This window comes from Buteo buteo, chromosome 4 (genome assembly GCF_964188355.1).
Source record: "Buteo buteo chromosome 4, bButBut1.hap1.1, whole genome shotgun sequence".
Classification (NCBI taxonomy): domain Eukaryota; kingdom Metazoa; phylum Chordata; class Aves; order Accipitriformes; family Accipitridae; genus Buteo; species Buteo buteo.
The window spans coordinates 6,029,019-6,101,107 of NC_134174.1; positions in this window are offsets into that span (position 1 = coordinate 6,029,019).

Consider the following 72,089-nt stretch of genomic DNA (forward strand, 5'->3'; position numbering starts at 1 on the left):
CAACTTACCCACTTCAATTGAATCTCGAGATTCTTCTCTCCAGGAACCAAGAGACTGATACTCCAAAAACCCCAAGAAGTCATTTCTCTGTTAATGCTGAATACATGAGGGAGGTGCTTAGATACTAGATGGCAGTATAAAACCTTAATAAAATTCATTTTAATAATGACATCTTAAATAATCACACAGTACATTATCGATATACTCACTCAGTTAGCAGAGAAATGAATTTCATTTCACTGCCATCCTGCATATTCAAGGTATTGAAGGTTTCTTTTAGAACAGAGATACAAACTTTTCGGATAATATTCAGATATTAATGAAACCTTCAGATAGAGTCTATCTTCTCCCTAAATTTAGTCATTTCCATCAATGCAGTAAAGATAAAGAAAAATAGAATGTTATTTTATATCAATATTCAACAAGGATCTTCACTAGAATCAGGAAAACTTTGTTACTGGTAAAACTAAACTCCTGAAATATAAAACATTTGAACTATTACCTTCTCAAAAGTGCTCTCTACTGCAAATGTAAAGAAATTATTTCTCTTTTCCCTTATTTTTCCCTGCATTGCTACCATGAATGAAAGCAGTACAGAGAAAAACTTGCCCCAGTAAATCTGCTGCTGAAATACAGTTTGTTGATAATTAGTAGTCTTATATGCTGTTTCTCATTGAGGCCAATCCATTTTTATTTCACTGATTTGGGAAATGCATTACAAGACTGGTTTGTAGAAACCTAAAACTGAGAAATGTATTGAATTCAACAGAAGTTGGTTAAGTTAGGTAATAGAATAGAGTATCCTGTTAAAGAGATTTATAGTCTGCCCTTTATTTTTCATCCTGGGGATGTTAGCATTCTCCATTTACGTTTGTAAGTCTTTTTCATGGCAATATCCATAGTTCATAGACTAATTCTTAAAGCATTGTTACGTTTATCTAATCCAACCTCCTACATAACACAGGTCAGGGCATTTCATTAAGTGTTTCTTGCACCTAGAAAAATACTTTTACAGCAGCTATCATAGCAATGGTAAACTGCCAACACCTTTCTATCAATTTATGCTCTGTTACAGTGAACTCTCATTGCCCCAGCCCAAAGTGCTACACGCTGCCATTTACTCTCAACAGTTTTTGGTTGCACTTTCACTCTCCCAGACTGCTGGTTCTTTAGATTTATCAACTAAATCCACGTAAAAGGGCAGAAATAGAACCTGCATGATGCTAAGTTCAGATTAATATAGAGTAAGCAGTAGTAAGACAGGGTATATCAAGTAAGAAATATAAGACAAGCAAGCAGCAGCTGAAGGGCTCTTGAGCATTTTGCTGGGAAAGGTCCTCTAACCTTTGTGCACTGTACATTTCAATTGGATGTCAAAGCCATCTGGATCCATAGCTCAACTGAACATAAAACAAAACCTACTTGAAAATTACATGAAACTACATACTATTTATTGTTAACATTGTGGGGCTTTTTCTGGTTTTTTGTTGGGTGGGGGGTTTTTTCCCAATGAAACAAGACTCTTCAAATCATCTATATTCCACAAGTAACGGCAATTGCATTTCTGACTCTCTAGTTTTTGATTTTTTTTTTCGTAAGGCTTTGCTTTCCAAACGAGCATGAGCAAACTCATATCTGCTACGAAAGTTTGCTGACACGGTAACATCACACAGCCTTTTGCAGACACACCTGCTGTTGCTCCGTGGCAGATGAGAAAGGTCTCATCTAAGAGCTGCTTAGCTTTGTTAGCACACCAGGTCTGTGGCATCAAGAGAGCACATCAAATCAGCATGGCAGCACCTTCAAACTGAGACTTGCAAACATGTGGTCACCCGCAGCACACACGGAGGAGCACGTGTCTGTCTGCAAACACCTGTACGAACACCTGCACAAACCTGCGTGCAATTTAGCATGGCAAACCTGGCCCACGCAGACTTCACATAGCCATCAAGCTTCTGTTTCTGCTGTAGGTGGCCTACCAAAAGGACCACAGAGGTATGGTAGGGACTGAGGGGAGCAAGTGTCCCAAATGACCTCCAAAATAGCTTTCTGTGATCTCCATTTACCATATTAGACACGATCGTTTTGTTGTTCTTTTACACTTTTCCATGTTTTCCAACTCCACCAGTTGTCTTTCATCTCTAAATCCAGGAAATAAACCTCATACAGGGTGGACAGTTTTTCCATTACACAGCCTACAGCTCATCACATAGCGGGTCCCTTATCACAACATCCAGATGTTATTGCCACACAAATAATCAATGACAAAATTTGTTTCATTTCCAAAGATTGTTGTGCTGGATGACTCCAAATTCTGTCTCTCTTCCCAGATAGGTGGCCAGTGTAATATCTGAGCATCTCAAAAACATCCAAGGAAGAAATTTATTCTATTTTTCTACAAATGAAAAAGGGTCTTAAAAAGTAGTGAGTGAATTTCCAAGTTCTTAGATCTGGAAATATCACCTAAATCCAAATAAACTATTTTAATTATTCTCAAATGCAGTAGTTCTCAATAACATCATTAGTGGGACTGTTGTACTGAAGGAAAGTAGATGATTTCAAAATACCTAGGGTAGTCCCTGGGGAACATTCTCCATCTTATTAGCTGTTAGTGGTCAGGTGCAAAACGCCTTGAACCAAACTGAAATTGTCCATTTGTGTCAGTAAGTTTGGACTTTAGTGCATGATGTGCTGGATTTTGCTTTGAAATGTTTTACAGATACCAAGCCAATACTGGTATCATCTTTATTTCCCTCCATCTGTACCTAAACCCATAATCACCCAACTGATCTGCATCACGGAAATGTCCACATTTTCACCGGTGTGCATACCTCCATTGAGTTTATTCTCTTATTTTACACCCATTGTAAGATGTGGAAAGAAATAATTGCATTTACTTTTTTCAGTTACATGCCATTAAACTTGCCACGTCAATGAATTCTGTTTTAGTTTGTTCAGGAAAAGGTAATTAACATAAAGCCCAAATGTTAAATGCACAACCAAGGCATATTTTTAATTGGTTTTAGTCTCTTTTAGAAAAATAAAGGAACCAAGTATTTTCCTCTAGTTCCTCGTCTAACCAGATTTCAGAATCCCAACACAAATTACAGTCTATTTGTATGCAACTGTGTCTTTCCTTTCTGAGCCAGTTGGTCCTGACCCTGTCGTCTGTGTGAGGATGAGTTGGACACCCTTCATGCAGTGTCTGGTTTTCAGCCTCCCGTGAGGAACAGAAAAGTTTCAAACACCTTGTTTTCCAACACTTCCTACCGACAGGTAGTTTTTCGTTACAGTGGCAGGAGTAAGTGATACCCTAACAGAAGTTGTCTATTTGCAGAGTAGGCAACAAAACTTGTGCTTCAAACACCAGTGCTATAGTGAGAGTTCTGGCTGCATGACTTTCTGTAAGTGCAAGTTTAATCTAATACTCAAGGCACTACAAAATCCCAGGGCTAGGAATGGAAGCAAGGGAGAGTCAAATGAGATAGGGCAGGATTTTAACAACAAAGCTAATTAACAATCAGAATGACTTCATATGAAAAGTGCTGGCTTTCCCTCCCTTTGAAGGCTTTAAAATCAAAAATCACTATCTTTCTGAAAGATCTTCTCCAGCTAAGCCAGAAGTCATTGATTAGGCTTAACACAGGAATTACTGTGTATAATTTTGAGTTATGCAGGAGGTCAGAGGAGCCAATGAGTTTTTCAGGCCATAAAGTGTAATTTCAGTACGATGGTGCCAAAAGCTTGATGCAACACACTAAACCCAGATGTCTTAGAGCAGTGGATGTGATATGGGAGTAAAATCTAATCTCAGCAAAAATAAATGATTTAACGTTGCTCTGGCTTTTAAATACAAGATCCCTAAGCCATGGGACCTAGTGATTGGCTCTGCTCCCAACTACCTCTGCCAGTGAGGAAACCTTGAGCCTTGAACCCGACCACTCTGTCACGCACGGCTGACCGGGACGATGCCTCTTCTGTACTTTCAGCATGGTTTCTGCAGTGCTCGTCTGTTAAATTTTGTTTTCCAGTGCAGTTAGGTACTACAAAGAGAGCCTCATGCAGCATTCAGTCACAAGCTGCTAATAGCTGCTGATTCTTCCTTCCGCAGAAACATACATTAAAGGGGAGAAGATATTATCAGGCTCGTGCTGAGATTTAGAAGTCCTCTGTGTGGGTGCGGGAAGAGAGAAATGAAAGGAAGAATAAGAGGGGTGATAAAGAACTAACATAATCTTTTCAAAATTAGGGCTATTGAAAGGAAAAAGTTTCCTGGATCAGTCTTGGAAAGGCAAAGTGTCCATCTGAACTTTTGTCCTTTTTTTTCACCACTGAAAAAATTCTCCTGATGGGAGATACCTTATGATATTATTTGTTTGAATCTAGACCTTGTCCCTAGCTATCTGGAAATTTATATTTGTTGCAGATTGCCTGCTTTATGTTTTTTATAAAGAGCATTTTTTTTCAAAAGGCTTGACTCCCCCTGATGTCCCTGGGACATTTAGCATTTGAATATAATGCGAGCAAAATTGGACCAATGCTGAGAAGAATCTCTCTCCCATATGCCATAATGAAACCCTCCCCTTGTGTTTATGTGCTTTTTAAAGCATGTTAAATTATTATGATGGGGCAGACACTTTTAATATATAAATCTCTAGAAAATGACAGAACATTTCAGAAGCCTCCTGAGTGGGTAGAAATCCTGAACCAACTGTTATTTCATATTTAATCCCATTCCCTTTCTCCCCAGAAGTAGGCAATCCTGATTAGGCTCCACTTTTTAATAAAACAAAAAATGCAAATAACAAATGCACGTACAGTAGTGTGCTCCATATAAAATTTACATTAGAGCTTTTCTGAGAAAAGCTTTAATGCTATGTTTGAAGTCATTTTATTTTTACAGAGTGCTGCTCGTTAAAAGTTGTAAATCCATTTCTGTGTTGCAGAGGATGTGTCTAGCCCTCAGTTAAATGGAAACACATAATCCTCCTCATTCATTTGCTTTTCTTCAACTCATGGTGCGCTCTCTGGGCTCAGTCCTGGAAGGTGCTAGGTATTCCCTGGATACCTGTCAAGAAGACTGAACCACAATGAGACCTTCCTCCTTTTCTAGGCGGTATTTCGCTTTCCTGAACGAAAGCCATTCCTTCTCTCCTGCTGCCCACTTTGTATATTCCTGAAAAAAGGAATAGGGAAATGGGGCAGACCTGTGTTTCCACCTCTATGCGCCCACCGAGCAGCAGAGCCGAAGCAGTGGGAGAAGCTGCGTGTTGTCCACATGGTACATTTGCCCCAGGTAAGGAGAAGACCACAAGGCAGACTGAGACTTTGAGGATCTCAGTCTCTTCCTTAGCTTCTTCTCTTCCAGCCACAGGGCCAGTGGGGGTGCCTAAAATGAGCCTGAAGTCTAGTATTTCAAAGACATTTTAGCAGCTAGCTTTGGTGCCTAGCTACTTCAAAAACCAAAAACTGTGCCTGAAAATTTGTAGCAACTGGAACGTGCCATTATTTGTGAATTTCTACTGCAAAAATAGAGAACTAATTGAAACAGAGCTAAATCACAAGGGGAAGGTGACTCATTATTTGTCAAGCCACCGGAGATGCCGAAGGCCTCCTGCAGTCACGTATTTCAGCCTCGTAGAGTTTTTGCTTTTTCTGAACGTTGCCAGGCTTTGGGAACAGTGCCGAGGTTTGGGGAAGGAAAACACACCGCACCATTATCCACAGCTGGAGCCACGACCCTTAAAGGAATCTTCTCTCTGCTTCTGAAAGGATCAGCTTCTCTCCAAGTTGTATTTTGTCTGAAGTAGAGACAGGGTAACGTGGCTTTTACCTGAGACTTTTAGGTTAATGTGACAAATGCCAGGAGTCTAATTAGGCTCTTCTGTGGATTCCAAAAAAACAAAACTCCTTTAAAAGATGCCCTTCTTGCAAGCAACTTTGTTTTCCTCCTTCAGGTCTTTTTTTAAATGTAAATTAATTCAAGGTTATCACTTCCCTTCAGCATCCCCCACTTCACTGGAATTACTCTTAATTTACTTTGATGAAACGTACAATATTAGTCTTAATTAGAAGCCTTGGGGACAGACCCGTGAAGGCTCATGACACAGACACCTTGCACTTTTGCTGGAGCTTCTCCCCTTTGTAATTTGGGATGCAGGAATTTGTCTTTCAGCAAACGATAGCCCTGATATTTTCCAGCTTTATTGATCAGTCAAGTAGGCAATGACTTCACAAAGATTTCCTGATAGACTCTGACTTACACTTAACTAGCTCCTTAAATCAGCACTTGTTGTCAGAGGGAGGAAAAGCAGTCCCAGTTAATTGGCTCCTATGACCAACCTATCTTACACACGCATTGCCTTGCAAGAAGTAAAAATTAACAATTAACTAAAAGTTCAACAGAACTCGCCACTGAGTGACGTAAAGAAAGAAACTGGCCCCAGAATCTTCTTTTTTCTCTCTCTTTGGGTATATTGCATGAAGAGAGGGAGGACGGGTCTGCTTGACAGGCTGCCTTTGCTGTTGTTCAGCGCAGGCATGTGACTTCCTACTTGGCAACGGCTACAAAGCTTTTGGTTTCTTTCCAGAAAGCCAAGTAGAAAACTGTTTTGCATTCAATTTGATGGAGTGAAACATCACAGTTTTCCATTATATTTGGAGAACACAAAACCAAATATGGGGGTTTTTTTGCTTTATTCTATATACATGTATATATATGTACATATACCTATTCATGTCTATATGTCTATCAATTTCAAAAGATGTGGAAAGAGGCAAAGTTTGTATGTGAGTGGCACAAATGTTACTTGTACAACTGAACGATCTGCTATTTTTTGAGAAAATTAAAACCCCGCCGTTGTTCATCCCACCATTGATCTTCAGCGAGCTAAAAAATGCAATAAGCTGCCCTCCCCGAGTCCAGCAAACCAAAGACTGTTTAAATGGATCCTTCGACACCTCTCCCTCTATAGCAAACGCTCACACAGCCATGAATATCAAACTCCAGATGTTCGAGATCTTGGCAGTCGTGCCCTGCCCCTGAACCTTTGCCATCAGCTGTAGCAAATGGCTGTTACTGAGAGCGGTTGTTGACCTAAATGTTTTCTGACAGCAGCTTCACCCTGCCCCTATGATTGGCATTTCCCAGAAAGCTGATGTGTCTGATGGACTGTATCAGTTTCGGCACTTCATGTTTCAGATTCAGTAGCTGGTAAAATGAGTTCAGTCCTCACTGTGAATAATTCGGTAAATGCTGCATCACCTTTAGCATGCTCTGCATTTAATTTATTAGGAGAAGAGATACATTTCGTATGCACAGATTGATTGTTATTTTACTAGGTGATGTGTTTCAATCAGCAGGTGATATATGTCATTTACTATATTACACTGTTTCAGATGTTGCTATATGGTTCAAAGGAAGATGTATTCAATTTAGCAACATTCTCCAATGCACTTCGACATGCTTTTCATTCAGTAACATATCCAGTTTTTCCTTCTATTGTGTACGCTTGTCAGGTGGGTTTTTTTTATTTTGGGTTGTCGGGGGGGGGTCTTAAATGTGTGATTTATGGTTGTTTCTCTTCACTTAGACTGTACTTGAACCTTTTATCCCAATCTCACTCTTATTTATATATCAGAAATGATTACTTATTTATATATCAGAAATGCTTATGCGTGTAAACTATGACCACACAGAAACCTCTATGTACAAAGCAAAATTTGGATATTCATAGAGACATAGACTAAGCATTACAAAATGCTTATAACAGTGGGACTCTGATTGTAGGTGGGATCTTAGGACATTGCTCAAATACCACTGGATTCATAACCTGCTTCACATGCTCACTGCTTTTCTTGGGATTTATGACTTTCTAATTTTCTTTATGTTAATGTAAGTAGCAAAACAAGTTTCGTGGACTCAAGTAACCCCATACATGCTTACAAAGAGCTCACAGTCCTGAGATGGACATTTAGGAAATGTCTTGATTTCCATTTGTGTTGGATCAAGGTTTTCTGAATTTCCAAGCTGACAACAGTTCTACCACTCACAAACAAATGCTGTTGGGGAAAAAAAAAAAAACCATATTTTTTTTTCTCCTTGTAAAAAATGGGCTGTGTTCCTCAAAATATATTGGTATGCGGTTGGTAGTAGGCAATGGATAAATATTTTCTCTGAAGAAAGATGAAGCATCAGATTAAGCTGCAGCTTCACATAACATGTGCAGATAGAAGTTCAAATGAAATTCAGGCAACTTCAGTTCTGCCCTTTGTCATTTTGGAGTGCATGCTCTGAGATAGAGACATTTTACTTGAATCATGAGGTTTATCACCTAACTATGCTCCAGCACTTTAACTTTACAAAACACTTCACAGACAATATTTAGTCCTCAAAAGAACTTCCTTAAAAACTATGAACGTCAGTATTCCACACAGTCGTTAAAGACCTCATGACATTCTCAAGAGAAGCAAAGATTTAGTCCAGAAATAAGAATAAAGCCCTGTCTCACCTTTGTGTGCTTCAATTCTGCACTCCAATCCTTCACATAACTGCTGCAATTCAGAATATTCTCTAATGTTTTTGCTGTGAATGATTTTGCTAGCGCATTCAGGGCACTTAAACTACGTTTCTCCTCTGAACTGCTCTCTGGAGAAGGCTTTCTCACCCCAGTAAGTATAAAGAGAGCCAAAGTATACAAATCTCCTAACTTAGGTACCTACACTGTAAATACCCTCTGAGGGACTGTTGCTACAGAATGTAGCATTAAGACATGTAGCAATACCTAGAAGAATTACTAAAGTGTTGTCACAGGCAGGCAGCTACGTATCATTTTTCTGTCACTGAGCACCTTTACAGCATTACAAATATTCTAAGTGCTCAAACTATCTGCAAAGTAAATCCACTTTAAACCAAGCCAGGCAAAGTACAAACAGTAAAATGTTTGGCTTGTTTTTTCCTTCTCTTATTTTCCCCACACAGAAAACAATCATTTGAGAGGTTGTAAAATGTTGGAACAATAAGAGCAATTTTATAAAATGTTTTAACAGTTTGAAAAATGTTCTGCTTGGAGGATGAGCAGTATATGTGTGTATATATACATATATATACACATATATATACGTATATATACGTATATACATGGGGCTGGTTTGTTTTTTTCTTTTTCACACCACTTTTCTGACTCACAAAATGCTTTAGTTCATTGAATTTATTAAAAAAAACTGTGTGTTGGTGTTTCTGATCCAGTGATTGGCTGAACTTATCTCTTGAGAACTGTGGGAGAGAAGAAATTCTTATGCTTTGCTTTTGCAATGCCATCTCTGGAGGTAGATGCAGAATATTGATATCAAGGGACCCACCTAAAGCTTATTGAAATCAATAGGAAGACTGACCGCAGTGATAATGATATGTGCTACTAGCCACAGTTTTGGAAAATTCTTAAGCAACAGCTTTATACTGCAATGGGATTTGAGTAAATGCTTAAGCGCTTTGCTGCACTGAGATTACATTCTGGAACTGGGGCTTATATACTTGCATTTATCAAACACGGTGTGTATGTATGCTTGCAGGTGTGTGTACATGTGCCCAAATGAGCAATACATGTAAAGCTGCTATGCTTTTATTACCCAGAACAGATATTCAAAAATTCATCAGTCAGATAAGATAAGAGAGAACTGCAAAAACTCACTGGTTTCTCCAGCTGCATCCTCCCCTCTTTCTCAGGGAAACAGTTCTGTTGTTACATTTGCCAGGCTGTCACTGGCTATTTCTCTAGCGGGGAGAGCCTGAGACCAGCCATCAATATATCACATCTAAGTTATGTTGTGCTGAACACTCACATACAATTTTTCAAGCTATATAGTTCTATGTTCTCCGTAAGATCCTTTAGATGAGAGTAAGATCTGTAGCAGATTTACATCACGAGAGGAACTGAATTACAAGAATCAAATTCTTTTGATGTCTGGCTTGCTAGTTTTAAAGTTTGCTTGTGTTTCCTTCAGGCCCCTAAGTTTCAGGGAGATATGAACTGATTTGCTCCCATGTTATCCAAATGGGATATCCAAAAATCTCCCCATCCATAAGAATCAATTTGTGCTCAGAAGTTTTTGCCATGCCATAACAGCATGTAAGCCATAATGTAAGGACTTGAAATATAAGGGAGAAATCATGCCAGTAAGCATAAGGACTTTAAATACAAGGGAGAAATCATGCCAGCAGGTTTTGGCGTTGAAAGAGTTCTGGTAAATGTTGAATGACAAAAGGCTGCCTATGCCTGTGGGTCTGAGAGGACCGCACATGTTAGTCTCAAGCAAAACTAGAACAAAAAGCTCGAGAAGCTGGGTCCAAAGATTGCTTTAGATCTTTTCATGTGAGTTTGTTATGTGGTTTTGGAACTGCAAAGCCCTCGACAGTGATAATAGGGATAAAAATGTTATGTTACTATGGAGAGTGTTTTGAGGTAACGTTACTTCTGAGTTTATTTTGTGCTGCAGTTGTGTACTGTATTCGTAGTGGGGGGGCTTTGAGGCTGCTCTGTGCTAAATTGCTGCAGTACAAAAGTTTTCTGTCTCACTTCACTTCGTCCTGATCCTTCAAAAAATGCTACTTCAATAACAAGTTGAAGATAACTTGCTGAAGAGTCCTGTGTCTGTTTCTCAATCATTTTGCACTAAACAGCTTTTTGTTTGTGGTTCAAAATAAGCAAATCTTCACTTGCTGGAACATAATTGTTTCCAGTGGCTGTGGCACCACATTAATCCTGAATTATTTTTCTGAAATATTAGCTGTGCAAGAAACTACACTTAAACAAAGTAGTATTTGCCTGGAAAATATGTGAAACTGTAAGAAGATAGAAGTTTATTTTAGAGATGGATAGGAATGATAGACAGACCCAAATAGTTATCTACGCATGTCCAGATGGTACGCTGTAGTGAGCCGAGCTTAGAAATGTATGAGAAAAACTTGTGATTTCTAATCTTGGGTCTGACACCACTTCCCTTTGTGGCCTAAGGCAAACCACTTAACTTCTCCATGCCTCAGTTCACCATTTGCCTCTAACTTGGAGTCTATAACAGCAGCTGTTTTCACTTTCTTTGGTAATTAGGCAAGCAATCTCTTGCTTGAGGCCTGGCATTAAAAGCTACCCCCCCTGCTTAAAGAATAGAGGAGATTTTTGACATCGGTCACACTCATTTTTCCTGGTTTCTAATACATTTTTAAAGGTTTCTTTTGACATAACTTGCACATGATAATGCAATCAAGATATTTAGGTTCCTGTGGATGTAATAGTTGAGCGGCACACACTTACCAGTGGGTTACATCTGCCACTCCTCCAGCCCCAAGTGGATTGAGGACACACAGGTGAGGATTTCAGGTACATCATCATGATCTTGCTATCTACGATGCTAGCGATTGGACACTGTGGTTCTATCTATATAACTGAATAAAACAGGCCAGGGACCATTTTCTGCTGCTAAGACCTAGCATATGCCTCACACTCATCCAATACATGTTTTCCACCCTGCAAATAGAGTGATTATATCCAAACTGTCTATGGGCATTGGTCCCTTTCATATACTGTCCCTTCTACTACTGGGAGAGAGAGAGGGTTAATTAGCACAGGGCAAAGTCACATGAGGGAGAAATCTGTAGGTTGCATGAGGACTGCAGGCCATTCTCAAGCCATAGATGTGTTTTATTTGCCTGGATGGATATGGACATGTCCCAGGGAAGTATCCTGACTGCTAGGTGAGGAATAAGTTTAAGAAATAAAGCCTTTTAAATGTTATAGCACATTCTCTATAGATAACTGAGATACAGTTCTGATAAAAGTAATAGTCCCTAAGAGAGTACTCTTTAGCAGGGAATCTCAAAATATACAGGTAATAAAATATCATCATCTCCATTTTACAAATGGGAAACCATAACCAAAAGAGAAGAAATAATTTATCCAAAGTCATCCAGCACACTGATAAGTGGGACAGAACTCAGACTCGAGGCTCCCGAAACCTGTTGGGTGTTCTGTGCTGTAGGAAACAGGGCTTCCCAAAACCAAACTGTGGTTAGATTTTATTTAGACACTTATATTGAGTAGTAAACTCTGCAGCATTTTTACAAATTTAACTCTGATTAAAATAGTTTTAGAATGAACTAGCAAGTCCCAGGATGATTAGTGACTGGTCTCAGTTACTCAGGAAACTTTTCCCAGACCTAAGTTTCCTCAGATGTTCACACTGCTCCTCTAATTAGGAAGTATATGTCTTCTTTTTGAGATATGAGAGCAGTGCCTCATATCTCAGCAGTGCCTTATTCAATGGCATTACATACCTAATAAATGTTCGAGTAGCATTTATTTTCATGGCCATGTCAACTTACAACCTTGTCATCAACTAGTATATCCATCAAAATCCTTCTTCCCCCAGATCATTTCCGACTGAACACTGCATTTATGGAAGAATTTTTGTTATTGGTCCCCAGATGCATGCACTTGCCCTCTGTACTATTGAATCTCATCCCATTTCTATTACTCTAGGTCTCAGACTCATCCAGTTGCTCCTTGCAGATGCTCTGAACCTCTCTATATCATCAGCGAGCTTTATTAATGTACTCTCACTTTCTATGCCAGGACTGCTAGTGAAAGTGTTAAGTAGTATTGCTCCCAAGGCTCCTCTATCAGCTTTCCTTCAGGCTGAAAATGCCCAGTCTCAGCAGTACCTGTTGCAGTCCTTTGGCTAACTGGTCTGTGGGCAATTCCCCAGTTCTCTGTCCTCTTCACAGTTCAACATCTTCCTGGTTTATACTTCAGCTTTAAGTTTTATACAGTTTTGCCAAGGTTCATGTTCCTTTGCTGAGGAAATCAGTGTGGTTTGGTGTTTTTAATAAATGAAAAACAATCAGATTACTCCAGCAAGATCTACCTTTGGCATCCCAAACTGTGTTTTACTCTGTATCCATTTGTCTGAATATTTTTAATTTTTCTTTCCCTTTGAGATTTGTTTCAAAGCTTTTATACTGTTCAGGTAGGACTAACAAGTCTGTAGTGAGTTGGATCATTTTCCTTTCTACTTTCTGAAAATAATCCCTACAGCTTCAACTACCTATGCCTTAGAGATTTAGTGCTACTGGCTCTGCATCTTCTTGTTGTTTTGTAATTCAGGCACATCAGGTCACCCTGAATTCTCTTAAACCCTCCAAGTTTTTTTTCTTAATAATTTCCATTTCCATACCTTGGTGTGTATTAGTCATCCTGCCTTTGCGACTGTGTTCTGCACTGCTGTTCTTATCAGCCACTTCAGTACCAGTAAATAAAGCAGGACCTTGGCACAAGTTCAAAGACTAACAAATAACTGTCCATGCCATGTAATTGTAGGGATACAATTGACCATTTTTGACCCATGCAAACTAGTACTGACAGACAATGCCCGTGCCCAGCTCAGGGACAGATCCAAGTAAAAAATCTGGATGTGACCATCCTGCTTTGGGAGGTGTAGCGAGTTTAATCATATCAATACTAGCACTCGGTCCACCCACACACAAGATTTTAGGTCCATTTTACTCATTAGCATAGCTGTATCCATTGAAACCAAGGCACAGTATTCATTTAGGTGAGTTCGTTATCTTTCCTCTCTCCACCACTAATTTTTACTTTGCAGTGAAAAAACATGAAGGCAGAGGTACTCGGTAACTCACTAAGTTCGGTACAAGCCTCAAAACAGGGGGAAATGAAACAGGACTAGAAACACAGAGAGTGGATTTCTCTATGCCTTTATAGATTTCTTTGTTTGTCAAGCCTCTGGCTTGTAAGCACCTCCCTGCTTGAGTCTTTTTTTTTATTCTCTCCATGTTGTGATTTTATCTGTTTTCTTTTCTCTTTTGGACAATAGGTTATTTAACTTCTCCCTACCCTTTTCCCTCCCCATGCTGTTGTCTCTGTTGTCTTTTTATAGCTTTGTTTGGCTGATTTGGGTTTGCATGATTTCCCACTCTAATAACCTCTTCCTGCAATGGTGACAGGGAAGGTGCCATGGAGGGGAGAAAACTCGTTCTTCTTTGTCGTTGTCTCCCGTGTGATCTGACAGGCCGGGAGAGGAACACAAAAGTGGGAGGGATGGAAATGGGAGGCACCGGAGCTGCCAGAATCCCCCCCCCCCCCCTTTTAACATCTCTGCCAGGTTTTCTAGAAATGACAGGTTCTTCCACCCTTTTCTTTGAGCCATTCAAGGAGAGAGGGTGGGACTGAGTGGCACTAGCATGAAAGGGTGGCCAGAGAGAGAAAATAGTTGTAAGTTTGATGTGATGATTTGGGTTTGCAAAGGCTTCACCTTGGGTGAGTTTCTTTTCACGGGATCCAAACTAGCTGTGGTTTGGCTGTAGGTGCCATTTAATTCAGAATGGCTTGTTCTAGGGGAGTGGGGCGAGAGGAGGGCTCATATGGCTGCTCTGGTTTATGGTCTATTTAATCTCAGCAAGGGGGCAAAGACTCCAAGGAAGGACAAAAAGGAATGAAAATAAGACTAATGTTCGGTCTTCTGTGGCTAAGAAGATTCGGAGCTATTATAACATCAAATAACACAGCCAAGCCCTGTCACTGTTTTCTCTCTTTATTTTGTGCCAAGCACAGGGAAGCTAGAGACCAGCGGCCTGTTCAGCTACTTTATAGCAGCTTTGTTTCACCTTCACACTGAAAAAAAAAAAAAGCAAAGCATTGATTTCCTCCATTTTAATGCATATCTTTGCTGATTTACTGTTTCAGAGCTCCTCTCCCTCCATCCACCAGTTCATATGTCACTTGCATTAATATACCAGTTTCTTACCCCACTGTTAAAACTTTTCCCACCACCCTCATGGTGCTGCTCTTAAGATGTTTTAGCCATAGTTTTTCATTACATTTTTTTCCTTCTAAGATTCCAAAAAATATTCTGGCTCAGGAGAGCTGCCCACTTGCCAAACTGGCTACCATGCTCTGTTTTCCAGGGGACTGACATATACATTACTCCCAGTTAGAAGGTTTGTTTTCAAAATTACATTAAAACCCAGTATTCCTATCAAGAAGCAACTTACATCACCTTTAGGATAAAAAAAAATGGCCCATGTGGGGTCAAGATTGCTTCAGATGAAGACTTTATGCTAGATTTAGAACACCAAAAGCGTCTTTTTTTCTATGTTACCATCTCACATCTGTTCCCACAGCTCAGCTCTGACGGACAATCTCATTTTCACTACGTTCCTCTCTTCTTTTGTTTTTGTTTTATAGCAGGTAATTGTTCAGGATTCCGGTTTATTACAGCACAAACCAAGCAGTCGTCAGTAAGTCTGTCAGGACTGGTTCTGGTTGGGCTCCTGAGAATCACTTCTGCCTCTCTCCATCCTTGCTCCTCTCTGATACTTAGTGGCTCTTCGCAGCCACATTTCTAATTTATTTTCAGGGGCTCTCTCAGCAGGTTCCTCCTTCATAACTTGGATTTGGCTCATTTCCTGGCACTGTCCTTCAGGGTGTGGAGAGGGAGCGCTGATGGCTCAAGTAGTTCATGGGAGTAAGGAGAAATAGCCCCCCCGAAACCTCAGAGTACCAGCCTGCCTGCCAGCTGCACCCCATAGACATCGAAGCTGGCAGTAATACAGGTTCAGTGTGCCCTTTTATCGGTGGTTTTGCATGCATCTAAAAGACCTGCTCTGCCTTCTGCTGCAGGTGGAAAGAAACCAGGGAAAACTACCATTTTTTTGCAAAGCAACCTTTTGCTGCTGTGTTTAAAGGCTGAGTTTGTAAGAACAAATTATGGATCTCTTTGAGATCTCAAAGACTTAATTAGAAAAGTCTAAATATAACGTTATTATTTCCCAGACGTTTCAATAAGTATATTTGGGTGGCTCACTCCACTTTTGAATCCATAATTCCCTAATGCTTTGAAGTCCTTTCTGTGAAAATGCAGGCCAACCCAATTATAGACATTCCTGTAATACATTGTTTGTTAAATAGAGCTCCAATTCTGCCTGTGACTTACTTTGACGTTAGACCCCTCGATAATACAACCTCACGTTAGTGGGAATAGCAAGTCAGTATTTACGTGTCGCTTGCCATCCCATAATAAGCCTTGCACAACCCCAAGATGCCCTTCCCTACATTGGATAGCGAGTTGACTGGTGATGGATGTCATCTCCAGCCCATGGGGGTGATTGATGTTCTCTGGGGACAGCCGTTCTCTGAACGGAGTACTGGGGTTCCCCCACCTGCCCTGGTGCCTCCAGAGTCCTTCGTGGTTTTGGGGATGAGCCTTCAATCACATAACCGAGCAATCCATGGCTCAACATATCATTTTGTCTTTTACACTTCTCTGTAATCATGAATCATGTCAGGTTATCATAATTTGGAGCCTGTGATCCGGTACCTCTAAGTACTACATCATCAGCTACAGAAAATTCTTATTTAAATGAGAAAGATGCAGATATATTTTGTAATTCCCATGCCATCTTACACTGATAGCCCTGAAGATTTTCTGCAACGTCTCATCCTCTGCTGCAGTCCCTGCAAATTTATTCCACATTATTTCTGAGACTGGATAATTGTTTCTTATATTTACATTATTACAAATTCTAGGTTTCTTCAATCTGTACACTCTCTGAATCAAACCTAGGCTAAACAAGTTTTTAAACCAATATTGCCTTTTTGTTCCTGTAACTACAACAGACTTGATCAGTTCCAGTTAAAGATAAACTTCACATCACGTAATCCTTTACTCAAAATTAGTTTCATGCTATGCGTTCTCAATTATACTTGTCTTTCCTCTATGTATTTACATTTTCCATTCATTTTTTTTGCAAGCGATCTAGTTTAGTTTATAATTTATAAGCATCCCATTATTTTTTAATGAAAAAAAAAAAAGTCATTCTTTGCTTCAGCATTTTTCACACAACCCCCGTGCAGAACTCCTCCATGTTGCTGTCTGCTCTGTCCCCTGGAAGGAGGCCTGGTGTGCACGAGAACTTGTCTATTTTTCTGACGGTCTAAGCTGGCCCGCTGAAAGGTACTACCTGTCCCTGCAAACCTTGTCACTCTCTGCTTTCCTGAGCAGTGAGTCGTGAGATGTTCTTTTTTGTTCCTGCTACTCTGGGCTGAAAACTCTTGCAAAATGGTTGTGTTTATTTCTAAATGCTGGATGTTGTCTAGGTCTGTACATGTTCCCACATCTCAAGCACCTTTTTTTTTTGCTTTGACATTTTCTTGCTGTTTATTCTACAGCATCTCTTCCAAATTCCTCACTTGGCTGTGACCTCCTGCTTCCCAGCTTCCTCTCCTGCTGGTCAGTCTGTCGAGAGTAGCTGCAACTTGTTTTCCTTTTAACATTTTCATTCTGCCTTGAGTATTTCTGCAGCTTGGCACATCCCGATAGCACTTTCCCTAAGTCTAAATCTACATCTTCCAGCAGTCCTTCCTCGCAGCCCTGCAACTTTGATGCTGGTCACCATCTGATCTCTGTTAATGCACGCTGACAAAGTACTATAGGTACACATCTGACTCATTCATTAAAGATCAGTCAACAAAAACTTCAAAAGGACTCTTCTTCTATTTTCAGTTTCCAGTGAAATCTCTTTCCAAAGTTTCATTTTTCTTGGGAAGGCAGTATTCCCCAAATTCATGAAGCTTACCCATTTGCTCTGGCTTAATTATGTACTACTGAAGTCAGCAAGGGTAGGGAGAGGTGCTGTAAGCTCTGGGTCAGTGCTGTGGATTTAGTTTGGTATGAACTAAATATCTCTGACAGCAAAGTCTTAGCAACTGACACTGTTAAAAAAAAGGATTGTTGCAAGTTCTTTCAAAGCTCATTTGAAAGTAATCAGATATTATGGCATTTTGGGAAAGCAGACCCCTCTGTATTCCTGCTTCCCAAAGCTGGGACAGAGAAAACTGCAATATTTGACCAGGTTCTAACTGGAAAAGCTCTATCTTTTTAGGTTAACTTCTTTGAAAGCAGTGCAGCTGGAATACCTGAAAAACAGGCAAAAATTAAAAGAAAATAAAGAAATTAAATAAAATGAAATAATGAAATGAAATAAAATAGCAAATATAAAATATAAACCAAAAGAAGTCAAAGCTTCATTTCCCAAATTGTAAGTTAGAAACAGTCATTTAAAAAAAAAAAAAAAAAAGAGAGAGGAAAAAAACCCAGACTGCAGTTCTCATACAGACTCTTGATTCTAACTGTTGTGCTGTTAAAAATACCTTGTATGACTCATGGTAAAACTGTGAGATGTGTTGATACCTACTTTAAGGCCAGAACTGGGATCTGTGCTTTGCTTAAATATGAAGCCAATTAAACATGGGAAGTACCAATTAGTTAAATAACTGTGATAAGTAATTTCTACATTTGAATATTTATTTAGAGAAAGATTCCCAGTATATAAGGTCTCATTCTTTGAAGGTAATGCTGTGTGAAGTAATCAAACACAAAGTGCAGAACTGCCTGCTTCAGCCATGTTATATTATGAACTGTACTGAGTATCAGTTAGGACTCTGGAAAATTTTGACATCGATTCAGGCTGGCTGACTTTCTTGTACCCAAATCGTTAATTCTTGGGTCCAGCTTAGATCTGAACTCTCCTCAAGGATCTAAAAAAGCTGCAAGAAATAGCTTTCCATGCTATTTCCATGCTTTCATTTTCTAATTCCAAAGAAGATGCTGTTGTGAAATGAAAATACAAAGAAATAGCACAGGTAAGCAATTTTTGGAGGGTTTTAGGTTTGTTTAGTAATTTTCATGCTTTTTCTTTTTACAATGCTATCTAAGCAGAAGAGTAACTCTTTGAAATACAAAGCATCATTTTGGTTATATTAAGAGACGTATAAAAGGTATTTAAAACATCATTTTAAATACAGAGTGTGATGCTAACAAAATAAAGCGTTCTTTTATTGATTGAAAAATCCGTATTTGTGATTAAAGTTAAAGGTAGTTTTTTTAAACAATTACACTTTTCTAAAAAAAATTAATATGGGCTAAATTGTTTAATTAACTTTGAGACACCTTTCTGGAAAAAACCCAAAACAACTGACCACATTAAAATTAAATTTCTGTGTGATTACTTCAAACATGTCCTTATTAGTTGCTACCTAGATGATCATGGTCATTCATGCATTCATGTTTAGTTCCCAGTTATTCACAGTTTGTTAATTGGTGTGATATAGGATGAATATTGATGGTACAGTCTGGATGATCTCCATACCAAAGGAGCAGGCATATTTACTGTCCATGAACACAGCAAAAAACAAAGTTCCCAACAGATCTGACTTTGAAATTTGGCAAATACCCTCTCTGTGTGCTGTATGTTGGCTCAGTATGCAGATAACCTTACAACAAGCGTGATGGAAAATACAATGCAATACAGTAAGAACCAATAAATAAAATTTAAAACAAAACAAAACAAAACAAAAAACCAAAACCCCACCAGAACAAAGTAAAATGGCTAAGTTTAGTTGTTTAACTTGTATAAACTTCTGGAGAAGCTCTGGACCCAGTAAGTGTTAATGATAGGTATAACAGTGGTGTGACTTGGTGTTTCTAATAGAGGAGGGCCAACATGTGGTGTTGGCTATCCAGATTTACATCTAGACTGAAACGTTAGTGTTTTCTGTGTGTCAGAGTTTTCCCTGAGTGTTAACATCCCATTTTGAGCTCCTCTGTGCATTTGTGTTAAATCTGCCATGGCCATGAGCCAAAGTTATTCAGAGGGGAGGTGAAACATCCTTGAGAACCAGTGAAAAAAACGACCTTCTCCTTCACTCGTTTCAAAGCATTTTTGTTTGTTTGTTTTTGCCATGGGTAGAGCACACTTGACCAGAGGGATGTGTTAGTGAGTAACATAGCAACTCAAGCTGGAGAAGGTGGAGGCGGTAAGAGTCTAATCTACGAGAACGTCATCTCTAAGGAGCTGGGCGAGAACTTCAAACATCTGAAGGGAAACCTGAGAGATTATCTCCGAGCAAACACCTTAGTGAAATGGTCCAGACAGACACTTAAAATAGGGATGCAACAGGAGAATATGCAAGAAGTAAAAGCAAGAGCTGAACACGATGGAGGATTTCAACAAGATACATTACATCTAAAGGAGAACAAGACATAGCATGACACAAAGCCTCGTATCCAATCTGCAGGAAAGGATTCCCTCCTAACCAGAAACAAAGCAGAGTTTCCAAAGGAATAAGTACATACCCTACCATGGAAAGTAGCCAGCAAAATATGGGCTCACCATGATTGTGTCCCATCTCTTCTTTACCCTGACCACAACATTCAGCGTGTAAAATAAACCAATCTATATAAGCATGTGGAGTTCTTAATGGATTTTATTTTCTTTTGAAATGGCTCAACTTATCATTGAAATGTAAAGAAATACAGCTACTCTGTAAATGTTCAGAAAGCCAATGTATGAAAAGAAAAAGCATTAACATTTAACTTCACCTTTGATCAGACAGTATAACATAAAAAAAATGTTATTGAAATAGTGACATTTCCAATTTTCAGGCAATATAATTTTGCACATAAGATGGAGAATAGCCTTGGCCCGAATTCTTTTCACTAAAAAATTACAATTTTAGTACAGTCCAGCTAGTCTATAAATTCAGCTCAGCTTGTCTGACTTAATTCCAAAAAAATTTAAAGAAATTACATAAAATAATAAATTCTTTTTTACTTGTTTAAAATGCTATGGTTTTTTTTTATAAGATATGTTAATTCAAAACTTTACTTTTTCCTCAATCTGAAACAAAACACATTTTAGGTTACAGAAAATACTGTGTTCTAAATGAAGTGGGTTTTTTCACCTGTTAATTTGCTGCTTTTTTTGCTTTTTTTGCCTTCTTTTTTTTCCACTCAGTGGCAATGGCTGGTGACCTGGGGAAAAACACAGTTAAATTTCCAGTTCTTTATACTGTTATAAGCCATGCAAGGCAATAGAAGATCATTTCTTCTAGGTAGTTCTATATGACACAGAGAGAGAGAGATGCTCTGGCTATATCTATAACAGTAAAGTGAATAGGGCAGTACACAAGACACCAGCACTCACATTTCAAATATTCCCATTAAATTCTCAGCACAGTCTCTGGCATGATTTTGACCTGGTCCAAATCACCTTCTCCCAATCAATGCCCAGGCTTGGTACAGGCCGTAGCTTAGGCAGGAATAATTTTTAACAGGCAGTTTGCACATATCCCTCCAGTTGTCAATAGAAAGAATAAGTTCAGCTAAATGCACCAGAATTGTCCCTGGAGAATTTAATTTTCTAGTAAAGACATAGCCTCCAAGATTACGTTTAAGATCAGCTTTAGTCTTCATATAGAAGCCAGGTATGCAAGCCTGGCTCCAGGGTCAGCTGAATGCTGCCTTCCACAGCAGACAGGATCCCATCAGCAACTCAGAAGCATTTAATGAAGAAGAATATATTACAAATGTTAAACGGTTAGTGGCATAAGCACGCAGAGCACATTTGCTCTTGCATGCAGTCACTGAGTGGAAGTATCCCATCTCAAATGAGCTGCATTAAGAAGTCTTTGCAAACCCTTCCATGTTGTAAGTAAGCCAGGGAAACCAGTCTTCATGATGTTTTCCTGAGGTAATGCTGAGGGGGGGAGAAAAATCAAGACATGAAGGAGGCAACAAGCCTAGGACAAGCTTCCTTAAAAGCAAGGAACAAATCTATACCTCGTCATAGCAGCTTTAATGATGTTAAAGGAGGGACTTACTCCACCAGCAAATTTGTAGTTGAATCCTGCACTGACTGTAGTGAGTAATGAGTTGTCCACTGATTTCAAAAGGGGTTGGGGTGCACCCTTAGTCTCCTTCGGTATTTTTCTTTTTCAACCTTCCCTTCTCACCATGCCCTTTTGCATCTGCCTCCACCCACTATGTGTTCAAGCATCGGAGCAGGCTGTAACCCCCTTCTCTCTCTCCCATGTTTCCCTTGTCACGTTCACCAACAGAAGGAAAATAGAGCACAACATACTTATTGGTGAAAGACTGAGAGCTTAGCTGCAGAGTCCACAGAGCCTCCTTTATAACAGCGTGTTTCTTTGGGGCTTTCTGACAGAGGCGGATTTCTTTTCAGCCTTGCAGATCTCTGAAAAGACAAGTAGACTTGCCAAATGTATAGGCACACACACTTAGGCTTACATATCTCAAAGCTATCAAACATGTCACATTTTATTTCTTTCACCTGCTTACGGACTGTGAACACCTGTGACTTATTGGCAGCACATACTGGTTGAGATGGGGAAAGTTTCGGATACAGGAATTAGCTTTGTACTCCTCCAGCTTCATGAAACCATTTTGGATTCTCTCTCGAACATTTAGTATCTGTTTGAAGCAATTCTGTATGTTTAAAATAATAATTCTTTAAACCCAAAACAAAACAAAAACAAAGCCAAAACAATCATTCTTTGGAATTCTACAAAAGCCTACATATAGGAAAGCAAAGAAAACCTAACGAAACCCAAAAGCATGTAATCATTTATTTTTCTTACTACACAATAGCTTCATCGTAGCAAGTGGAATCAGCAGTCTGCAAACTGAGCAACAGATGCTCTTAGGTAGTAAGAGTTACTAAGCAGAAAGAGCTTTAGTAGCAGTTGCTAGGTAGTGCAGGAACCTTTTCTGGTAGCAGATGCTACCAGGTATTCGGGATATTTGTGCTTCTCTGATCATCTGTTGCGCGGGCTTCACTCTTTCCACTGACTCAGAGCTGAAAGCATTTGGAGTTTAGTGTATTTCTGTTAGTTTTAGGTGAAGTTAATGGGTTTCGGAAGGGCAGCGATCAGTAGAAAAGCCACCTTAACTGAGGACCATGCAGGAGCAGAGTTTTCATGCACACATTTTGAAAGAGTTTTTGGAAGCTTTGTCAATAAAACATGCATCAATATTGTGATCATATCCCTCTTTTTTTCCTACAGACGAATACAAAACTTATCCAGAGTTTTGAATGCTTGCTACTAAAAATACAGACTGAGTTTTTAAAAGTTAATGGAGACCCAATTTCTTTTGTCAGATTTTTTTCCTTCCCGGTAGATTTTAACATCTAACTTGGCAGAATGCGCTAAACTAGATTGACAAAGCTGGTGACTGGTGTGTGATGATTCTGCTATCCAAAGGCAGAGTGGCCACAGCTTTTGGCAGCTGTCGGAGGTATCAACTCCCGATTCTTCTTATAGGGTTTCACACCCGTATCTCCAGCAGAGTGTAACCTACTCAGTAACTCTGATGTACTGGGCATGTATCTGCTGAAGCTGTTTCATTTTGTCTATAAAATTTAAACATTTAATGGAATAAAACCTGGAACCCTTGTCCTGGTTCAGTGTCCTCATCAACAAACTAGTATCTTATTTTTCATTGTTTAAGGAGCTATTTAAAGTGTTGCATACAACACAAAATGGCTCCAATCAATGTGGACAGCTGAGATAGCACCTCCAAAGAAATACAGATCTGGTGCTTCAGGCAATACTCTGAGTGGCAGGAAATGTGTGAAAAATTTTAATCTGAATATTGTTTTTCCTCCTCCTGGATATTTAGTCCAATGACAGACAGATCTATTCATTAGACAAAAAGAAGGCTGACCAGCCCTTCCTAGGACTGATTTGTGAACCCAGTTCAAACTCCTACATCCCAGCTAAACCCCCGTGGCAAATTCAGCATGAATTTGGAAGAAAGGTTTATAACAATCAGCTGCATTTTTCACCCAGTGGTATTTATCAGCTCTTCTTTCAGGATGACAGTGCAAGGATCCTAAGACACAGTATTTTTTTGCAGAAATGCAAGTGAGTGTTTTGAGATGTGATTTGATTTTTGGCTCAGATCCATACATTGGTGATCATTAGCAAAACAGGTTAGAAGGTATGTAATCGCTTAAATAAGTGGCAGAGGGCTAGAAATCTTGGCTTGTAAATGTAATTACAGAGCCTGTCAATAGCCATTGATTTCCTTAGACGGATCACTTGAAAGCATTCAGAAAGCTGGGAATAAAATGGAGGAATGCTACAGAGCTCTGAAAGGAACAAATAACTTTTTTCTATCTCTTCTTCCAAGGCATGTACTTACACAGTGGAGCATCTTACACCTCAGCAGTATCTTTTGTATCTTCAGGAGAAAATGTTCAGCATTCCTCTTTTCTCCTCTACATGCTGGTTTTAGTGCATTTCATTGGACCTTGACTTTAAAAAGCCTGACTAAATACTCTAACATGAAATGACTACTAATCTCCAACATTTCTGTTCTCATACTCCATCTGCCCTCTCTTGAGTGACTATTTTTCTCCATAATATTTAATGTTTCTTCATATTATCGGCTTTTAAGTTATCCTATTTTGAACCAAACTGTCCTATTGTTTACTCTGCTCTGGTGAGATCCCACCAAGAGTACTGTGTCCAGCTCTGGAGTCTTCAGTTCTGTCAGAGCAGGTCCAGAGGAAGGACACAAAAATGATCAGAGGGCTGGAGAGACAGCTGGGGACAGGCTGAGAGAATTGGGGTTGTTCAGCCTGGAGAAGAGAAGGCTCCAGGGAGACCTTATTGCAGCCTTCCAGTACTTAAACGGGGCTTATAAGAAAGATGGGGATAGAATTTTTAGCAGGGTCTGTAGAGATAGGACAAAGGATAATGGTTTTAAACTAAAAGAAGGTAGATTCGGAGTAGATATAAGGAAGAAATTTTTTATGATGAGGGTGGTGAAACCCTGGCACAGGTTGCCCAGAGAGGTGGTCGATGCCCCATTCCTGGAAGCATTCAAGGTCAGGTTGGACGGGGCTCTGAGCAACCTGATCAAGTTGAAGATGTCCCTGCTCATGGCAGGGGGTATGGATTAAAGGTCCCTTCCAACCCCAACTGTTCTATGATTCCATGATTCTAAACATTTACTCTTGCAAAATTGCTCTGCCTCCTTGCTCTTTCTTTCCCTGAGCCCAGTGTCTGACCTTGTTGATAGGAGGGAAATATTAAAGACCTAGTCCAGAAGTCTTTCTGCAGTTTGTTGGAATTTGCAGCAGGATGTATTAAATGGCGCTGAAAATATTAAACAAAGGTGAACTGTAGTTGGGGAGAAAAGAAAGAAATGTAAACTCACTGTGGAAGTCACCTGTCAGGTAACAAAAACGTGAATATCTGTGACTCCTATTCAAACAGTAGCCTGGAAAAAAATTATTATAATTAGTGCCAGTAGATAACAAGCTCTTTTCTGTGCAAGAAGTGATAGAGATCCAGCCAAATATTTAACAGCAGGAAACCAAAAATGGGTATCATAGGCAATTGCCACTATGTATATCACATTGCTCTTCCATCTTCTTATTTTTGAATGTTTTCTTCATTTTTTTAACAATTGCCACTGTAAACCTTTCCCGTGTTCTTATTTATAGGCAAGAATATAAATTCTATTTGATTCACTTGGTGCTATTGAAATATAACATGGCTGAATTTCAGCTGGAAACAACCAGGGGATAATTACCTTCCTGTTGAAGCTTTTTTCTGGAGGGCAGGATGAAAGTGTAGACGGTTGTATTGGGTTTGTGTGGCAACGTTTTGGTAGTGGGGGGGGCTACAGGGGTGGCTTCTGTTAGAAGCTGCTAGAAGCTTCCCCCATGTCTGATAGAGCCAAGGCCAGCTGGGCCCGCTGCTGGCAAAAGCTGAGCCCATCAGTGACAGTGGTAGCACCTCTGGGAGAACAGATTTAAGAAGGGGAAAAAGTTACTGCACAACAGCAACTGCAGCTGGAGAGACGAGTGAGAACATGTAAGAGCACCAGCCCTGCAGACCCCCAGGTCAGTGCAGAACGAGGGGATGAGGTGCTCCAGGTACCGGAGCAGAGATTCCCCTGCAGCCCGTGGAGAAGACCACGGTGAGGCAGGCTGTCCCCCTGCAGCCCAGGGAGGTCCACGGTGGAGCAGATCTCCACCTGCAGCCTGGGGAGAGAGGACCCCACGCCGGAGCAGGGGGATGCCCGAAGGAGGCTGTGACCCTGTGGGAAGCCCACGCTGGAGCCGGTTTGCTGGCAGGACTTGTGACCCCACAGGGGACCCACGCTGGAGCAGGCTGTGCCTGAAGGACTGCAGCCCGGGGAAGGGAGGCACGCTGGAGAAGTTCGTGGAGGACTGTCTCCCATGGGAGGGACCCCACGGTGGACCATGGGAAGAGTGAGGAGTGCTGCCCCTGAGGAGGAAGGAGCGGCAGAGACAACATGGGATGAACTGACCCCAACCCCCATTCCTCGTCCCCCTGCACTGCTGGAGGGGAGGAGGTAGAGAATTCTGGAGTGAAGTTAAGTATGGGAAGAAGGGAGGGTTGGGGGGAAGGTATTTTAAGATTTGGTTTTATTTCTCATTATCCTACTCTGGTTTGATTGGCAATAAATTAAATTAATTTTTCCGAGTCTGTTTTGCCTGTGACGGTAATTGCTGAGCGATCTCTCCCTGTCCTTATCTTGACCCATGATCCTTTTGTTATCTTTTCTCTCCCATGTCCAGTTGAGGAGGGGAGTGATAGAGTGGCTTTGGTGGGCACCTGACCTCCAGCCAAGGTCAACCCACCACAACGGTACAGCAGAGTCTTCCAGTGCTCCACTGCTGCTCTTCCCAGTGGAAGAATTAAGGTAGACTTAGGGCTGCAATAATTTCTGCTAGGTGAAGGCTTAGGGAGAGTTAATAATCTACTTATACAGCTCAGCCATTGTACCTCACCCAGTCCCACCCCTTCCTGAGGAGTAATGGCCAATGCACCTACAATCAAGAATTTAAAACCTACCTAATCCTGAAAAATCAGTGGAATTCCTTTCTCAGATAATTCAGTGATGGGTTCTGGGTTTAGAGACCTCTAAGGTTATAGTCTCCTGTGTTTATCATGTAACTCATGTCCCTCTGCTTTGAAGGAATTTCTGCTAGCAGGTCAGGGCTAGCGGAAGAAAAGGAGAGCAAACACTGAAATTTCAGCCTCTGCCATCAAACAGCTCCCAACACAGGATTTTTGTTCTTCAGATTTACAGAGAAAACATGAAGTTGCCTAGACTCCCTTACTAATCTGGGGCAAAATGGAGATTACCACCATATGTTGGCTGGTGAGCTAAAGTTTCTTAAAACAATCTACAGAAGATCTTGACAGAACAAGTGCTGCAGAGCTGGCTATAAACCAAATAACCGTATGTGGTCAAAAGGAGCGTATGGTCATTCTTTTCTTTCAATAACATCTGCAAAATAAAGAATACACTGGGGTTTGTGGCTAGGAAATAGCCTAGGAAATATCAAGACCTTGCTTGCATAAATCAGAATGAATACTTCCAGGATTTTAGATGGCCTGAAAGTCTGGCCCTTTGTGGGCAAGCTCTTTGGAACAGAAATCTTGTCTTCTTTAAGTTTCGTGAAGTCCCTGTATCCTATGTAGCAGAAAACAGGTGTGTGGAAAGCAATAGAAAACAGCAATCTGCTGAACATGCCACCCAGATTTGAGAACAAGACAGACAGCTAGGGAAAAAAAAGTGATAAAAATAAAAGTTAAGTCACTTTAAAAATCCCTTAAAATCTCTCCAGGGTATTGCAAATCCCTGTAGGCATGGAGACTCCATGGCTGTAGATTTTTTCCGTAGAATTCTGCAGACTTTGCAAACACCTTAGGATGTTGCGGGGAGCGGATGCTTTCTTGCTGTCATCACTGGAGTATAGCTAGCCAATTATGTTTTGGTTTCTCAGCACCTTTATCATTTTCCATTCACTTTAACATTTTCCCTTAATTTTTATTAAGCTAATCGTAGTCTGGCAGTTGCCAGCCTGATGGACTTGGAGAAGCAATTGTTAAGTAAAACAAGCTTGTCCCTTGAGAGACTCTTTCACAGTCAGATAACCATTCTACTAATAACAATGATATGGGGAGGGGAGGAAAACAATAATTCAGGCAATAGAATATAGTGTTCATTGTGTTAATTTACTCCAAAACATTTATGCAGTGTTACTTGGCACTAAGAAATGAAATTCAGCTGGTCCCGTTCATGTAAGGAATACGGTAACATCATGAGAAGTGTTCAGGGTTTCATTTACAACAGGCAGGGAAACAGGGCAAAGTTTTAATCCTTTATCATGTGAAACCTAAATTCAAAACCTTGCATGCCAAAGTGAAAATCAAGCAGACCTATTTGTCTATTTACTCACTATACAAACTACTGGCAAATGTTATTTGTTAAGGCTAGCTGTTTTCATTCAAGAGAGGCTCAGGGCTAGAAAAAGGTACGAGGAGGAAGATAAGGCAATTTAAAATTGAGGTGATTTGACAAGGAGGTGTGGAAACACTTCAGTGTTAGTGGTTTGCCCCCTGACTGTTAAGTATTTTGTGTATCTCTTATCTGACCCTCACTGGGGGAGATTCTGCTCTGTAAGTAACCACCAGCATCCAAGTTCCCTGGACAATTTCTGGATAACTCAGATTTTCTTCTAGGACTGTCTCAGAGGGCATAGGGAAGTGAGAATATACTGTTGTTTTAAATTTATTTGAAGCATCCACATTTCTCTCCTGTATAGGTGCTGACATGCCATGTAAAGGCTCAACAGGACAAGGGTGTAAGCCATCCCTTGGAGTAAAGAGAGTCTCCTCAAAGCAGAAGGTTTCCCCAAGGAGGGTTGCACCCGATACACAGGCTAAATGTGAGAGTTACAGGAGGGTCCCCTGGAGCGAAGAAATGTCACGGAAAGATGAGTCTACTCAGTCGGTGGGAGGGAATAGGTTTATTCCAGGGCTGACCTCACCTCCTTTCTCTTCTGATGCTCCAGGTAGTGGGACCTTCCAGAATTTCAGGCTTCAAAGTGGAGTTCTGTTTGTATGGGGAGCCAGGGCATGGTGGAGGTGGTGAACATCTACATCTCGCTCTGACATGGTGCTGGATCCCATTCTACACTGCTACACTAGTATTTTCTGCGTGGGGCTACCTCGAAAGAGCATCCATGGCTGCTAGCCCTGCCCCATAGTCCTACAGCTTTGCAGGCAGATGCACACTGCTGGATGAATGAGGGAGAGATATTCCATCCAAATTCTAGGCAGGCTTTGAAAAGGAAAAAAAAAAACAAAAAACAAAAAACAAAAACCAGGTGTCTTTTCTCCATCTCTCTGTTACCCTCTATCTGTTTCCAAACAGGAACTGAGCAGAATCCTAATTCCATTGAAATCGGCAGGAATCAGTTGTGCTCCCATTGACTGCAGTAGGAATAACTCCTTTGCACATAATACAAATAATAATTTTTTTTTTCCTATTCTCCTCAGAATTTGGAGACAAGGAATGAAAAAATGAAAATGTGGGATAATTCAGGAAAAAAGAGGAAACTACCTACTTAACCAAATAAAACAAATTTTTTACTAAAAAACACCCAACAAATAAGCCTGTCTGGACCTACATCTGATCAGTGTCTCCCTAGTAAGGAGAGGATGGGAGAAGAGAAACACATGTAGCTGCATGAGGCTGCTGAGCTTCTTGAAAGTGATGTTGATTTTAAAATGGAGATCACTTACAGGCTGCTTGTAGTTAAATACTGACCGTAGCCATACCAAGCGTGTGTCCAAGCAAACCCACGCTTACTTCAAACTGCTTTACTCATATGCCAGACCCGATAGCGTACAATTCAGAGTAGACAATATCAACTTGGCCGTGGTGTTGGGTATGTGCATGGACATTTGGTTTGCTCTCAGCTCTGTAACAGCACAGCTCCACTGTACCTTAGAGGACTAATCAAAAGCTGCTCCTTGCCCCACGGAATCCCATCAAAGGGGAAAAACATGAGGTTGAGCATGGGGATCTGCACGCTGTTGGACAGACAGGCACTTGATGAAGATCTCCATGGTGGTACTTATTGGGTTGCATGGTGAGAGGTGCCGTACACGCCATGAGGCACAGTCTTAGCCCCAAAGTAGCTGCCAGACTTTAAAAAAGTTCAGCAACCCCTGGTTAGGAAAATGGCAATGCAGGAAGCAAAGGCACAGAAACTATGTAATGTGGAAAAAAGGGTTTCTTAAATCTGTTTCTCCACCAAAACTTTGATGAAATCTTAAAAATGTTGAAAAAAATGTAAGTATGAGCAAATCTCAGTTCTTATTTTCTTTATAAATGATGCTGTATTGCACATATAGTGCTACTGTGAGAACGTGTGTGCATGTGTGTGGACTCATATATAATTGACATTCATAGAATTAAGCAATGATTTCTCAGACAGTTTCAGTCATATTTACCCACTGAAAGTCCTCCATTTAAAAAAAAAAAATCTTTCCTAGAACCCAAAGGAAAGAATGTTGAGGTGTTTGATCTCTTTAATGCCATTTCAATTCTTGAACGGGTTTTGGGGGGTTTTGGGGCTGGGTTTATTTTCGTGGGTTTGGTTTTTTATTTTTGTTTTTTAGTAGAGCATTGCCACTGAAGTTATTTTCAGAACATCATATGGATTTTTCATTGAAACATCTGTGTTAACTTTTATCATCCTTGCTCTGCTTTGTAATTTTGGAAACAGATATAAAGAATGAGCAACCCAGAGCACAGTAATATAGTGGGAAGCATCCTTCATAAGTCAATTGAGGAATTTAATAATCTCTTTAGAAATAAGCTCTGCAGCTATGAGAAAAATGTGTGGGTTAAAGGCCTTCCAATTAAGAAAGGTTTCTCTGTGGATTTATAGGCTGGTGGTTAGCTCTTCCTGTTCGTGTTTCCATGGCAACTGTCAGGTAGATTTTCTGCTACTTGCTAGGAAGTTGGAAATGTTGAGTCTGGTTGAGCCTTTCAATTCACTGAAGCTTAAATGAAATTCTTTGCAAGGAACTGGCATTTAGCCTGGGTCATTTATTCATATCTAGAAGAGAAATCAATTATAGTAATCAAATGTGCAAATTTTTTTTTTATCGGAATTATTTTGGGTACACAATTTTTTTGTTATTATTGTGCCACAATCTATTTTTAATGCTAGGGTAGGAAAGGTTTGAAACGCTGCAGCTGGCCTCTTTGCTACCGATGGCTTATGGCTTTAATTACAGCCCAAGACACACAGAGGCACGTCTCTCTCTGGTCTGCTTTTACAAGCTATAATCACTCCCAGTGATATTCATGATACCAGCTCGAATCCTGTAGACTCATTAGAGTTGAGACACCTGTATTGCGAGAAACACAGCTTACCACCTTTTCTCCTTTCAATTTTCTTGTCTTGTTGATTTGTTTGAATTAGGCTTGAGGAAAGTAAATAATTTGTATGCTGTTATTCAAACTTTCTGAGTACATTGGGTTTTAATTCCACATCAGCATCTCTGTGTGTTTGCACACTTCTTTGTGCTCCTTATATTTTCCATCCCACACTGACTGGTGCTTGACAGCTCCATGCAAGCTTCATTCTTTTAATTCTCTAACATCAGATACGTAGGCGTGCATGGTGTGTACCTATACTTTCAGCCTTTCTGTAATGCACAATCTGTACCACCCAACGAGCTGTGTCCTGCAGGCTTTATGTGAATAATACCATGTAGACTTTATTGACTTTTCTTGCAAGAATAAAGCCAGCATGGCTTGGCCCAAAGACCACAGATTATCTAAATAGAGGCAGGATGGTCTTCTGGGTAGAGCAGTAGTTAAGAGCTTGGAAAACCTGGGGGCTTGCTTCCCCGCTCTGTGCCTGGCTTCCAGGGAAAAGGGAGATTCATTTAGTGGTAGATCCTAAACTCCATTGAAGTCATCTCATACCAGAGTTAATGGAGCTGTGACAATTTATGCTAGCTAAGAATCTGCTCCATTACCTGAGCCTCACTCCAGCTGTATAATAGAAATAATAGCAGTGCCCTACCTCAGAGAGGTGTCGTGAGGATAAATAGTTAGTCGGGAAAGTGTTAGGATACTATGATAATGAAGACTAGAAAAATAACTGCAATAGACAGAAATCAGCACAACTGATCTGACATTTACTTGTATTCTTTCAGTCCTTCTGCCACAGAGAGACAGTAATAGCTTGACAAAGAAAAAGTGATGCCCAACCCCCAGTTCTCCTGTTGCTTTTCTTTGCTTGCCTTGCTTTCTTGCCTTCGTTCTTTCTTTCTTAGGATTTCAACTAACTTTCCTTAAAAGCTTTTAAGAAGGAGCTAAAAAGTATTTCATTTCATTTTCACCCTCACTTTGTCCCAGCATATTTAATTTTCTTCTCTTTTGCACTATTCTGCTTATCTTCATTTCCATGGATTAAGTCCAAAAGCTGCACACACAGAAATCCAAACAGCTTTAGTTAACTTTAGACACAAAATTAGTTCCTCTGGCATTGATAAAGCAGACAGAATCAAGTTGCAGTGCTGTAAATTTTAGCAGTCACTTCCAGGCCACCTCAGAGAAAGAGAACTGATTTGGGTCCAAGGAGACATGATGTCTTGTGCTAGAATATCCTATTCAAGATATTAAATGTATGTTTAGACTGCAGATTTTGTACATACAGCTCAAATGGCTGTTAAAAATTGTGTAGGAGGGGCAACATGACTGTCCAGTTTTCATCACTGACTTTTTGTCCCAGGCAGATTTGGCACCCCAGGCTAATCATCTAGGTCTTACTTTGTTACATTATGTAGTGTAAAGTGCCTTGAAGAATAACTCTCCCTAAGTTTTCAGTATGGATATCTTCTTCCCTTTTGGGTCTACCAAAGAGCTGGCCTGAGCCTTTCTATGTGTTTCCAGAGAAGGTTACATTACTCTGAGCACCAGTGCGAATTTACAAGTTGGTGTCGTCAGAACACACCAAGGAGCTGAGTGACCAGATGGACTTAGAGATGCTTATGTGGGAGAAGGTGCCTCTATGACATCTACTGCACAGGGAAACGACTTGGTTGCTGAATGAGTGTCTGTTTCTTACAGCCAGAAGGATGTTTTGATAAACCACTCTGACCTTCTGCACTGCTTCGGGTGCATACTTCACCAGGACATGGAGCTGAGCCTAGTCGATAAATCAGATTTTAAACCATCTCAGTCCTCAAGAGATTAAACTGTTTTGCACCACAGGCAGATAAGAGAAACCCAAGGTACTGCCAGTGCCACCAGCACATACTGACAGTTCTGCTTTGAGGTCTGTATTGACTGCCCTTGTTCTCTGGTTTATGACATTAGTTTTAACCAGCAAAGGGAGGAGCAGCTGTGCCAGTTTAGAGGACTGCCTCCATGACAATACAGCTCTACAGGGCCTCCAAGGCTTTGACCCTACTCCTTTCCTGCAGCAAACACCTAGAATAGGCAGGACTGATCTTTCACCATCGCTGTAGAAGATGGTGGTGGGACCATGATTTTGGAAACATTTGAAAATATCCTCTTGTGGTGCTACGCAAACAGAAGACAGGGTCCCTCTTTGATGGCGTGGGAAATTTCAATACATTACGGATTACAAGTCCAAGAGGCTGAAGGCTTGGGTTAGAACTTGGGTTTCCTCTGTATGTCTCTTCCGTGGCTACTCAAACGTTGGGTTCAGGCACACACAATAAAAGAAGCCAAGTGCCTACTTAACCTCAGTCTAGCACAGCACATGGGTGAGAAGAGGCTGGGGAATAACTCTACACTGCTCGCTACATGGTGCCGCTGACCCAGTACCGATGAGTTGGCAAGCTAAGGGTGGTATCGCTGTGCTGGAAACTTCAGTCTGCCTTGCTGCGGTGCAACTAAGCAAGGAAATGGGGGAAATTGAGACTGAGAAGCATAATGCGTGTACTGGTTATCTTTATGCACCAACCTTTGCTGACAGCTGTGTGTAAAGTAGGGTTTTTTTAATCATCTCTATGAATACATGCTGGATATCTGATTCTAAAGCAGTACTGTGTATAAGCTGCAAGTGTCAAAATGGCAAAGGGCTGGAAAGCACCTATGCTTGTTACACAAAACCTGAACCAGTACATTCCTTCACTGCTGTATATAACCACATCTGTTTTAAATGTAAAGGCTGCTGTTACAGGTGACCTTATATACTTTCGAGCATTAGAGTATGTTAGCGAGTGTGTTTTGGAAAGGTTAAAAAAGATGTCGTTTCTTTTCTCAGAAGCTATTAGTTGGATACAAGCAGGGTGTTTCAGCCACATGGTGTTATTGTAGGAAATACAAGGATCACTTCAGATTCAGTAATGGCTTGTTCTTCCTGGCACTAAAGAATTGTGGCATCTAATTAATGACCATACTTCTCCATCACAGTCCCAATACAGAGTCACATTTCCATTTATGCAGGCGCTCACAGGATTATCCATATACAATTACTCTGTGGTTGTTCTCAACAGTTCTGCTGCAAGGTGAGAAACAGTTTTACCAAGTCACTCTCCTTCTCAGCAAAGCAGCAGAATGAAAAAATGAAAACGAGCTTTTCTTTAGGTGCAATGCCTGGACTTCTTCGTTGGTGAATGAGGAGTGCTAGCAAAAGACAGGACCTATTTGACTGGTGAGGTGAGAGCATCCCTGCCAAATGGCTTGCCAAACTGCTGGTGAGGGCCTTAAACTTGGTATGGGAGGGGATGGTGATAACAACTTTAATTTGGGCTGATAGGGAAATGGGATACAAACCCTGTCTAAAGGGGTCGCCTTGAGTACCTGTACACAGATTAAGGCAGACAGGGAAACAGGCAGGAGGAATCAGGCTGTAGGTGTGGATACAAGCACTGCTGGAGTAACTGGGACATGGTAGGACTGGAGACCTCCCTGGGTCCCTTCCACCCTCAATGAGTCTGTCTTCTGTGACCTGAATGGGGTTGCTCAGTATTTGCATTCCTGTAGAAGGCATTGATCCATGCCTCGTTTCTTGATTCAGCTCATAGTCTTTCCTTTTAAAATTCTTCTTTCCTAATTAATCAACATTGTCTCTTTCCAGAACAAAAATTTTTACTAAAATTTCCTTTCAATTCTGCTCCTACTTACAGTGGTATAAACCTGGAATAACTTCAGGGAGACCAATGCAGTGATCCAAATTTACGTTGCTGTCATTGCTGTGTGGTTGGAAAGCTTTACAGCATGAAGACTTTTAAAGATGGTTGTGGGGATAGATGAAGTTTTGGATACACTCTCTATTCTCTGTATGGATGTACCCACCTTTCCAACCCAGAGAACAGCTCTTGAGTTTTTGAACCTCATTTAAATGCTCTAGAGTATTGACACGGAAGGGTTACTTTTTTTCTTGTTTCTGCATATGGGATCACCCTGCTCCCTTTCCAGTTCTCCTACTTCACATCAGCAGAAACAGGCCAATGTCATATAATCCCCCATCTGAGGGAGAACAAAAAAGTACAGATCATCCAAGTCACCACAGATGACTGTTCCTTATCTTACACCCTTTCAAACATTAGCAAGTGCACACTTCATCAGGAAGACCTTTACGTTGCATAATTTAAATCTGAGACACAAATTTATCTGAAAATGTTTCAGCCACTACTGATTGTTCTTATTATTTTTTAAAAAAAAAAAAAGAGCTAGTCTTAATTGTTGCTATGGTAACTAACACATCTGCTAGGATATGTTGCAGTGGGAAAAGAGTGTGAATTCTGTGAACATTTTCTGTTGTCTTTCCATGGAAAGACTTAGAGCAGGGCTCCTTAGTGGCAACTTTACAAACTCAACTAGAAGGCACTGTGAAATTGAAAGGCAAGCAGTGTGAAATGAAGGAAAGAAGCACTCCGGTTTAAATAAACAAGCAGAAAGAGCATGATTGGCCAGTAGAACTCATTGCCTTGTTAGAAACAAAGGATTTTTTTGTAGAGTTTAAAACACTATCGGGCACTTTATATAGATGGCAACATACTCACTTGGTAAGAATTCAAATACCTATATTTTCAACAGACTCAACAGAATTACCCTTTATGGGTCAGGCCAGCTCATTAATATGGAAGGAAGGAAGGGAGCAAAGGAAGGAGGTCAAGTTCTTTAGAGCTCCCATCATCTGAACGTGGCCTTACACAGGTTGGGTGAGGAATGCTTGTTTGGATGTTTGCCTATTCTACATTCTACAACATAAAAATAAACAGAATATTTCCTAACCTTTATCCCTCATTGTCAGTAAGGTGACTTGCACCTTCTCTTTCTCACCCTTCCTGCTACCCATATTTTTGTGTTTCATTCTGAAAGAATTTGATGCACTGCTCCTCTATTTATAGCTCAAACAATTCAACCACAAGGAGGGTGGTTTCATTGAAAGATAAACAAACTTCTAACAAAACCCCACTGCTTCATAAATGACCAACTCTGCTGACACTGCAGGCTGCAGGGGACTTCAACTACCCTGGGAAGTTCGCCATTTACTGTACTACAGAGTAAGAGCCCCTGTTGTTTCCTGGGCCAGGAAACAGCTGGTGGGTTTTTTCTGGTTTTCCTTTTTCTTTTTTTTCCTTACCAAAAAAAAAAAAAATCTATATTGTATTGTAAAAGGATTAAAATTTAAGATTTTGTTGCTGTTTTAATGTTATGTGTAAAACACCATAACTTCCATTGCATTCTTTGTCTGACACACTTATTGATTTCAAATTGTTTTGGGGGAGATTGTTAGCGTCTTTTCTTCTTTTAAAATGTACTTCTGATTCTAATGATTTATTCCCTCATGTTCAGGACTTTCGACCTTTAGCACTGGGATTTCTTGTCTTGATCTTGTTCTCGTGGATGCCTCTCTATCCCTGAATTAAAGCAAGTTTCCATTCCATTGGCACTTTTATTCCGTACAAAAGAGGTGGTAAGACATACGATTTTGCGCTCCATCTCCTTTCAAACACAGTGGGCTTCTGGGTGACAAATAAAATTGTTTGTCTAATATTTCAAAGGTAAAATACACTTTTGTCAAACACCACAGTTGCATTTTGTTTAGAGTCTTCTTTTATGGAAATGGCCGAATATCGATGAAATGTAGCCTCTGTGTCCCTTTGAGAAACCAAGGAGGAAAGGAGAAGACTAAATACATACGCAACATTTCTAAGCATCAAATCTTTTCCTCACTCCCAGACTGGTTTCCCTTCCTTTTTTTAGACCCACACAAATTAACTGCATTTGTTTTAGCCAAAGATATGATTGATTCCCCCAGCAAAAAACTTTTTACACCAGCTTCCTCCACTTGATGTTCCTTTATTGTAGGGATGACTCAAGTTGCTGTATTGTCAGGTAAAGAACGTCCTTCCTTCATTCTCTGACAAAAGTTACAAAAAAGAAAAGAAAAGAAAAGAAAAGAAAAGAAAAGAAAAGAAAAGAAAAGAAAAGAAAAGAAAAGAAAAGAAAAGAAAAGAAAAGAATGAAGGATTATATAGCAAGTTTGGGCAAGCAAAGATCAGCCATTTTTAGGGTGGAGAATTAAACCTGTTAGTGAGCTTGGTTAGATCAGCAACATAAACTGCCTCCTCCTTCCAGGCTAAATTGTCATGGCTATTCCTCTGGTCCTGGGAGCAACTTGTGGCCCTCATCCCAGTGTCACACAGCCACATTCACCAAGATTTCAAACCTTCCCACATCCAGAACCTTCTTAGTCTGGGTGTCATCTGGGGAAAGTGTGGCAGGTCTGTGGCCTTACAAGTAATTATTTATTTCTTTGTGAGGGGTTCTGGGTGTTTTCTTTCAGTTCTGAATGCCTGAAATAATAGTGAAAAAAACATGTAACAGTGCATGGGAGAGGTGTTTCTGTAAAATGACCCAAGGGGTATGCGCTGTATGCCTTGAATATGGCATGAGAGCCATAAGGAAGGTACAAGCCTGCTGAAGTAATACAGAAAGACTGTGCAGGGAGAGGAAGCAAAATAAGGCGTGATTTCATCCATATTTCCTACAGGACATGATCTCTGGAAAGACTTATTATCTGAATTATATCCTGGTGTCAGGAGGGGACTAATATCCTGGGAAGGAGGTAGCTGGTTCCCTCCAAAAGGGAAACTCAGACATGAATGAATGGATGCAGAATCACTGGGGGACAAAGACCAGAAAGCAATGTGGGCATAACTTCACTCTACCGACCTTGGCATCTTTTTTTGTTGAATTGTTGAACATTTTTTCAGGAAAAAAAGTTATTTGCAAGAACAAAGGTGAAGAGGAGGCCTGGGCTGAACACAGTATTTTAGTGGATTTTTGGTGTACTGCTTGTTAATGAAGACACATCTCAAAAAAAAAAAAAAAAAAAAGTGTGATTTTTGCACCTTTGACTGTGTGGGAGAACTGCTGAAATCCATCTCTGGACCTAGACATACCACAGTTGACTCCATTTAGCAGAATTCTTTAAAAAAAGGAAGGGAACTGTTAAAAGTACTCTTACTTGATTTTTATTTCTTTTCATTTTTTTTTACCAACTCTCAAGTGTGTGTGTTTTGTTAAAAATAGTTAGTACAAATTAGATTTTTTAAATTAAAAAACTGGTATTTAATTCAAAAGGGAATAATTTTAGCATATTTTCCTTGTTATGAGAATAAAAACACAGCAATGACAAAAAAGCCCAGTTCTTTAAAATCAGCTGGATAAAACTGTCATTTACACTTACTTAAATTTTTGGCCAAGTCATCAATTCTCCTAGTGTACATCTTTTCCTGAAGTTGACTCCAAATTATGTCAGCTAGTTTGTTCTGCATGCCTTTTAAACTATGCATTTGTTTCAAAAAGCCAAAATGACAGGACAGACTGAAAGGGGGGAATTGTCTTCAAATTACTGGGTTTCATATTCAACATCCCACTGTGTGCATGACAGAACCACAGAAACCAGCAATGTCGAAGATATTAGATCATCCAATCTTTCTTTCTTAAAATGCAGAATCCTATTTGCTTTGATATCAAATCAAAAGAAATCAAAATGGAACTGTATGTAAAAAATTGAGGCAAATGGTCCTGGCCTTAGAATACAAGTTACTTTACTATTTTATATTTCATGTCTCTAAGGGAGGATTTTCTGAAAATACAAATGGGAGTCGGGTGCCTGAGTCGATGGAAATCGGACACCTGACTCCCATTTGTGCCTTTGAAAATCTTCCTTTTATAAATCATTGTGGAATTCCTATACTATGGTAGAATGTAGAAAGGGAGAGAGGACTTAGAAGTAATGCTTGAAGTTCTCCAAGGACTATAAGGATACCCTTTCTACTTTCTTGCCTTTGAAACCAATATTCTTGGTTAAGTCACTGTATTTAAATATAGCTGTTCTTTTACAAAGAATTGTGGTTTGCAATTTATGATAACCAGCTTTTCTGCTGCTGGTCATTCAAAATTCTGCTGTATGATCTTTTAAAAAACCTGCACTATTGTTTGCACCCTTCTTTTACTAACAGTCTGAAGTAGTGAATCTCTGAAAAACACAGGGAGATGAAAGTGTTCTGTACCTCATTGGGCCGCTGATTGCTGTAATTATTGTAACACTTTTAAGTTACTTTTTTTTGCTTTCATTTTTTTTCTGTTTTGAGGCTGTCTGACCAGCTATTAGGCTATCCTAACAAGAATGTACAGAAAATCAATGACCTGAAAAGCTCAACGCACTGTAATATGACTTAACTTGGAAATATTGTGCAATGTGGTATTACTCAGGGTCTAATCCTACCTCAGTTTTTTCCATGTTGTAACAATCTTCTTAATGCTTTATAAACCTGATACAGTGTAACTCTTCCTTCAAAGTAAAATCATTTCTGCACGGTATAAGATAACAAGAAGACATGTGCTGATTGCCCATCACTAGTTTCTTCATCACATGGAAACCCAAGAGAAATGCCATTACCTCTCAGTTGTGAGAATATTTTGAAGGATTGTTTGTATTCTCCCCCAGGATAAAGTTTTCAAGGTCTTAAAACCAGACTGGAATTCATTCAGAAGAACAGCAGTTGTTCAGGGAAATGAAAGATATTATGATGGAATAGGACATTCAGTCTGAGGCAGATGAAACATTTTTTAATTCATTAATAACTGAAGAGTACATAAAATAAGACTTGGTAGATATACCGCTTTTTATATGACCAGGCTTAGACTACTTGCACATTACAGTTCTTTAAGAGTTATTCAATGAAATATGACTTGGTTACTAAGATATTCTTAATAGATCCTGGAATACTAGAAAAATTCCTGAAGACTGAAAAAAATACTAATGTGATAATATTAGAAAGGATGTGTGGAATCATCTGGTAAGCTTCAGGGTTGTCAGAGTGACATGAAGTTATGGAAAATACGTAAAAAAAGAAATAGGAATTAAGTTGATGGAAATTCAAAGAATGATATCAGCCAGTACTAATTAATGCAAAAAATATCTTTTACAAATTTGAATGTCATCTTCGATGAGATTATGAGTTTTGTAGGGATAATTTAGAGATAAAACATATTACTTTGGGTATGCAAATTAGGTATTACAATGCTTAATATGACCTCACATGGAGATTTGCAACACCTGCCTAATACAACACTTGGGATGGGCTTAGGCAGTGTGTAAATACTTGGTCCAAGAGAGCGGTGTAAGTGTGCTGTCACAGGCTGCAGCAGACGTGACCTCTAAGTCAGTCTAACAGTTTTCTGTTGTCTGAAGAGTCAGTACTACTGACTTTCTCTCCCTTCTCTTCTCCTCCTCTTTCCTGCCTTCTGCTGCTTCAAGCCACTCCCTTCTGTTGCCCTTTGGTGAGCTAATTCGACTTGTAAACTCTACTTGAATTTATTTCGCTCTTTGCTGGGTTAGTTTTCTTCTGCCTTACGGGTGGTGGAATTGACTCATCAAGAACTCAGACAAATGTCAGAGCCTGTATATGCAGAACAGCTGGAGCACGTGGCCAGGAGCCAGCTAGGGGAGGTGGAAAGAGGAGAAAAATCAGGGTGCCTTCTTTTGGCAAGAGAGAGCTGCTGAGTGAGCCCTGGCCATCCGTTTGGAGCACAAAGTTCATCTGGTGCATAAACTGAAGCATGTCCAAAGACCTCAGCTGAAGTAGAGGCGGTGCATCGACTGAAATGTCTCCAAAGCAGCACCTCGGTTTGAGCACAGGGGTTCTCCATCATGACTGAGAGAAAGAGAAGAGGGGTCTAAAATCTACACTACATTTTAGAAAATAAAAAAATGTCCCAGGGGAGAGAAAGGAAGGAAGGTGCTGATTTGTGATCCCACAGTTTTGAATAACAGGCTGAGTAGCATTTTGCACTCAGGTGCCTAAACTCTGATAGAGTCCATAATGGGTATTCAAATGAGCATATAAATACCCATACACTTATTCTTTTGAAAAGTACCAAGTAACACTGTAATCAAAGGATAGCTTCACAGAAAATCAGTTAAACAGCAAAGATTGAACTGGACTTCAGAAAAAATACTTACAGGGAGCATTTCACTCTGTGAAAGTATTTCTAGTAGTATTCTGCAGGAATCTATATTAAGGCTGAGAAAATCCAGTGTTTCCATAGTGATGTAGAAGTAAACATGATACAGCTGCCAAAAAGTGGGTAATTATTGGCAGAATGATAGATAACAGTAGTGACAAGGAAATCCTGCAGAACAATCTGACAAGCAGGGTCCGTTCAAAGAAAAACGCCTACAGATATTTGCATCTGTATAGCTAGTTGCACACATAAAAGTGAAGAACATAAAGAACTGGGGGTTGCATCCTGGTAAACCACTAACCCTAAAATTATATAGCATTGTAGTGTAACAGGAACTCAACATATATATAAAGTCCTAGTGAGTTTTTGGGCCAAAGACAATTGTAAGTCTTTAAGGAGAAGCAAAATATTGATACTAACTGTTTATGTGGCATTAATAGCCAGATAATGTTGTTTGGTCTTGTTGGCTTTATTATTTTTATTTTTTTTTTTAAGAAAAAATTTGATAACAACTGGACAGGGTACAGGCAAAGCTACAAAAATTATTTAAATGCTAGGGAAAAAAAAAACGGCTTTCATTTTCCTATTTAAAGAGCTTAGAGTGTTTCTTTTGTCTGTCCACACATGTACGCATCCTGTAAGAGTTTGCTTGCCCCAAGAAAAATGTTGTGACTGCAGGACACAACGCGTCGAACCCTAGGAAATCTGCTCTCACCAAGAAAATATTACTTTGTTTCCAATTGAAGGTGATGTCTTCCAGAGGTGAGAGAGCTTTTTTTCGTAGGACAGCTTCCCAGGTTAATTTGTGCACGGCTGTCCTATCTCAATTGACTCCATGCTCTTCCCTTGGAGCAACTCCACATGCACAGACATGGCTTGGAGGAAGGTTGAGGGGTGACTTGATAAGTACCTCCAGGAGCAGAAAATCAGAGGTTTTAAATGGCTTTTTAATCTAGCAGAGAGAGCTGTAACAAAGCAATGCCAGAAGAAGCCAAATTCAAACTGGAAAGCAAGTACCTGCTGTAAAAAGTGAAAGGGATTAATCACTGGAACAGATTACCAATGGAAGTGTTGGTTCCTCTGTCTCTTGATGTCTTTGTGTCAAGCACAGATGTCTTCGTGGTAGTCAAAGAACTGCAGTTTGGTTCAGTTCAGGCAAAATTAAATGGCTTCTGATGTACAGAGAGTCAGAGTGCATGAGCGGAGGGTTTTAGCTGCCTCCACCTGCATGGCTGTCTGAGCAAAAGAACAACATTAAGGAATTATTACATGGGTAATTTTTTTTTTTTTTACAATCAATTATACCAGAGCTGATTAAACATGAATGTAAAATCCAGGTTTTTTAACTTGAAGGTCCACTCAGTGAGATTAGTTTTCTCCAGTGAAGCTAATGAAGATAGGTGTTTCTCAGCATTTTAAAGGACTAAATGAGTTTTTCTGCTCTTTATGATGCATGTGGTACGTAAGTAAATGCCAGCTTCAATCATTTTTCTAATATAAACAAAATATTAGCACCTGCTCTCATAAAATCAGTAACAAAGCTAATATTTGCATCCTCTGAGATTATAATCCAATTTAAGAAGAGAGAGAATGATTTAAAGAAAATCCAGATGTGTGGCTAGTCACTTAATTCATACGAGAATTTCCTAAAACTTTTTTGCAAACGGGGTGAATGAGTAGTAAATAATAAATTAGAGAACAGCAAATAGATATCGGTTCAAACATTTATGCTTGATACTTTCAGGATTCATAAGCATTTTTGCAAAACATCTGGCTCACTGAATACTCAAATAACATGACCCTTCTAGAAGCAGTGTGTTGATTAACTCTGTTTATTTATGAAAATGTTCTTGACTAAGTTTTTTCTTTTTTTTTTTTAATTCAAGCAGCTCTAATGGCAAGAATGTAAAGCAAGATCCTAATTAAAACATGATGGTAAGATCAAATGGTTTTAATTACATAAGGGTAATATTCCATGTGTAATGGAAGTGATTTACAATGTGGTTAGTTTGATCTAGATGTCTCTCAACTTGAACCTTGTGACTTTTTCCTCTAAAAAATTACCCAAATCCAGGTGAAATTCTGTAGGATTTGAGAGTCTTGACATTCTCTGAAAAATGTTAGTTCAAGTCCTTTAAGGTTGCAGTAGTGCATGTGAGTGCCTCTGTGTGCTCAGTGAAGTGATTAAATGTGATTTTCAGAAAAAAATTCTTTAGGGTTAGTCAATTAAGTGTCCCTTTTTCATGTCTAGTAAAGCAACAGTTTTTGTGAAAACACCTTTTGCTGCTTCAATTAAGATCTGATATTCAAAAACGCAGAAAATCATTACCTATACAGACATTTCCAAGAACTCATGGAGAGGTTTTGGGGTGGTTGGTTTTTTTTTTTTTATACTTGCCTGAGCCATTTTAAAAAGATGGATAATTTGATCCTGAAACTTTTTAATTATAATGTGTAATTGAAACACTTACATTTCAATTAAAACAAAACAGCCTAAAACCATAGGGTGTTAGAAGCTTATAAGCAGGGTATAATTTATTGCCATTTTGATGATCTGTAAGACTTCAACTTAAATCAATTATAAATAACTCATTTGAAAATGGATACAAGTGAAATTAACTAAATTGATACCAGTTTCTTTTTGTGATCTGAAAATATATGCATAAATAGCAAGAAAATGTTAATCGACCTTAACCTTTTCTGTGATAAGTCTCTTCAGTAATGTAGTAATACTTGGCACTTATATAGTATAGTACCTCTTATCTAAAGATCTCAAAGAGCTTTACAAAAATTAATTAAATCTCACAGCACTTCTTTGACGTAGTCATATGAAGTATTAAATAGGTGATTAAACAGAAAATGAGAGGCTAGAGCCAACATTTTCAAAACAGGGTGCCTAATGTCAGGAATAAGACCCAAAATCTGCTTGTTGTGGTACCTTATTTTCATTAAAACCACACTTCCCATTGGTCCTGGGGCTCTAATGACTCATAAGCACAGAGCTTTTGACTCACAAGGTCTTTGATGCAAGAATTTGATTACTTTGGCCTTTATAATGCCAAGCAAATCACAGGTCAGACAGTGCAGATTCCTGCTTGGTGGAAAGAAAGAGACGTTCTCCCCTTTTTGGCACCTCCTGAATCTGCTAGCCCTCGACACAGAGAATTTACCTTAAATGCATGGCACAGCTTTGAAACGTATCACCATCCAAGACACTGGGATGAACTGTCTCCTGGAGGTGCCTCTCCCCACCGACAGTAGGGACAACCAAGAAACTAGCTAACAGAGATGTCTAATTTTAAGACAGCCAATATCATGGAAGATGAATTTCACCTTAATTAGGGGAAATTCTACTTCTGTGGACCTGAATAGCACAGTAATGCTATAATTCCAGTATTAAGAGAGCACAACGAATAGGTAATACTAACAGATATCTTTTAAATAGAGCACTTTCAACCACATATTTCTTTGTCACTTTGAAACTAAAGACATAAAGGCAGAATAAACTTTACAATTATTACCCTATATTCTTGTTAACATATGTTGCAATCTGGATAACCATAAAAACTTCCTGCCTGAACAAGGTTTATACTCACAAGGCTTGGAAATGCAAGGTGTGGTCAAGCATGGTGTAACTACGTATTTGTGAGGATGAATGTGATGGTGCGTGCATATATTGCACCTTACTTCCAAGATTTCTTGCCTGCAGAAGCAGTTCAGTGTCAATTCAAATAGAGGTACCTATACAGGATGGGCGGTTTCTCTTGCATGTAAATCATCCATGATGAATTTAAGGAGGAAGACTTATTCTCATCAACAACCAAGCATTGCCCCTTGGAATTAATTATGATTATAAGCAGGGGTGACAATTTGTGTTAGCACAGAGCTCAGAATTCCACCAAAAATCTCCTAGAAGAGACCAGACACCCATCAGTATTCCCACAACCAAAAGGAGAAAGGCAGTAATTTCTTTTCAGCACCTCAGTCCCCAGTTCCCAGGTGTCTGTTCAGGTGGTGTAAGAAAATTTTTGAATTTTGGGTTCTGAGTGCCCTGTGTTGGGTATCTCTAAAACTGACAACATAGAACCTTAGAGGGGGAAGAAAAAAAAAAAAAAAAACAGACAGAAAAAAAAAAAAAGACAGAAGTTTTTAAAGATGTATGGATATCTTATTTTCACAGGCATCACTATCTATAGATTCACGGTGTTACAGTCCATGGAAGATCTCAAGTTTATAGACTTTTATCTCCTATATCTCCACTACTTGTGTCTCTTGTTGTTTTGGTTTTTTTTTTTTTCCTCTCTACTTTAATCTTGAACACAAGCCACCCAGGCTAAAGTAAAAGCAGACAATTCATATTTGGAAACTACCAACCAAAAATATAATCTGTTGACATTCAGTTTACAGGACTGGGCTGCCTTTATTTGTGTCACATAGTGCATCAGCAAAAAACCACAATCAGTAAGAACATGACCCAGCTTCACTTGGAGCAATGGAGCTATCTTAGTTTATTTTGGTTGGTGGGGCTCTAGAACTACTGTGTGATTCGTTGTATCCAATAAAAAATGAAACTATCAAATTTTAAAAAGTTTCATGTGTTTGTGGGTGAAGATCAGTGAAGTGAAAATCTTTTCAAAGAATCAAATGTGTTTCTGTGCATTTTATTAAAATAACAAAAGACAAGTTCAGAAAACACATCTCGTGTTCCTGTCACTGTGAAATCCTTGAACTGAAGTATTCATGGCAGAATAGAACCAGCTGGAGCTATTGAGCATAATTCTGGTGGTAGCTTACATTTTTATAGCTCCAGGGGCCAGTAGCGTACAATGCATATTTGGCACCACAAAAGACAATATTAAGTTTTGATGCCAATCTTTGGGTTTTTTTAAAACTAATGTATTTCTGCTCAGCACGCAGGGAGCAGATGCTTTTTCTAGGTGTCTCCAGGTACATAGGCGTGATGAATACATTCCACATTATTCAATTACACAGCTGACATATTTTCTAAAATGGCATGTTGAGTATTTCCTTATGAGCTTGGAGCCTGACTCTGAAAGAGCTGGGGAAAAAAAAAAAAAAATGCAGAGCCAAATCAGGTATAGTCTTCTTTCCTTAGATTAATTTGCCTTTTCTTGCAAGTAGTAGAGTTTGGCTGGATCAGCAAATTGTGGAATTAAACCACTGCATTATCTATCAGTCCTAGTTGAAGAGTGCTTTTAAAGTTAGCCAGCTCCTCAAACAGATTAAAGCAACCTTATACACCATGAAAGCACACGCTAAGTGCACCCAAAAGATCATTCTCAATTGAACTTTGCATTCTTTTTGAAAAAAAGATCTTACACAATACCATCAGCAGTACAGATGCCAATTAATGATAGGGAAGACAGCTGCTGGTTCAGTTATTTTTAAAGGTTTATTTACCAGCATGACCACTGAGAAAGTCAAAACCCTAGGTGTAGATTATGTTTTCAGCCAGATTTTGCATTGCCCATCCTGTTATTTTACAAATAATTCCTATATCATTATCTGTGCTGAAACAACAGAAGATACATGTCTGAGTATTTAAAATTCAGAAAATGCTGCAGATTGAAGTTGAACCTTGCCCTCCTGCAAATGAGCGCTGTGATTCCAGGATAAACTCTCTTCCAGAGGCTGCTGGCAAACTTCACAAAGTCTCCTTGTTCAGCACCCGTCCGCAGCAGCAGCCGCCTTCGCTCAGCGAGGGGCTCTATTTCGGGTCGACTCCGCGGACCCGCGCTGCTCATCTATTTGTCCTACGTGTGTGGGCCTGATTAGCATAGCAGCCGAGCGGCTGGCAAACCACATCTGTTACCTAATGATACTGCCTGCTGACACATTCATATATCTTTCGGGGAGTCTTTTCTACCTCTGCTCACAGCTGCTTCCAGTTCCTTTCTGGTCCCATTCAACTTGAGTTTTGCGTAGCTGTGCGGGTCTCACTATGGCTTGGATCCTAATTCTCATTTCACTGCCTCGCTGTGGGCATTGTACTTGCTGGAGATTTACTTTGCCTGAGCTAACTGCCTCCAGTTTTCAATGGGAAGGAGCTAATTGTAAGGGATTTTTAGCACAAATCAGATAAGGAACTTTTTTCTTCCTCCTGCCCAGCAAAGCAGTTTGCTGCTCATATGGGACCAATGCTTAGCTGACAGAAATAACCCTATTGACATCAGTGCAGCTCAGCAGACTTATATCAGCTAAGGAACTGGCTTTCCAGGGTATGCTGAAGGCCTATCTTCTCACACAGGCTTTTGCTTCTCCGATTGTCAGAAAGACACTGGACTTAACCTTCACTGTTGACTTGACCTTTAAAGCCTAGTCCCAAGTGTTGCTCTTCCCCACCTGAAATGAAGAGTCTGCTCGAGCTCCTTCAGCCTGAGAAGGGTTGGCAGGACACGTCCCTTGGCACCTGAGCTCTGGCACGCACCCCACGCCGGGGATAACCGAGGCAGCTGCAGAGCTCATCTATGTCCAAAGGCATCCAGGGAGGGGGATTTGGCTTGAAAAACAGTATAAAAGGTTAGATTATTTTTTTTTTCCCCTCTTCTTGTGCCATTAAGAGTTTGTGGCAGCTTGTTTTATTTGCAGGACTAGATGTGTCTCTTAAGGAATTGTAAGGACACTTGCAGCTCTGGGGAAGACTGCAAATACGAACATCCATTTCTGATTGTTCGATCGTAATTGTCCAGCTCTGAAGGGATTTTGTGATAACAAATATTTTCACTTAGTAAATCAAGCTGGACACACAAAACTGAGATACGCTTCACAGTAACCAACAACACTAATCATTTTTAAATAGCTTGCCTGGTGCCATTTTTTAAATCTACTTTATATATCATAATTGATGACCTCATATCTTATAACTTGTTTAATGTGTCCGTTTTGATTGTTCTAGTGCTCAGACATTGAGTGATGCTTGAAACCAAATGACTAGGAGCCTTATTCGGTGCACTAGTTGCTAGGCTGTCCTTGCAGTAATAGAAAGAGAACAGTAAACTGCATCATTGAAAACAGCCCCTTAAGGTTTTAGGTGATCCTGTCAAATAATCCCACTCATAAATCTATTAAACTCCACCTTCGAACCAGTTAAGTTTCTTATTCCACCTCTTGTTTATATACTGAGCCAGGCTGCTCTAATAGTTACAACTTGCATCTCTTTCCAGCTTAAATGTACCAGTTCTTATATTATGTTCACATATAGTTTGTAATGTCCAATATTGCCAAGTAATAGCAACAAGCATCTTTTGACCTGCATCATGAAGTTCATAATTAAAGATAAGAGATGCAAATCACATTCTGCAGCAAGGTGGCCTTGCTATGTGCCTTTAGAGCATGCAAGGAATTCTCTAACTGTTTAGGCAGCAACATGGATGAAGAGAGTCCAAATTCATACCAATTGCAGAAAGAAATTTGCTAAAGTGTATGGCACTAAACACAATTACAGGATGCAAGAAGGTTTTGTGTAATTTCTGTCTCTAAATAGTGTGGTCTGACTATTTCCCATATCGCCAGCTCAAACATCAGCAAAGAAGTATGAACAGGTTCCTAAATTCTAGCGAAGACTTACACCTACAGCCCCTGGTTGGGCTTTCTGAAGCATGCCTAAACTGTAGTCAGGTAAAATTTCCTGCTGATCGATGAAATGCTAAAGTTTAAACAGTACCATTTAGCTGCAACCACCTGTTTCAATTAATTCTTTTACATGCTTCATGCCTTGAAAGTTTTCTTCTTTAAGTCACTCTGTCAAAGACCACAGATGTTTTATTTTTGCTGAAGCCCTATTATGCTTTCAGTAATAACAAGAGCTGAATTAAATAAACCTACAAAACACAGCATACATGGGCATCCATCATCACACAGAAAACAATCCTAAAGGACTTGGCAAGACAACAACCAGCCTTGTGCTGTACTTGCTGGATATCATATTCAGTTACAAGCTTAGGGAAAGAAATACAGTCTTGTAAGTGGGGCACTAGACAGGGAACTGAACTGCTGGTTATAATCCTTGCTCTCCCGCTGGCCTGGCAGGCAGTATTTTACCTTGCGAATTTATGCTGAGATCTCTCTTTGCTTAATGTGTGGGGCACCACCTTTGGCAAGAGCCTTTCAGTATAATACCGATATGGAGAGTAATCTAACACCAAAAAGTCATACGCGGTTTTTCACGTTCGTGATAAAACTAGAGGCACTATGTCGAGCACTGTCTGTCTGGCAACACACAGCATAAAAGATGATACCTAGCTGCAGTGCAATGAAGGATGGTCTCAAATATTTTCAAAAACCTCAGTTAGCATTTATTTCTCATCTATGGCTGTCATATGATGTGAAGTTTTCCTGCTCCTGCCACCTAACCACCATTGTCCCTGCACTGTGGGTTCAGCCACAGGTAACCTGTGCTTCTCTAGGAGGACTTACAGTTCCTTGAATCCTTCTCTCCACAATACAGACCCTTACATTTCTAAGCAAGCACAGAGAAAGGCATTTTTGTAACTTTATAAGTGAAAACTAACAAGATAGTTTATCTTGCTTTGCATGGTTTTGCAGGAAGACCACAGTTGTACACTGAAGACGTGGTTCTGTGTTTACATTATCTACAGGATGCCTTTGGATCACCCTTTGAGTTTTTCTAAGAGGTTCTCAAATTACACCTAGAAAATGGTACCTCCAGCTCACCCAAACCTGATATCCTCCATAGACAACCTATAGGCCATTTACCCAGGAGGGTTTTTCCACGGAGCATCCTCAATCTATCGGTACACACCTTACAAGGCTGCAAAGTATCATCTGTGCCACTGTGGCCTTCTGTCATAACATCTGCACCACCACAACCACCTGACCTCTCCCAGAATTTCAGCTGGTATCAGTTGTACATCCTGCCTTCACCGTTACAACAATTTATCTTCAGAACGCCTATCCTTTTGCTCCAGTAGGAAGAAGCTGGAAAGAAGTCTCCTGCATCTCCCCTTACATAAGCAGCATGTAGGAAATCGTAATTCCCCCAACATCACCTAAAACCAGTACCTGTGGGAGAAGACCTTTGTCTGGTTTTGCCTGCTTGAGTATATGTGACTGCTAACACTGAGGAGGTAGTAAGGAGCTGCAGGCTGACCACCATGGCCAACTTGTTGCAGAGGGGATAAGGAGAAGGACTGAAGCAAGAGGTATGAAGAAAGAGGATTTCAGAGTCTAGGGCCAGCCATGAGCAAGTTCTTGTGTTCTGAGATGTCGAAGGAGAGTTTGCATCACTGCACTGATGCCTGTGCAGATGGCGTCGTGCAGGGCTTTCACCTCCAGCAGGTGACCTTGGCTCCCTGCTGTTCTGGGGTGCCCTGGTCCATCCTGGACTTGCCAACAGAGAGTCAGAACAGTGAGTTTGATGTATTATGGTGTCTGGAAGGGAAGGTAATAAAAAACAGGAAATCAGTTTTCAATTTCAAGTAAAACAGTGGTTTTCTTTAGTTTAATCAAATTCAGAGTAGTTCCATTGGTTGTAAAAAATTTTATAATACTGCATTCAAACTCCTGTAGAAAATCAAAAAATAGCTCTGTGACATTCAGAGAGAAAAGTGTCTGCAGAACAGTTTTTCAAAATGGTTCTGACTGGGATAGATTTTCCCCATCCACGATGAAAAGATATATATGGGAGATCTTAGTTAAGACTTCGATGCGTGTGTGTGTGTGTGTGTGTATGCTTGTTTGGATTTTTCTTTGTGCTGAGTTTTTTGTGGGATACTTCAAAACAAATATTTTGTGATTGAATGTCTTAATTCCAATAGTCCTTTTTTAAAAAACAAAAATACCTACCTGTGAGTAACAAAATGATAGCTTTGCTGAATTTGGGGAATGTATATGTTAAGTATTACAAATTAATTTTTGGTCAGTACTTCAAATTGCCCTTTTTGTTGTGGAAAAAAAAGAAGAAAAAACAAACAACAAACACAAAGCCTGTCAAAACTTCTGTATCTCTTTCCACCATGTTGGCCACTATGCAAACACATGGCTCTTATGGCAGGCCTTGGAGAGAAAGACCTTTGTTAAGATGGTTGCTTGCTCTATGGGCAGAGTTGGAGGCTTAAGTGAAAGTACTGAAAAAAATTGAGAATTATTTCAAAATATGGACAAGATGTTATTTAAAACATGTAAAATGTTCTTTTGCAAAAATGACAGGGATGAATCAAGTGTAACAAACCTTGAGACACTGATATTCTCCAACCAAATTTTTCAATTTAAGACCTTTGTGTGCAGAAAACATTTCCTGGAACTGCTCCTTGACAGACCAAGGCTTTCATTATTCTTCTTGTCATCCTGTATCAAGGTGCTGGAATTATACTGTATATGTATTTCTCCATTTTTAATTCAGCATGAGAATTTTTCAGAATTCTTGGCCAAGCTCAGCTTAAGTTCAAATATAAGAAAGCTTTAGTGTTGATTTTGCTAGAAACAGATAGACCAATGCCTCTTAACATCTTGCTCCAAATGGGCAATCACAGGATAAATCACCAAGTCTGAAAGCCTTTTGGCTTTAGCTTGAAACTGGATTGAAGCCGAGCATTAGATCTACGTGAGCATTATTAACCTTTCCCTCTGCTGCTAAAATCTGGGGGCTGTGAGAGAAGATTTCAGCTTTGTTTGAAATTGAAAGCTCTAGAAAAGCACTTTGCACGTGCCAAAAAATACTTCCTTTAAAATATGCTCGGACCCCACTGAAGTAATGAGATTTGCCTGGAAAACATTAATGGCACATCCCAAGATTTAGCTCTTTGTATTGAAAGTAAGCTGAAGATGCTGGTTTAATGGCTCCTAATATGACTGCAGAAGTTACCAAGTAAAGAAGATCAAGGAAATAAACCTTTTTTTCCTTTTTTTTTTTTTCTCCCCCATTTCAGGGAAATAGGTCATGCAGCTCAAGGAGGAAATATCACAATGCTATAGGGACCACCACTGATATCACGAGACCAATTAGTACAACTTTCTTTTCAACAAAATTATACACATCTGTGAAGTTCAAGGCATGCAAAAAACCTGTAAATCAGATTACTTCTTGGAATACTTAAATGTAGATTTCAGTTACTTTAAACACCGGTCTTTATTTATTACTTTTACACTTATTTTTCCACACAATTCTTTCTGGCTTCATCCAACCATAACAGCAGCTGTCCTTGTAGAAATAGGTATATAGGACTTAATACAGGGAGAAACCAACAGGTATCCGAGGAAATAATTCTAACTGTCTTTTGATGTGCGTGTTTCTATCTACATTGCAATCCGGAGGTGGGTGACTATCCTGTGTAGATATACCCAAATTAACATCGTTCTAGCTGTGTCTCCATGGTAGCGAGGACTTCCTGCGAGATGTACAATCCTGCCAGACGTGGGGTGTGTACGCTGGAAAAGCTGTGCCCCCTGAGTTCCACAGCTGTCAGATTAAAGCTCACTTGGAGATGTCCATGTAAGATGCCATCACGCAAGAGGTTTGGGTGTATTTTTTTCTTGTTGAACATTATTGAAAGAGGGCTAGGTCACTTTTGAGATGATGATTCAAATCCTTAGAGCCTGAAAAGGGAATGAAATCTGAGGTGCTTACCTATGTGGGGCAAAAAACACAAGAGCTTTTATCAGTTCAGACTTTTAAACATGGTCTCTGTGGAGACACAGACACATATCTGTATTCCTGATTAAGATACCTAATTTCTAAAGGCATCATTCCAGTGTTCAGTGTTTTCCTGTAGATTGGTCTGCTCAATGTTAAGCATTACTCTTCTAAGTTCTTTACCTCATTAGATTCATTGCATGGCAAGCCTATGTATCTAACTCTAAATTTGGGGTTTACTTTGCAAACGTGTTGCACAAAACACAGATGATGCAGCGCTTAGAAACACAGGCACCGAGATTTTATTCCACCTAGCCCTCAGACCCTAAAGTGTCCCCATGGTGCTCATCCTCAAAAACACATAGATGTATTTCATTGTATTCCATGGGATGTCTCTCCTCTATTTTGAACTTGGAAAGCATTAATTCATATCCTGGCCTCTAACCAGCTGCAACCTGACTAGAAAGAATGAGATTAGCTCTCGGAAAACTTTCCAAGCTGAGGATAATATAGATATTTCATGTGTCACTCTCTTATCCTTATCACAGACATCTATATAAATGAGTTTCTGGCATTCCCCTACTTATCTGTTACACAGCATTACAGATTTGTAAGATTACACTTTCTGTGGGCTCTGAGATTCCCTCTTGAATCCAGACATTCAGCATTGTTTTCATCGCACTTGGACTTTGTTCCACTTTTAGTAGCAGCATGAAGTCAGTCACATTTAAATCAGATGAAAACCTGAATTTTTTATATTAATTAAAGTTCAATAGATTCCTTATAAAGAATAGATGAAAGGAGCAGCAGTGACATGGGAGTCATGTAGGCCGGATTTTCTGCAGATTATCTAAAGCTGGTATGAACTTCCTCCCTGGCTTTCTCGAATGTTTCCTGATTTTTTTTAAGAGATTGACAAATAAGGTTTTGCATAATAGCACAGGAGCAATTTCCTCATCATTTCCACAATGTAAAGAGGAGACAGGGATAAAAAAAAATAAAATACAGGACTGTCTCTTCAAAGTGTTGTTTCTTGAAATGCTGTTAAATGCACAGGAGCCGAATTAATCTCCAATATAATTCTCCCAGTCACACTGGGTTACATCAGTGATGAATTTGGCTTTGGTGTGATTAGGTGTACCATCCTGGAAAAAGCACTAGTACAGTCTCTTAAAACTGTCCATTTTGGAAACTGATCATAATTGTTATTTACAAAGGAAAAAACCCACATTACATTAAGACCCTCACTTCTGATATAACGAGCTATATTATCATCGAATCATAGAATCATAGAATAGTTTGAGTTGGAAGGGACCTTTAAAGTCATCTAGTCCAACCCCCCTGCAACGAGCAGGGACATCTTCAACTCGATCAGGTTGCTCAGAGCCCCGTCCAACCTGACCTTGAATGTTTCCAGGGATGGGGCATCGACCACCTCTCTGGGCAACCTGTGCCAGGGTTTCACCACCCTCATCATAAAAAATGTCTTCCTTCTATCTAGTCTGAATCTACCCTCTTTTAGTTTAAAACCATTACCCCTTGTCCTATCATAACAGGCCAGGCTACAAAGTTTGTCCCCACCTTTCCTGTAGGTCCCCTTTAGATACTGGAAATGCTGCTAGAAGGTCTCCCCGGAGCCTTCTCTTCTCCAGGCTGAACGACCGCAAGTCTCTCAGCCTTTTCTTATAGCAGAGGGGCTCCAGCCCTCTGATCGTCTTCCTGGCCCTCCTCTTGACCTGCTCCAACAGGTTCATGCCTTTCCTGTACTAAGGACCCCAGAGTTGGACGCAGTACTGCAGGGGGGGTCTCACCAGACCTGAGCACTTTGTCCACTGATGTCATCACTCCATCACAGAAGGCCACTAGGTTGGTCAGGCAGGACTTGCCCCTGGTGAAGCCGTGCTGGCTGTCTCCAATCACCTCCCTGTCCTCCATGTGCCTTAGCAGAGCTTCTAGGAGGATCTGTTCCATGGAGTAATCATCTCCAGCATGAACCAGATCTGGTTTACATGTCAACAAGCCTGATGCACAGGGTGGAGAACCTCACTCCTTTTATTTGTACTAATCAATATGGTAACAGTCGCAATTGTGCTTAAGCCTGAGTGCATTACACTGACAGTTGCCAACAAAGCAAGCTGTAATTGTACAGATTTAGGAATCCCATCCATTAACATGAATTTAGCAGGGGGAAATACAAGCATGATATGTGAAACACAACCCCCAGACAATGAGGGGGAAATGTACTTAGTTTTCAATATAGTTCCTTCGAAAAGTGGCATAGATATAACAAGGCTAGTAGTTGTTCAATGAGTGTTATGTTAAAAGAAAATATGGAAAGAGAACTAGTAGGCACATGGAGATATAATTTATCCACAACTGAAACAGATAATTTATATTGGCACAGCAAAAACTACCTTAGCCCCCACAATGCATCCTACTATCTCCAAGACCCCTGATAAGACTGTTGAAACCTTATGCCCTCAGATTTCTGAAATTGGACCCTATGCTACTAAATATACAGGCCAGCAATAAGTGCTTTTTAATCCATCATGGTCCTTCAAGCGAGTGGAACTATCAATGAAGGTTAGTATCGCTGCAATTAAACCTACCTGCTCACCACTCCTAAATACATCTTATACAGGATGGTTAGCATGGTTGCACGGGCGAAACCTCACCTCTCCAAAACAAGCAAGGAGAGATGTGACTAGCATCCTGGGAACCGGATTAGGAGTATTAAACAACACAGACACTGAAGTTTTGGCAAACAAATTAAGCTTGGCAACAAGTGATTTGTATAAACTAGAATATCCATTAAGATCTTCTTTGCTGGCACTAGGAACTAGTCAATGGCTCTTAGCTGGTATATTGCCTAAATGGGAAAGAATTAATGAAAAGCACCACCAACTAATTGTAGATGCACTTGGCATCACTCAGAACAGTGTTTTTCTAGCTCTTAGCTGTACCCAAGCTCAGTTATGTGTGCAATCCACTATAGAGGCAATTACAAGGTGATGAGGGCACCTTGCCCACTGAGATTCGAAAGGTAATTTGGGAAAATGCAACTCAATTTGGAAAAGATTTCCAACATTGGTGATATCTAGTCAACTTCACTTATGACTCTACCAGCAATAAAGCCACAACTTTTGTTTTAACAATATGCAATGCTTCAGTATCCACCATATACCCAATCATTGCACTGGGATTAAATCACCATGGAACTGTAGTCTATCCATTAGAACATAGAGTACAGGCCCAACAAAATGGGAACAAATGGCAAACTGTCAATGGTGATGGATGTGTTATGTGGAAACAACAAGGATTTATTTGTGAAAGTAATACCATTAAGGCCCAAGACGTTTGTCTTGACACTGAACAAAACGTTTGTCAGTTTGAAATACACCCCAATGAAACCCTTGAAACTGTACTTGTATATGTTGGAAATGGATGTGCTTGCATGAGAACCCTTTGTGACTTTATATTTATAGACAACACCACTGTAGATATACGCAGTCACTCAAATATCTGTATTTGTAATTTTACTAAAATTATGGGATGCAACTTGAACTATTCGGCTCCTGTCACAACCCACCAATTGCTACAATCTAGCTACATATTGTATCAACATTTATTGCCTGCTGCCATTGGAATGAATCTCATATTGGTAAGAAAACTGTTGCAACATGATGGCCTGTGTCAATTGCTAAAACAAGTTCAACATAATGGACAAAGGACCCAAATTACCGTCCATCATGATACAGATGAGATACACCACATCCAAGAAAGAGTGAAGAAAGATGGAGAACATCACTGGTGGGAAACTGTCCTTGGATGGTCACCAACAGCAACTGAAGCTTTGAATTCGATGTTATACCCAATTGTAGTCTTGTTACCCTTTGTAGTTTTGTGTTTCTTGTTAACCTTTGTTTATATATCAAATTATGGTGCTTAGCTTAATATATAGCAGCTATGAGTGAACATGTCAATGTTAAAGAATCAGCAAATCTGACATATTAACTTACTTACCAGCCTATCGAAAAGGTGATGTCTTTACCACCCTATATTTATGGCACAGAGGCAAGAGGTGACCATACCAAGTGAAGTGGACTGACTGCAGTCACAGGGTGGAGAGTGTGACGGACGCACTCCTCCTGTTCGAACTCACTGAACGTCGGTCCAGGCAGATGCTCAGCAAGTAGTGAGAACACAGCACAAAACTCCCAAAAATCAGTTTGGCTGGAGACTGGGCTGATAAACAGCTAAAACTGCATTAACACAGGAGAAAATCTGACTACAAAACAACCACTTTGTGCTATAAATACCTGCAGCCATCAGGGTCCCTTGAGCTCTCCCTCCATAGCACCTGAGTGCGCAGCAGTGATCTTCCCTTGGGTCAGGACGCCTCTCAAGGTTACCCCTTGAGGATGAGAGATCCCTTACCTGACACCAGACGCCAAAGAGCTAGTGATGTTTTTTGCATGCATGTAACTTTTAAGGTACGTATAGTAAGCTTAAGCAATAATCTTTGTATCCCATACTAACTTTAAGTGTAGTAAATAGTACAGTATTGACTGCCAGTGTGTCTGTACTAATTAAATATTTTACATACCTAAATTTTCTGATTAAAACTCAATAAACTAACTAATAAATCAGAACTGTTTGAGTTATCTCTGACTCTCTCCTGTGACACCTATTGACCAGTACCAAGCTCTAGCAGTGGGGTGAAAGAAGTGGACACATGACCATTTTTGCCAGCACCATCCAAACTACTCTTACCACAAGTATTGCAGGTCCATTTACTGCTTCTTGCTACACATTGAAGAACTTGTTGCTAAAATATTCTGTCGCACTTGTCCTCAGTTTCCTTAAGTCTTCAGAAGAGACTGTTAGTTATACATCCAGAAACAAGGCAAAGAAAAAGTGGGTGTTTACAAGACAGTAGTTTAAAAATGGAAAAATGTACAAGTGTTTTAATTTAGTTTAGAAAATAGGTAAATTAACAAATAGGTAAACAGGTGTATTAGTGACAGCAGCCCGTATTTTAATAAATCCTTTTTTAAGCAAACCACTCACTGTTATTGCTTGAGAAGATTCTGCTTGTACATCTCACTACTTTTTTTTAAGGAATATTTGTAAAAATATATGTAAAATAGTGATTCCATATTTTTCACAGACAGATCAATCAATGCTATTGTTAGTTAACATTGCAGGGGGGTTGTATAGTTGTTTGTTGGGGTTTTTTTTCCTTAGTACAAAGTCTCTAAGGTATCAGTGTAAGGCTTGGCTTGACCTCATTTTGGATGACAGTCTTGAAAAGGGGCAATCCAAGACAACCATGCCCTAGAAACCTTTGACTCCGAGTTCACTTGCAGCCAGGGAGACTGCAGGAGTGCCTCATACAAGATATGCACCAGGGAAATTCCTCCTGGCTTTCTCCCTTGAGAAAGGTGAAAGGTGGCATTTAGGATGTAAGTCTGTTCCCAGCAGGAGAAAAGATGTGCATCACTAGGTATCACATACAGTATTTCTGACACATATAAGAAAACACGTCCGTTTTCTAGGAGGAGGACCATTGCTCCCCTGGCTAACAGAGGCTGTGAATAGTGAACTTGCTCTCTCCTCAGCTAGCCCCTCAGAGGACAGCAACTCAGCATTTATGGCCTCGGGTCACCTAGACGCCTCCGAAGGCTCCTTTCACAGCAAGGACAGTTTCCTCAAGTACCCAGGATGACTCTGAAGCTAGCAACCATGGAGACCCAAGTTTGGGCTATCAAGGCACTGAACCACTCCAGGCAGCTTAAAGGGCAGCTCCTCACAGGTCCATCAAGTCAAGCCAGGGACCACTGGTGTACCTGCATGAGACAGGAGAAGAAGCTTCTCCTACCACAGCCTCTACAGTCGTGTAGAGACTCGACTCTATTGCTTTAGTCTGTACAGCTACCAGATATACATCCCAACATAACGATTTTTAGCTTATTAAAAACCAATCTGGACTGTTAGCCAAGCAGTCAGTAAGGCAGGGATGATTCTAAGTAGATTAACCGCTTTCTCCATCTCTGCCAAAGCCACTTGCGCTCTGACATTTTACAAATAGCAAGGCTGGACTGAAGCTGCTGCTATAGTAATTCTTAACTGGTATTCCTGCAAAGGAACCAGTGAGATAACATCCATTAGACAGTGGTTTGAAAATTTAATATCACCTTTCCACTAAAGCTGTTCCTGAAAGAGTCAAGCAGCAAGGTCCAACTGCTCTAGTATAATGATGACCATGAAGAGAAATTCTATGAGAGATGCTATGCTCTATTAACCCTCCCTTGTTCCCAAATAGATCCTCCAAAATTGTCTTTTAGTTCAAAGCTCTGTTTTGAGAAGGCAACTTCTTGTTTCAGACAGACTTGAACATCTAAAATGCTTAATCTAGACTAGGCTGTGGTAAAGGCTGAGGCTGGCCTAGGAATTTTTCACCCTCTCCATGCCAGAAACCTGACCATTTCAGCCCAAAATAATACAGACAGCTTTGTACTGTTTCTGAAGTATGTTTCTACATGGGACAAGAAAGCATGGATTAAAGGGATCCTTAATCCATTTCGTCTTGCTGCGGTACCCTGACAGTGCAATATGAGGGTGTGCTGAGAAGAAAGAGATCTCTGGAAGGCTGGAAGGTGACCTTCGGCAGCAGCAAATCTCCAGAACATGCTGGTCTGATCTAGATCTGTATGTAATCCACCTTGTCTGGGATTTGTCTCGGGCATAAGGGAAGGGTACGTACACCCTTGGTCCTGGTGTATGGGCATCTCCACACTTTTATAATGGAAGAGTTGGGCCTCCCACTAATTTAGGAGGATACACAGATCCACAGGGGCACAGGACAACTGTCCAGACTTGTAGGAAATGTTGGGAATTCATAGCAGATCCAAGCAGTAACTCTCTCAATTACATGATCTTCAAAATTGCGTGAAAGGATACATTACGGTGCACCGTAAGTCAGGTGTGCCCTACACACCTCTCTCATTTTTGTGTCAGGGCAATCAAGACATTGCTATGTGCAGCTGAAGGGCTGTATAACATGGACAATTGGGAATTTACTTACTCTGCCTCCGGGAGGAAGGCCCAGATCCTCAAGAAGCGTTCGGCATCTCCCTTCTAATTTAAGTTCTTCCAAAGATGGAGGTCCAGGCACTCCCAGAACTCATTCTACAACAGAAAAATGCAAATGAGCCTTCAGCTAAGGGAAAACACCAGCTTTCCATATTGTTATCCACTAAAATTGTATTTACAGATATTGTGAATAAGCAGGAATATAACACATTTCCGAACAATTTGATAAGAACTTAGATAATGTTCCTTTTCCATCCATAAAGAAGATTACTGGCTTAGAATTTTTTTAAGAAGCCAAAGCTATAGATATGCTAGTGAGCCATGCAAAAAGAAAGTCTACTGACTATTTTATTAGGCTTGGGGGGGGGAGGGGGGGGTTAGTTTTACTTACCACTGTTTATAATAGATATCCTAAGGTTGAAGCAACATCTTTTATTGTCACTCATTGAAAGCTGTCTAGAGGATTCTAAATGATAGGTAATGAAAAACGAAAGTTGCTGGGAGGTATCTAGCAGGTACTGCAGGAGTCAGGTCAGGCCTTAATGTCTTCATCTTGGTCCAGAGGAAAAGAGTAAATAGAATACTAATGAAAGTTGCAGATGGTACTAAAATCAGTAAAGGTTATCAACCCCAGTGAAATAATGCAAAAGGACGTGAATAGGTTAGGAATGTGGGCTTAAAGTAAAACTATGTTTAGCCTGGAAAATTGCAAGCTAATCCCACTAGAGAAAAAATAATTAATGTTGAGTAGCAAAGGGAGGAAGGTCCAAAGAACCTGAAATGCAGGGTTATTGAAAATGATCTGGGGTGAAAGAAAACTTAAAGTTAGAGATAAATCTGCAGTGTGAAGTAGAAAGAAAAAATATTGTTGAGCTAAAGACTTAGGCAAAATTCACGAGTCATAAACCAAGATGAAATATTGTAGCTTTGTGCGGGGCAATATCTGGCAGAATGTCTCTAAATGAAAGCATCCCAGTACCAGAGGGCAAAGTACAAGGAGTGAAGACATTTTTTTTCTTCCCTTCAGGGATAATTGTTTTCTAAGGACACAATAAAGATTCTTGAATAAGTCATGTAAAAGTGAGCTTGAATAAGTGATGTGAAAGTGGGCATGTCCCTCCAGAAGTAAATATTTTCCTCTTCTACTAATACTTTCATTGTAGTTGGCCAAAGAGAATGAGATTAATTTAAAGAGATCAAAATCAAGATCTAGTAGCCAGTGTAGCAGGCACACTTAGAGAAGACATAGGTTTTAGCACTTCAGGCATTTGAAGGAAGGAGTAGGCAATTTTAGAGCTGTGCAATAATAAACTTTGGTAAAATTGGAAAGTAAACTAGATAGCACAGCAGAGCTTCCATGCTTTGTAACTTGTGCTACTTCCTACTGACTTAAGTTTTCTCATCGGATAAACTTGATTTCTAGGAAAGCATGTGTCAAACTCATACAAACTCCTGAAGGGGCTTGCTTCAGTGTTTTCATGTAAGATAGGGATTATTATTTTTTTTTTATCAGGTCACATTAGTCTAATTAATATGACAGATCACTAGATATTACTGAAGATCAGCCCTAGTACTTAGTTATTTACTGCTTCATCTAGACAGCTTTGGAAATAAAACAGTAGTAGTGTTCCAAGGAAATGTGCTCTGTGTTCAGAGAGCTGCCCTTTTTCCTGTCCCTGACTTTGTCTCTGTAGGGAGGTTATTTAATATCTTTTGGAGTTTCCTTACATACTGATAACATGGAGGTAGTAGTACACATTTTCAAAAACTGCTGACAATGTATGGAATGTTCTGTATAAGAGACAGATTTAATATAATGAAATATTTTATATATATACACTGATATTACATTCTAATAAACTATATTATTTTGTTCCATTAAACTACTGACATTTGTTTCCAAAAGCTCTTAATTCTGAATTGATAGATTTTTTAATTAAATATTTTATAGTTCAGAAGACTTTCCTGAGTAAATAGCAATTTTCAGATCGATCAAAATTTAAGCCTAATTTATGTGTTGAGGTTTTTTTTCCCCTCTGACAAATGCAGTTTCTATCATTCCAGTGAGAAGTTCCTATTTTATGTACAATACTTAAGAATGATTAATGAGTTTCATTGTTAAGGCCAAAACTTTAATAAAATCTATCCTAAGTGCTGTAATAACTAATAACTAGTTCCATTTAATTATCTGAAGTCAATTGATTTGAAACAAATATAGTTAAAAAAAGTCACTTGCTGCTTCATTATTTATGCTAAGTGCAACATACAAATTCCTAATTTTGCAAAGGCAACATAAATGATTTGCTATAGAGCAGTAGTGCAGTTATACCTGGAAATGTCTGTGCTTAAGGTCATTGCTTTTTCTACATCACGGCAAATGACCATTTAACATCGTATAAAAGAGATTTCGGACAATACAGGCGTGAGGCAGAGCGATTGCTGTTTCTCACACTTGTCCTCAGGAATATCTGGTTCTTTTCCTGCCTCATTAGACAACAAAGGGATCTGGGAAGGGAGTTAGGCTGAAATCTTGTGAGGATTCAAAAGAAAGGTTGTTCAGACAGGCAGTAGGGTTTGGGCACCTATTTTGACCCCCGTGTATCTCTCGAGCTCTGGGCAGGAGACCATCCCAACACCATTGGAAGAGAATTCTTCCAATGTTCTGGCCTGGGGAACGCGCCTGCAGCGCACGATACGACGGCAAAGCAGAGATGCACTGCAGCCTGTAAAGTGACAGCTAGGGTGCACTGATACATAAGTGCCTGGCAACTGCTCTAATTTATTGCAGTAGCTGTTATGGCTCTCTGTGAAGCCTAAAATAATCTATGAGTGTTTCACATTTTAATAGTATTCATGTTGAGGGCCTCTGTGTGACTGCAGCTATATGATAACATATGCCCCAATCGGATCTGCCCTTTGTGTGCAAGATGACACAATTTGTGCATAGTTCGCCATGAGGGACACAGAGATTACCCATTTCCAGTGCAGGCAACGCCAGGTCTTCCAGCCTCTCGTATACACCAGAGAGACAAATATTTTCCTTTTTAAGAGCATTTACACTCTCAGAGCTCAACAGATGGGACCTTCTTGCCCTCCAAGTCAAAGCTCTGCTGTCAGAAGAGACACACAGAGGAGTAAGTAAGTAGCAGGCACAGAAACTAGTTAAGAGTTTAATGGGATTTGGCTGATTATTACATTTTCTTTCATTATTATTAACTCATATTTTCAGTAACACCAAGGACGTCAAGCAAGGGACACCATTAGAAGTCTGTACAGTTCCTAGCAAAGAAAAACACTGTCCAAGAACATCACTGTTTATAGAAGCTGAGCACATCAGAAAGTTAGGAAAAACGACAGTTAAGATCACTAGCAATATTCATTCCCTTCTCGGAAGCTCATGTTGCCCAGTGCTATATAATCACATGTTCTTTATTACACAATTTCTCTTTACCTACCCAGCCTGTTTCCAACAGCCCATCTCCAGTCTCCATGTCCCTCTGACTGCCTGCTCCCACCTTACTTCCAGGCAAGAAGTCCCACATAACCAGCCTGTTCTCCTCTCCAGCAGCATCTCCGTTTTAGTTCTCTTTGTCCAGGCATTTTCAGTCTCCTTTCTTTCTCTGTCCTCCTGAATACATGTCCAGATTTGCTCTCCAAACATACTGCCTCCAGGCCACTCCTGCTTCCCTTGTCTTTAGTTTCAGAGCATTTCTACCAACAGCTCGAGTGCTCAGCGCTTACTGTAATGGCCATATCTACACTAATAAGTGAAGTGAGCTACAGCCTCAAGAGCAAGTGGCACTTCACAAATCCATATGCCTAAGCCTTCCTCCCTGAACTTTCTCCCCCAAAACTCGGATGGTGTCATCCTGTCATTCCAGCCATGCTGCACCATCCCCTAAACCATGCGGGATATAACTTGTCCATCTTTACTAGCTTCTCCAGAAATGCCCTCCTTTGTATAATTTTCTTTATGGATGTATTTTTTTACTGTCCCTGATATAAATGCCACCCTTATGGACAAATTTCAAGTGCCCGCTTGAATCCTGGCAGAAACACAATAGTTGCAGACCTCCTGAAAGAAAAGACTGCTGCCATCTTAAGATGCATTTCCCCCAGCCTGGCTCTCAGCAAAGACTGGGTTGATTTGGCTGAAGTTTTCCAACAATCAAAGCCAGACCCCTAGCAGAGAAAATTTAATCCCAAAATGTAGTGTGATAAAAAGCCATAAGAGGGTTATATAAAAGGAAACATCGTGAAACTTTGACAAGCACTGCTCCTAGCCCTGCTAATAATACCTTTTTGACTGGCCTGATATTCCTTGATCCTCTTGTAAAGATTGCAAAAGGTAAAGAAGATTTTACAGGCAGCCTCAATAACTACCAAATCAGGTCTTTGTCTGTATATTTGCATACTTCTCACCTGTTCAGCTTTAAGCTCGAAGGCAAAAAAGGTGTCGGTTCAGGAGCTGCCAACCCGCACTTTCTGAATTCATCTTGGATCCTTCCCAGACCTACGCAAGAAGGTGCAAACACAGAAGTCAAATGTCAGGGTCAGTGTTGCATATACAGATGCCTTTTTGCGGAGGAGCCCACAGAGCACACTCCTATGGTACATGTCAGGATTTACTGAGCACATTTAGGGAAGCTGCCAAAGTGTTTGGAGTGCTTTGGCAGCAGAAGAAACAGCTGGTCCCATCAAAGTGATCACATTCTTGGGCATTAATTTAGAGTCTGAGAGGATGGAGTGATGCTTGCCAGGGGATAAGCTGCATAATCCTAAAGGGTTAGTGACTCAGAAATTACAGGCTAGTAAAGGTGTGGTTAACGCAGTTGCAACTGCTTTGTTAACTGGTCGCTTGAACCTTGGAGAAAAGTGCATTTAGGCAACACGTAGCCTCCCAACTGACAAGTTCTTTCAATGGCAGGAGCTATAGATGGACTAGCGTTGTAAGGCATCGGACTGAGCATTGGGAGCCATTTTATGGAGTCTCAGTAAATAACTATAAGTCAGTGTTAGTGCAAGAATGAATCATCTACCAGTGTGTATTGTGAAAATACACCTGAATGTGTTTGAAGGTTTTCTTCTGGGGAGCACGTGCTAGAGGTATGTGGAGAAATGTATCAGAAAAAAATAAAATATGTGTTTGTGATGACCTCCATTAAAATATATAAGGTTTATTGCTGTCTGATTTATTGTGGCATTTCCTAAACATAAGAGAAGTAGCTCCTATAAAGTTTTCATGTTGACCTTCTCATAATGGCCTAGTAGATGTCTTTTTTATTTTTTTACTTATTCAGTCTATAGCAATGAGAAACGTCCAAATACTTCCTGAGCCAATTAATGAGTCCCTTTCTGCTCTGAGCTATTAAGAAGAACATTTCAGAGGAGTTAGTTATGAACACCTGAACTTGATGCTGGTAAGGAGAATTCGTCATCTTCCCTCCTTCTCCTATTTACACCAGCATGGAAAACATCCCCTTTCACCTCAGACCCAAGGCTGCTATTGCAACATTACAAAACTGCTGAGTAATTTTCTTTCTCTGCTTAACGATTTCTAGTTTTGGCATCTGGAAGTTTCCATCGAATCATCAGTTAACATCCCATGAAATGCAACCAAACATCAAAGCAAACCTCAAAACACATTACGAATACAGTTGGCACTCTTATCTTCCACATTATTTTTTCCTGTGAAGAGAGGGAACTTATACACATCTCTGTCTCTTTCTTGTCTTGGGGCTTTACTTTCACCCCCAAACTATTCTTAAGACACAAGCATTTGGAAGGCTAACACACAAGGATGGATTAATTTATCAAAGCATCAAAGCACTAAATTCCGTAGAGATTTTTTTTTTTAAGTTAGCCCCCTTTGCTTATAAGACAAAAGGATGTACCAAGGGGACAGCAACATAGGTATGAAAAATGAATTCAACCACAGGCAAGGCAACAGAGAAGGACTAAGATGTGTAACTGTCATTTATTATATCACATAAGCTACAGACTTTTTTCTTCCTCACTAAGAAATTTTGGTAAGCAAAACTACACACTATAAAATGATGATCTTTTAATGGAAACTGTAACAAGCCATTTTTTTCAGCTGGAAAAAAAAAGAAAATTGTGATTGTTATCCACAAGGCAATCAGAAGTTTACAACCTTACTTTTCACTTTACCAAACCATTTTTATTGGCTGGATTTTGCTGGGGGAAGGGGAAGACTCATGGTGGGGGGGGTTTTCAGCGTAGGGAAATTAACGTATATAGGTCACCACATCAGATGTAGAAATCCTCCAACAACACACTACTTCTGAAATAATGCACTGGATTCAAAGACTACACAGAACTGTACACAAAGTACTCCATTAACAGCAGGTGCTGTACAAAAAAGCTCTCTTTACAAGAGCTTTTAATTACTGTATATCTTTGTTTAGAAGCCACCTTCAACTACCTTTTCCTTGCAAGCTGCAGGGGAAAGCAATTAAATGTATGAGAAAGCCACCTTCAATTTAAAGCTGCAGGAGGAATTAATTAGCGCAACGGAAATCTTAGCTTGTACACAACGAAATACGGTACATGAAGTCACTAGAGGCTGGGTATTACTTTGGCATAATTAATACATGTCGTAAATCTTAAGATATGTGACTACTGAAAGTTGAAAGTCATAGCTGGCTGGATGGCCCATGTTTATACCCAAGTCCCCCTATAACAGCGGAGTTGGCTGTTTACACAAAATTACATTTATATCTCTTGGCTGTATAATTCACACCTTCTCTAAATTCCCTTCACATAGGCAAAGGGTCTGAATATAGCTGAGTGAGCCCCTTTGCTTCTAAGGGGCAGGAAGGCACAGGGATATATTTATTTGAAGTAAGGTTATTTAGATAGATCTGGCTACAAAGAAAGACTATATAAGAGGAGGAAAGGGATCTTTCTGGTCTCGGCTCATATTTGCCAAGCTTACAAGTCTTGGTTTTAATACTGGGACTGATCTCGTACTAGGCTAAAATCTCTTCTTCAACCTTTTTCCCATCACAGTATAGCAGAGTCTGTTTAGACATAGTGCAAAAAGGCATTTTGAAGGTTGGTGTGCTGTTGGTTTTTTTTTTAAAAAGGAATGGAAATTTACAAAATGGTTTCAGTGGTTTTAGGAGCTAATCCTTGATGGTCAATGACATGAAAACTTGTGGAAAAAAAAACCCAAAACAGTCAATACAAACTCCACTGAAGCTAAAGGCAAAAATGTTCCTGACTAAAACAAGACCAGAAAATGCTTCACTTGATCGTATTTTGTAAGGCATACAAAGGTTAATTAGATACTTTCCATTGCATTATATAGTAGGAAACCTCCATTAATTACTGCTTCTTTAATTTAACTGATTCATTAAAAACTGACTATAGAACAACAAAAAAAGTATTAGCTTTCCCATAGTACCTAACTTGCTTCTACAGTCCAAAGCATATGACCTTTAATCAAAATCAGATTTTAACAGAGACCTTGAATGGTTAATAGTAACATGCAGCACCACTAAAACCCTAAAATGAATGAAGCTTCCACTGACTTCAATCAGACTCTGCTCTTCTAAACCCTTCAATGTTTGTTCTTGTGCTTTCTAGTGTCCTGCATTACAGGAGAAGAGGTTGATATTAACAGCTTGCTTTACCACTATTTTTATTTCAAGTTAATAGCACAACTAAGGTGTTTCTGCAAATGTTTGATTTTATGAGCTCTTGTGCATTTTCTCAACCAGTTAGTCAAATTGCCTTCTTGACTGTATCTCCTTGCTAAATCCAGCTTTTTTAGTTTTTGTTATTTAGTACACTACTGTATTCCATCAAAGGCAAAGTTCAATTATTTGTCTTTTGAAGGTCTGAGTGCCTTGCTTAAAATGCCAAGTGCATTAAAAACAGGCCACCCTTGACTTTTGTGAGGATATATAGAAGGATAATAAGTTAGTTGGATTTAACAGTATTTTGAAATTGAGCGTGTGTGTATGTGTGCATGTGTGTGTATGCGTGCATGAAGATACCAAAATAAGGATTAAATGCTGTCATATTATCAAGAACACTTTTTTTTTTTTTTTACCATTTACCATTTTTTCTTCTTAACAAGGAGCAAAAGGAAGAAAAGTCTTGCAGTTAAAACAAAGGACACAGAGTCAGGAGACACTGAACTTGGAAGAAAACATATACTGAAATATTTTACTAGCATAAAAATGAGGCTTTAAAGCCTCACAAGTGTAAATGAGAGAAAATTCTAGCAGAAAAATGTTGCATTTTTGCTGTGACTACTTGGGGGATTGATTGTTGCACCACTTCTGAATTAGGCTCGCTGTCCTTATGTATTGGTATTTCCATTTTGAAGACAACTCTGTATGCTGCCCTTTCCCTCTATACTGAGACTGAACCTATAGGGGATGGCAAAAATTCTTGTAGGCAGAATGAATCTGCTAAGAGATCTTGGTGAACTTTGCAAAGAGATGGTTCTCGGCCATGCTCATTTAAACCTCGCATCTGGAATGGTGGGAGATTTCTACCATCTGTAGAAATGGCTTCAGGTGGTCACCTGTGAAAAGGCTCTGGAGGCTTTAAAAGAGAAGAAACACAACTTAAAAGTTGACTGTGGTACCAATTTAACATGGCTGGCTGTTCATGAACAGGAGCTGTAGGGCAGACGCTACACTTTGAACCCTGTTGTGCAACTCCTTGTGGTAGGATTCACCCTAGCAGCTCTACGTCGACGAGTAAAGGCTGCAGAAGGGATGCAGGCATAGTAGCAATTAGTTTCTGCAGAGTTTTTAAAAATCTATTTAGAAGCCAATTGTCTATGGCAGGCATGTTCAACATGCATGTGTATTCCTGTGTAAATGGCAAACTTCGAGTAAAACAGAGATTAATTTAATTAAGTTTAAACATTTCAGCTTTTTATTTTATGGTTACACACATAAGTAGAGCAATAACTGAATACAAATGCTGCATATTTACTGTGGCATGATCCAAGCAATTGCTACTAAAGTATTAAGGAAAAGCATCATTTCACTCTTTTAATTTTATTTTATAATTAGGTGGGAACATATTTTGGTGAATACATTTTTAGTTAGAAGTTATAGATTGTGCTTCTCTTTGTTTTGGAAGGATGATTTTAGCCCTGTTAGCAACAATTAAAATAGCTATAAAAAGGCATTTATAGCTTTTGTACTTGTTTTTCTTGTTCGTTTTCATCAAATATTTCACACTCATATGATGTATGCAGTCTGCTAAAAGTCACTAGCACAGACTTTCAAAAATGCTTTTAAACATCTGGTTAAAAACATAGCTTTTTATGCACTGTGATTGGTAATTCGTCCTTTTTACATGAGTGTTGTGCCGGTTGTTCATTATGCCTCTGACTTCTGTTACTTTTTATTCTCAAAAATGATTTGAAAAAGTTTAGAAGGAAAACTTAAAAGCAGAGCAAAAACAATACTGGCAACTTTTTTGAGTGCCAGAGTTTTAACTGCTTACTGTTGAAACGCTTTCCTGACTTTCCATTCAAACAAATATTTTTGTACACAGTGTTACAGGAAGGGCTGAATGCATGCCTGCAAAGTGCAACATGGCAAACGTCTGTGTATATTCTACATATACCATACTGTTAAAATCAATCTGTTCAGGTCAGTTTCCATTCTGAGCAGAGCTGAGAAATACAACCACCAGTTTCTGTCACGTGCTGCATCTTATCAATTAAAAATAAATTAAATTTCATGCAAAGAACACAACTTAAAAATCCCAGAAAACAACAACAGAACCTTTCCACTAATGATTTTCAGTCATCAGAAGTGGAGAGAGATTCAGACAGCAGACAGCATGGTCCCAGCATGCTTTTTGCCTTTTTTTTTGTTTGCACAGTAGCTGTCAGTTGCAGCCCTGCAGGTAGTAGAACCCAGTGGGAAGAGGGGCGGGACAGAGCGATGCTGCCTGAACTGACAGCAAATTTAAATTACTGAGCTTTCTTTTTCTTTTTTTTTTCTTTCTTTCTTTGCGTGCTTTTTTTTTTTTTTGGTATTTTTCTACTCTGCGACAAACTGAAAAGATTCTAGCACACGCTAATTTAACAACCCTGCTTCGTCGTCTTCTTTTTTTTTTTCCCCCTTCTGCTTCCAGGATAATTAAAAGAGAAACCTGTAAAGGCAACATTCCTTCAAGCAAGTTGGTGCTGCAACGTGCTGGTAAGATGAATTTTTTTTTCTTTTTTTTTCCCTTCCCCATCTTTTCTTTTCCTTTTTTGGAGCTGAAAGCTTTGTATATCTAACGCAGTCATAAGTGTGGTTCCCCTGCTGTGGAGGGTTAGGATGTAATGAAAAGGTGTAACTGCTTGATATGTGACCTTCTCCTATTACTTAAAATGGATAATAACAGCTTTCGTGTCTGTCCTCATGATGCTTTTCTCTCTGTGAATTGACTATTTGCTCAACAGAAGCGGTGCTGTGATTGTCGCACTATGACAATGAGGACTTGATTGTTTTTTGGTTACTGTTCCATGCTCCTATCAGAAAAGATACTTGAGTTGGGGGCTTTGTGTGTGTTATTTTTTTTCTCTGAACGTTGCCTGAAGCACTGATACGATGGGGGTGGAGATGGGGGTGGAGGAGATGGTCCTGGGTATCATTCTGCCTGTTCAGCTGTTTACTAGGTAGAGAAGTGCAACAGTGAAACTTTTTAAAAAAATAGATAAATATTTTTCAGCTTGCATCGAGTGGGGTCAGTATATCCAGGATTTATTGTTGTCCAGTGCTGGGTAAAGTTCTTGCTGTCCCTTGCATTGTTCTTCTGGAGAAGGGGGGAAGGGATGTTCCACTTCATACCTTGTCATACCATTGTAGTAGCTAATTGCAAGAAGCTGACAAACTTTGAGATGAAATACCAAGCGTTGCTTTTTGTAAAGAATGAGTTTGATGGTGTGGATAGTTTCCTGTGAATACAAGGCTGCCAGATACAATCAGATCTGTATTATACGTGTTGCAGTTCCTGCCTTGCAAGTCCCCTGATTTCCAAGGTCTGCTTTCCAGTCTTTTTGTGACACTAATGCATTATTTAATTTATTTTTTTTAAATGAGATGTGTTTTGCTTTTGCTTTGTGTTTACCCTTATAAAACTTACAAGGTGACGGTTTTTTTCTCAGGCTTTCTGGATGTAATTCTGCCAAGTATTAAATGCTACAACACCTCCTGAAACCAACAGGAAGGCTAAGCTTGTCCTGTATTTAAGAGGAAATTGCTGAGCACTAGCAGAACTGGATCTTATGATTACTGAACTAGCTCTCCTTTCCTAACTGCAATTAGTTGTTGTTGCACATAAGACCGGATCATGTAGCCTTTTACTGAAGTATTTAGAATAAACACTACTCTCATGGTTAGTTGTTCACAGGTTTGTGTCCATGCTGAGGAAAACTTTTTGAACAGAGGATGGGATATTTTAGGGAACTCTAATGGAGTTAGAAAGGCAGTGTGATTCAGTGCTCTAACTCCTTGAAAGCTGTTTTTCTTAATATTTAAAAAAAAAAAAAAAAGGTGTCTTGAAATTTATCTTCTGCAGATTGATACATCAGACGTTCCAGACTCGGAAGGTCTGTTTTGCCAAATGCATAGTGTGATCACAGGAGCAAAGTTGTGCAACGAGAGGGGAGATGAGGAGCAGTCAGGGATTAAACATGGACTCCCTTTCATGTCCCTGGAGAGGACAGGACGTGCCAATGCCATATGGAAAATCACATTCTTTCACAGTGCCTTCGTTAGGGCACAGGGTTAAGGGCGCTGCACTTGCAGAAGTTCATCACTCCCTACTTCAGCCTCAATTTTAAGCGCTGCGGTACTTTTCCAAAGGTTTACTTCACTTGTGCAGAAAATACCGGTGTCTTGTGAAATAAGGTTGTTGTAGCTCCCACATCTCGGTTTTGCCCTGACAACTTGCCTCCCCCCCACGCCAACACCAAGGTCTGCAAGGCCCAGAAAATTAGGCTTTGTCCCTTGTAATCCTAAACTCCCATCCATTTATAACCAGAGAAGAAAAGGATTGAATTCAGGGTTCTTGTTATGGAAATAAGTTTTTATTCACTCAGTATCAACTGACAGTTAGAAGCGTATCTGATGTAATATGAATAAAC